General features: G+C 37.0%; 7 protein-coding genes and 4 long non-coding RNA genes across 19 annotated transcripts; 4 read left to right on the top strand and 7 right to left on the bottom strand.

The window, feature by feature from the left end:
• Window positions 1-2,999: 2,999 nt before the first annotated feature.
• Window positions 3,000-3,958, bottom strand: LOC123988250. Its single transcript, XM_046287514.1, has 2 exons — window positions 3,715-3,958; window positions 3,000-3,113 (listed from the first exon to the last, which is right to left on the bottom strand). Exons 1-2 carry the CDS (start codon window positions 3,956-3,958, stop codon window positions 3,052-3,054), a joined length of 306 nt encoding a protein of 101 aa, XP_046143470.1. The 3' UTR covers window positions 3,000-3,051.
• Window positions 3,959-17,558: 13,600 nt separating this feature from the next.
• Window positions 17,559-22,130, bottom strand: LOC114881807 (chitobiosyldiphosphodolichol beta-mannosyltransferase). 3 transcript variants are annotated; one of them, XR_003790333.2, is made up of 7 exons: window positions 21,651-22,130; window positions 21,149-21,491; window positions 20,838-21,085; window positions 20,606-20,779; window positions 20,414-20,528; window positions 18,671-18,964; window positions 17,559-18,442 (listed from the first exon to the last, which is right to left on the bottom strand). XR_003790333.2 is itself a non-coding variant. In XM_029198688.2 (6 exons), exons 1-6 carry the CDS (start codon window positions 21,925-21,927, stop codon window positions 18,754-18,756), a joined length of 1,368 nt encoding a protein of 455 aa, XP_029054521.1. In that variant the 5' UTR covers window positions 21,928-22,130; the 3' UTR covers window positions 18,494-18,753. The 3 variants fall into 3 exon arrangements, 1 of the variants encoding a protein (XP_029054521.1); XR_003790334.2 differs by having other exon boundaries at window positions 17,560-18,442; window positions 18,695-18,964; XM_029198688.2 differs by lacking the exon at window positions 17,559-18,442 and having other exon boundaries at window positions 18,494-18,964.
• Window positions 22,131-22,185: 55 nt separating this feature from the next.
• LOC123988256 lies at window positions 22,186-22,816 on the top strand. The gene is made up of 3 exons (XR_006829807.1): window positions 22,186-22,387; window positions 22,489-22,709; window positions 22,777-22,816. It is a non-coding gene; the product is annotated as an uncharacterized LOC123988256 (long non-coding RNA).
• Window positions 22,817-32,196: 9,380 nt separating this feature from the next.
• On the bottom strand, window positions 32,197-33,089 carry LOC114881728 (NHP2-like protein 1). Its single transcript, XM_029198578.2, has 2 exons — window positions 32,871-33,089; window positions 32,197-32,656 (listed from the first exon to the last, which is right to left on the bottom strand). The coding sequence occupies exons 1-2, from the start codon at window positions 32,871-32,873 to the stop codon at window positions 32,276-32,278; spliced, it is 384 nt and encodes a 127-aa protein (XP_029054411.1). The 5' UTR covers window positions 32,874-33,089; the 3' UTR covers window positions 32,197-32,275.
• Window positions 33,090-34,248: 1,159 nt separating this feature from the next.
• LOC123988255 lies at window positions 34,249-36,368 on the bottom strand. Its single transcript, XR_006829806.1, has 3 exons — window positions 36,050-36,368; window positions 34,519-34,657; window positions 34,249-34,449 (listed from the first exon to the last, which is right to left on the bottom strand). It is a non-coding gene; the product is annotated as an uncharacterized LOC123988255 (long non-coding RNA).
• LOC123988247 lies at window positions 34,805-35,575 on the top strand. Its single transcript, XM_046287509.1, has 2 exons — window positions 34,805-35,454; window positions 35,495-35,575. The coding sequence occupies exons 1-2, from the start codon at window positions 34,805-34,807 to the stop codon at window positions 35,511-35,513; spliced, it is 669 nt and encodes a 222-aa protein (XP_046143465.1). The 3' UTR covers window positions 35,514-35,575.
• Window positions 36,369-36,388: 20 nt separating the features above from the next.
• Window positions 36,389-38,574, bottom strand: LOC123988249. Of its 2 annotated transcripts, none has more exons than XM_046287512.1 (4): window positions 38,309-38,574; window positions 37,996-38,096; window positions 37,636-37,829; window positions 36,389-36,760 (listed from the first exon to the last, which is right to left on the bottom strand). In XM_046287512.1, the coding sequence occupies exons 3-4, from the start codon at window positions 37,761-37,763 to the stop codon at window positions 36,394-36,396; spliced, it is 495 nt and encodes a 164-aa protein (XP_046143468.1). In that variant the 5' UTR covers window positions 37,764-37,829; window positions 37,996-38,096; window positions 38,309-38,574; the 3' UTR covers window positions 36,389-36,393. The 2 variants fall into 2 exon arrangements, with proteins under 2 accessions (XP_046143468.1, XP_046143467.1); XM_046287511.1 differs by having other exon boundaries at window positions 37,636-37,861.
• A 1,020-nt stretch (window positions 38,575-39,594) lies between these two features.
• Window positions 39,595-44,817, top strand: LOC114881726 (methyltransferase-like protein 25B). 3 transcript variants are annotated; one of them, XM_029198572.2, is made up of 6 exons: window positions 39,595-39,988; window positions 40,095-40,313; window positions 40,377-40,959; window positions 41,046-41,183; window positions 42,237-42,499; window positions 44,798-44,817. In XM_029198572.2, the coding sequence occupies exons 1-5, from the start codon at window positions 39,782-39,784 to the stop codon at window positions 42,482-42,484; spliced, it is 1,395 nt and encodes a 464-aa protein (XP_029054405.1). In that variant the 5' UTR covers window positions 39,595-39,781; the 3' UTR covers window positions 42,485-42,499; window positions 44,798-44,817. The 3 variants fall into 3 exon arrangements, with proteins under 3 accessions (XP_029054405.1, XP_029054404.1, XP_029054406.1); XM_029198571.2 differs by lacking the exon at window positions 44,798-44,817 and having other exon boundaries at window positions 42,237-42,548; XM_029198573.2 differs by lacking the exon at window positions 44,798-44,817 and having other exon boundaries at window positions 41,046-41,174; window positions 42,237-42,548.
• LOC114881727 (mediator of RNA polymerase II transcription subunit 8) lies at window positions 42,460-46,776 on the bottom strand. Of its 4 annotated transcripts, none has more exons than XM_029198577.2 (7): window positions 46,616-46,776; window positions 45,613-45,783; window positions 45,101-45,346; window positions 44,850-44,858; window positions 43,599-43,769; window positions 42,794-42,908; window positions 42,460-42,720 (listed from the first exon to the last, which is right to left on the bottom strand). In XM_029198577.2, exons 2-7 carry the CDS (start codon window positions 45,775-45,777, stop codon window positions 42,644-42,646), a joined length of 783 nt encoding a protein of 260 aa, XP_029054410.1. In that variant the 5' UTR covers window positions 45,778-45,783; window positions 46,616-46,776; the 3' UTR covers window positions 42,460-42,643. The 4 variants fall into 4 exon arrangements, with proteins under 4 accessions (XP_029054410.1, XP_046143464.1, XP_029054408.1 ...); XM_046287508.1 differs by lacking the exon at window positions 46,616-46,776 and adding an exon at window positions 46,355-46,444; XM_029198575.2 differs by lacking the exon at window positions 46,616-46,776 and adding an exon at window positions 46,142-46,331.
• On the bottom strand, window positions 44,101-44,791 carry LOC114881729. The gene is made up of 2 exons (XR_003790319.1): window positions 44,696-44,791; window positions 44,101-44,441 (listed from the first exon to the last, which is right to left on the bottom strand). It is a non-coding gene; the product is annotated as an uncharacterized LOC114881729 (long non-coding RNA).
• Window positions 46,487-46,787, top strand: LOC123988259. The gene is made up of 2 exons (XR_006829812.1): window positions 46,487-46,560; window positions 46,753-46,787. It is a non-coding gene; the product is annotated as an uncharacterized LOC123988259 (long non-coding RNA).
• Window positions 46,788-69,926: the final 23,139 nt, after the last annotated feature.

The raw sequence follows: 69,926 nt of genomic DNA on the forward strand, positions 1-69,926 counted from the left end.
GCTAAGAATTACGTGGCGGGCCAGATGGGGGAGGTATGGGAGGACGAGGACCTGGGAAGAGATAAGGGAAGTAGAGACTTCCCAGTGCTTCAACCCAAGAAAACGGAATTTTGGGAGGGTAAGGAGGTGCCACTGGGTGAAGACCTAGAAGAAATAAGAAATACTAGAGAACAGGAAAATCCGTCTAGGATGGAAGTGAGAAGGTGGGAGTCGGTCCTCACAAAACTGAGAAGTGCTTTTCCGGATGAGGGAGCAAAAGGAAGAGGAAGAGGAAGAGGAAGACTGAGGGATTCGGAGAAGATACAGGGACATGTGCCAACAAGTCCACATACTCCCATAGAACCACAACCATCAACGAGCACAGGCATAAGCTGTTCTCGTAATCGATATGAAGAGTTACAGTGTGAGGGTGACGATGAGGGAGATGAGGCGGAGTATGTTTTTGGCAATGGCCTACCTATAGAAAGGGCAATAAAGAAATGTAGTAAAATGGAGGAGAGAGCAAATAGGGAGTTAATAGAAAAGCTTAGGAAGAAAAGAGAGGATGAATTCCTAAGTGACCTATTTAATTTGATTACTGACAAAGGCTATGAAAAAGAGGTGGAGTCCATGTTACTCAATAATAAAAAGAAGAATGAACCTACCGAAGAAGAGGAATATGCAAATTGGAACCTTATACAACATAGACCGCCTTGGTCGGTCCCAATCCCAGAAAAAACAAGAGAGAAGATTATGAGGAAAAAGAAGAGGGCTGAAGAAGCAGCAGCCGCCAGGGAGGCGCAAAAGGTGGAGTTAGAAAACATAACGATAAATGTCAGACAGAATGTGGCAAAAACAGTTGAAGAGCAGTATCAACAGGAGGAGGCTTATAGAAGAGAGAGATTGAATGAATTGATGCAGAAAATCGAGGGAAGGGTCAGAAGTAATAGGGCGAATAATCATGATCTTTAAGGACTTATACTTAAATGTGATTAGTGAGGGGTTTTCGGAGTGTAGTATGATTGTTGAAATTGTAAGTTTAAGAGTGGGTATAAAAATAAGCGTGTTCCAGGTGTATATCCGTAGTTATATTGAGAGAAATCGAAGGCTTAGGCTAGAGGCTATTGTTGTATACAGAAACTTAGTTTATTTTTTCAGTTTGTGTGTATGTAATCGAATAAGCAGAGGGAGACTTAAGGTGAGATGTAAAAGAGTTTTGTTCCTGAGGATCATAATTTTGTATGTAAGTAAGATAGGGGGGGAAAAAAGTACCCCGGCCTTACAGGTACTGAAATGTAAGTGCTGCATATTTTTTATATTTTGTGACGGTTATATTTATGCGGGACCGTTTCTGATAACAGTATTATAGTGGTGGGTGAGTGTGTTAGTCGTTGGTTACTACATGTTTATTGGGGAAAAAATGGATCGTTTTAGTAATAAAATATGTGATCATTATAGGGGAGTCTTTTCATATGGCAACCTGTTTCCTGTGATGAGTGGAAGGCGTAGAGATACTTTCGACAGACCCTGGAGGGTCAGGAAATGGATTTGTTTAATATATCAGAAATGGCAGGGACGTTTGATTTGGGTAAGTCCTGTATAGGAATCTGGAATGCGAGGAATGTAAAGGGGAAAATAGGGGAAATTAAAGAACATATTAAGAATTTCGATATCTTTGGAATAACGGAGACCTGGTTGACAAAAAAGGACAGGTTTGTTATCCCAGGATACAACATTATTAGAAGTGAAATCCGGGAGGGTAAAAGGGGGGGTGGAGTTGCAATTGTTTTAGAAGAGAACATTAAGGGCACAGACTCCTTCGAGGCCTCCTCCGAATCGATGTAAGCGCCATTGGAAAGAATCGGCCAATCATGAAAATAGTTAATTGATAAATTTGACATTTGACGGTGTGACATCTAACGTCATTATGCAGAATAAGAAACGAAAGTGAGGTGGCGTAGTTATCGAATCACATCATTTGAAAGTTCTGTCGCGGTGTTGCCACATCTGTGACAATCCTGACCATCTAGCAAAATGAATTCACTCGAGCCGAGTGAGATTTTAATTCCAGGCGGACATAGAAAAGGACAGCGCGATAGAAAGAGAAGGAGTATCATGAATGAAACAACGTAGTACCGATCGGCAGAAATATATATGTCGAGTCACACGCCACGACAGATTCGATGAGACTCTGTAATACACATAACGTACGCGACTATAAAACTTATACGAATAAAAACTACATGGCATTAATAATTTCAGAAAAGGAATGGAAAATAAACAGATGTAAATTGATCTATATATACAATTTATTCATTGAAATATTTGCAATATAGGTATAGAAATAATAATTGGCCGCCCGTCGCCCGCCGCCCGCCGCTCGCTTCGGCCTCTTCTTTCTCCGCGGCGTCTGCATCGTCGATTACCATGACAGCCATCCCAGTCATGGCTATGGTATTGAATTTTTTTTTAACTGAAATATAATAATGAATGTTTTATAAGAAAAAAAAGCAATCATGGAAATTCAGTGGCTACTGTTGTAGACATAATTTCCATTTCACGAAAAATCCAATTCTGCCACATTTATTACATAGAAGAATCAACGCTTTTACTTACTTGCGACGTTGACGGCCAAGGATTCTCCTTTCTCTTCCCTTTTATCCGACTTCGTTCCTTAGACCTCTTTCTCCTGTTTCTTCTATCCTCTTTCTTTTCTTCTTCTTCTTCCTCGTCCATCTGTGAAGAAAGTAATTTATGTATAGATAACGTAATATTAATTATGTAACATTATACTTGCCGATTATACGTGATCAGACAGCATATTTGCATTCCATTTGTCCTGGTAGGTAATGCTTTCTTAAATATACCTATATATAATTTTTTAATTTATTTCGAGAAGAGGAAAATGCTGTTTTTAATTTCTCAACGACAAAAATGTTCATGCAAAGATGAATGAAGATGAATGAAGATAAATATTGAAAAAAGAAAAAGTTAATGGAAATAGATGATATAGGACATTAATAATTTCATGAAGGGAATAAGAAAAAAATTGTTTCAGCTGAAAAAATAAATTTAGAGTTCTAAGCTCGCTTCGCTCCAAAAAACCTCTTCTCGGGAATCCTTTCTTCGAAAATCTGTAACAAATTAAGAAATATAGTATGGCATCGCGTAACTCACGAAATCGTATGATCCGCGAGTACAATTGCTATTTCATGCAACTGTGAACCACCAACAGAGTCAGTGTTACTACACTTTACAGTGCAGTGCGACGCCGGACAGTAACAGTATTTTTTATTACTGTCCGCATAAGACCTTTTTTGATTTTTCAAAGGTCACTCTATTTTGAAATGTGTATATCAGCGTCGAACAACTCGCGAGATCGTATGATCCGCGAGTACAATTGCTATTTCATGCAATTGTGAACCACCAACAGAGTCAGTATTACTGCACTTTACAGTGCAGTGCGACGCCGGACAGTAGCAGTATTCGTGCTACTTTCTGAGAGAGACCTTTTGCGCTTTTCTAAGCTTGCTCTCTCCTCTGTTATAAATTGAGGCTCCCGAATGGGCATTCCCCTATTATACCGGCTATCTATTAATTCCGGTAACATGCACAATAAATAAAATTGAATTAATTTTGGCTCCATATTGTTTTGCCAAAAGTTATTGTCTCTATCGACTCTAATGTACTTTAACCCTTTTCGGGTCCAAATACAAAATAAGCAATATTTTCTACCTGTGACATGTAATTGTCCTTGTACTTGGTAGTAATAGTAGTGGTTCCTGTTCAATGAATTTCCTTCTGCGTCTGCAAATATACGCCGAATAACTGCAACACTTTTGATTGCCTCCTCCGGCAATAGATTCTCCGCCGTTTTCGGATATTTGATTTCCACAATGCCCTCTTCGTTTATAAGTCCATCTGGCGAAGCTCCTAAGAACGGGATGGCACTATCAATAAATTTGCACAGATGGCACATTCTTTAATTTCCACACCGATGCACACACTTAGTTCTTCACGTGCGAATTTTTCGCATTCCTGTCCATATTGTACTGCAGGTGCACTAATCAGTCGTGGATACACTAACGACTTCACTGAATTTCCACAGAGCGTACCAATTCGACGACGGCATATTCTTCCAAAATTAGAGGCCGTCAATAATTTAGACTTGTAATTCAACCATCTCGGATTTTTCGCTTGACCGATGGTTTCTTCTTCAATGGCATCTCTTCTATTTTGCCAATTCTGTAACATTTCCATATGTTTTTTTTCCTCTAATTCATAAATATTGTTAGCCATATCCGGCTTTTCAGCGTTTGGTCCGTAATTGGAATCCTTTTCAGAACGGAATTGTTTCCGCACGTGCTTTGTAATTTTGTTTTCCTTTCTCTTTTCACTGTATTTCTCATTTTATTTCTTCCTTCTATTTTCTATTTTGCGTAAAATAACGGGCGGTTTCTTGTTCATCGCCGTATTCAGACGCGACAACACTTGTTTTGTGTTATACTGTAGGACAGCAGCAGCACATCTTCCCGTGTAAGATCCTCTCTCTCCGAAATTCAATCTTTTGCCTCCTGTATATTTTGCAATGATTCCGTTGAAACTTTCGACGGCATTATTGTTGCTGTTATACAGCAAACTCTCAGCATGCCCCAACAGAGGTCGAAGTATTTCTTTGATTTGTTCGTACACTCCCATCTTCATCAATTCGGGAACAATGTTCTTTTCATCCTTTTTACTCATTCCATCGCAGAAGTATTGTAGTTTTGAACAATCTGCGTGTTCACCAACAACGTGGCTAGGAACATTGTGTATGTCGGCATACAAATTCTTAATTTTCTCAGCGGTTGTTACTTGCTGACTGTATCTGAACTCTGCGGCTTTCACTATGTCCGCACGCATTCGCCGAATGTTGCTTTCAACGATTCTTCTCAATGGACCAGGTGTTGTCATCTTTACAATTTCTTTCATTTTTCTGCAAAAGTTTCTCAACAAATGATTTGTGCATTCAATTTTTTTTACACGAATCTGCGTTTTATATGGATCCGCATCTATAATTTTTTTATAAACGCTGCTGTCCCCATCAGCAATCAGTGTTGAATAAATCAGCCCACGTTTTTCTACGCTGGTCTTGAAGCCTTCGACTATAGCGTCACTTTCCATCGCCGTTGATGCTTGGCTTGCGCTCCAATTTTTGAAACAGGTGTGTTTCCGTGGCTCTTCTTTCTTTTTCGCAGCACATCGACAAATCCGGCACACCTTGTTTCTCACACCGATAAATAAAACTTTCTTCGTATGGTATCCAATTATAACGCCGACTCCAGACGCGGAATCATACGTTCCAGTCCGATATGATCGTTTCATCCAGCTTCCATCGGCCACAACGGGGATGTGAGGGATTCCAAATCCAGGAACAATATCGCCTCTTTCAATGGCCAAGCGTTTTCTTCCTCTGCCGCTGCTACCATCTCTTCTTCTGCAGCAACAATTAGTGCTTTCACGATTTTATCGTGATGCTTTCTAAATTCTTTCTTCGACATGGAGGGTATGTTCATCGCTGCTAGGAACTCCTCCATTTGGGCATAACTGCCTCCATTCACAAATGTTCCAGCAACTGCACACTGGTTTGTTTCCATTTTATTGCTATCGTCAGGTTCACTGTGGATTTCACCTTTATATTTGCACATCTCGCATATTACACTGAGGGTCCTCAGGCCCGACCGTTTCATGCCGGTTATTTTTAGGTGTCTAATTCCACAGTCCTCCCTGTTTCTAGCATGGTCGCCTATTTTCTGAAATTCAGCAAAAATGTGCTGCATATCCACGATACTGAAGCCATTTGGTATACAGAATTGTTCTTCAGGCTCGTTCGTTACAACTTTCTGTATCATTAATTCTTCATTCTCTGAACTTGTGCCTTCAATATTTTTCCCATCTTCTGCATTGTTTCTTTCTTCAATTGCAAACAATTCATTCGTCGTTTCTTCAAAAATTTCCTTACAATTTGCCGTATTCTGAAGAGCTAACCGCCGCCTTCTTTCGCGGCATGCTCTTTTTTTCGAGTATCTTCTCGTATGAACTGTTAATTTTGGCCGTCGACTTGTATTTCCCATCACACATTGATGTTCGCATTCATTTCTCCTATCTTCAATCACTTCAATCGTGATAACATTTTCACTATCACTCATTGTCACTATCACACAACAATATTCACCTATCACTTCACACTTTCGAAGCTTTGAAATAAATTCAATGATGTTATCTATTTCTTGCTTCGAATGCAACTGTCGCGAAAACGTAAAATGCAGTACGGAGAAACATAGGGCACCGTGGTGGGGAGTGTTTATGAGGACTACGAAAAATAAACAACAATGACGTCAATATTTATTAAAAAAGAACTTCTCAAGTTGTATTCATTTATAATATTATGATTTTAAATTATTAAAAAAATATATAACACGAAAATAAAAATTCAAACCGTAAAATTAGAAATTACAAATTAGGAAAGGGTCTATTTTATAAAACAGTGAACACGCTCCTGATCCCTACCAACATGCGAGTGGTTTCAGCATCAACGACAAAAGACAATCAAAAGGCAAGATGTCAGACCAGGAGGTGCGTATAATCGGCCAGTAAAATATTATATTGTAACGTGAAACGTTTATCACGTGAATATGTCTAGAATGGTATGGCGACATTGACATGGGAATATTTATCGAATAGACTATTGTATCGATATGTCTCGAATGTTCTCCGAGGATCTTTTGTATCGATGGCTATAAATTAAGAGCGGAGTTTAAACCATCTGCGTGTACGCTCGTATTATAAAATAAACAAAGCCTAAAGTTGTAAACCCCTCGACATGGGTGATCGAGCTGAGAGAAGGCCGGAAATCCGGAGAATGGAATAGTTTCACTTAGTAAATTCCTAAAAGACAAATTTATGATAGACCATAGCTAATTCGTTGTTTTCGACCAAGTCACGAACGGTCCTTAAAAGTAACGAAGTCTTTTCGATATCCTGTCTTTTCATGCACTCTAAGAGGGTCGTAAATTTCCTCAAGAGTTGCCTTTGGCAAGTACAAGGTCTTGTCTTTTCCTATTTTCTCTGGGTCCCACGCTTTCTCGTAGCACATGTGCGCTGCAACGTTCTAGCGTCTTGGCGGAGCGCCTCCACTTCCACGCGCCTGAGGGTGGACCACAGCCAGGAGAAGGGGCCCACGCGAGACGGGGTGGACTCCTCCACCATTTGGACGAGGGATGATCCTGAGGGAGGATCCAGGATCCATCAAGGAAGGGGAATCGACCGACGACGCGCGAAGATCTCCTCCGCCAAGCGTTGAACGTTCAGAATGATTTTGTCGCTTGACTCTGCAAAGTTGTTCTCACGCCGAAAATCAATATCATACTTGATTGAAACAGCTTGATTAAGTTCTTAAGATTAAACTATAATCAACAGTGAACATAGTTTATTTGTTTTATTTTCGCGCCTTGCGAGCGGAGCGCCTTCGCGCTCCACGAATCACCTTACCTGCGCCCAATTCCCCAGAAATCCCTATACACCGTGAACGGACACGCAACAATATCATTATATTACGTTATTTATATATCAAATACTGTATTTACAGATGGAAATTGTGAAAAAAGATGAGGAGGAGAGGACAGAAAGCAAAACTGAAAAGAAAGAAGAACAAAAGGAGGAAAAAGGAGGAGAGGAAAAAAAACAGGAAAAGGAGAAGGCGTCAACGTCAAAAGTAAGTAAAAATTTTTCTATGTAATAAATGTGAAAGAATTAGATTTTCGTGAAACGGAAATCATTTTTACAGTAGTAACAAATGAATTTATACGATTACTTTTTGTTTTTTAATAATGTCAGAATCCTACATAATCGAATATATAAATTCATCATTATATTTCAGATCAAAAAAATGTTAAAGAAATTGATATACGCCGGCAATCGAGGCGGCCATCGCGGCGGCAGGGGTCGCGGCGGCTGGGGCCGCGGCGGAAGGGGCCGCGGAGGACGAGGGGGCCGCCGTGGAGGAGGGTCTTATGTATTCAATTTCATAAATTAAAAATAAAAATTATAGAATATTAAACATCTGTTTATTTATTATTCCCTTCGTAGCGGATCTCCGGCGAATAATCGCGACGGACGGACCCGCGGGCGAGAAAGACAAAACCGATGCCGTTCCGTGCGACAAAACACGGTCCCTCTCGCCACGCCATCGGTATCGTTATCTTGCTTTCTCACTCGCACTCGTACGCATTACGCCCAGGCCTTCCAAGCTCCACTCTTGTGAACTTGATGCAAATTTTAACTCGGCGCAGAAAATCCAGGCAGCGCTGATGTCGCTTCTCTACATGCATACCTTGTATCACTGATTTTAACATACACAACTAAAGATATCGTGACGTCATGTTTCCGCGAAATTTGTCGCCGCGTTTTTCAATTGTTTCAAAATTTAAAGAGACTGAAGAAATATGGCGCACAGTGGGTGACAGTGGTGACAGAATTTCCAGGTTAGTGAATTCCATTATTATAATTATTACTATTATTATTGTCATTACTATTGCTATTATCATTATGACTATTATTATTATTTAAAAAGATGTTTTTTTTTATTTTTTCTACGTTTTTAGGTTTTTCAATAACTTCTGCTGATGAGATGCAGCAACAGGAGGAGAAGATAGAAATTAAGTAAGTACAGAATTTTTTTAAATTGTTACTGAAAGCATTAACTGTTTACATTGCTGTTTTAGTAATATATTTAATTTTAATTATTAAAATGTATCTTAAAAGAAGGAGAAAGAAAATATGCAGTATCAGAGGGTGTATTAACGAAAACAGCAGGATGTTCTTCTTCCCCCAAGAGAGAAAGGATAAGAAGAGGATGGCACAGTAGGTGGAAGTATGTGACAACCCAAAGTCTGTGCTTCCACCTGAAAACTGAAATTCCAGGTGGTCTGTAGCAGCTACTTTAAAGAAAAATACTTCATGAGGAAAAGATTAACATCAGCAGTTCCAACACTGAACTTATTTGGTAATAACTCTTATATACTTTTTATAGCATATGTAAATAATTGTTAATGAAAACTATTATTACAGAGGCTGTAATAAATATTGCATATCAGAGGCTGCCTCTATTAAAATAGAGAAGAAATGAAATGAAGAAGAAGATTGTAAGTATTCAGTTTACATATACAATATATAAAACCATTAACATAGTATTAATATATTAAGTATAATCTGTGAGCAGAGTGTGTGTTTTATTGTATGTACTATATGATTGTGATTAATTGTATATTATTATTGATATATATATATTCATTATATTTTTGTAAAAATTTAATATATTTTCTTTATTATACATATATTGTTGTCATTTTTCCCCTTTCATTATTTTTATTTTTGAAAGTTTTGAATAAGTAAGACCATGCACACGTATATAGGGACCATATGCTTGTGTGTGTGTACCTCACCGATATCATCTATATGTGTTTGTATCGACACCAGCGCTGCCTGGATTTTCTGCGCCAAACTAATTTTAGTTACAGCATTAAATACGGGAGTTTGGAGGGCCTGATTACGCCGTCCGCGCGATCAACTGTCACCGGCGAGCATTGGCCGCCGATTATTTGTTTTCTATTTATAGACGCGTTTAGAATTACTGTAAGAGTTAGTCATCACCTTCTTGAAATTATTAATGACCTGTAGTTTTCATTCCTATAAGTTTGATGGTCGCGTACGTTATGTGTATTATTTCGTAAAATATTGCGAAATATGCAAGTTTTATAATTCATTTCTGTGGCGTATCTCTAATTGCATTGTTAAAAAAACATGATTATAAATATGAATAAAAAAGTTTTATGGTTGCACACATTAATATATGTATTGTTTCATTCTCGGACCTCTTTCTCGGCTAGAGCTGATTCATTGTGCTGATGATTAGAATTGTAACAGATGTGAACATTGCGTTGTGTACGTTGCGGCAACTATGCCTTACTTGTGGCTATATTCGCGTGGCCGTTGGTGGTGTCAAATTAGAATTTACATTTATCGACTGATTTGTGTTTTTATCGACCCTGATGATAACGTGGTCAAATATACCATCAATGCCTCTGACGGAAAATCATTGAACTATTCTTATGTCTATTTTACGTCTGATGCGTGCAAATCGTAGAATCGATTTTACGTCTTCCAGAAGTGATAAATTGTGAAAAATCGAATTTCAGTGATATTGTGCTAGTTTAAGGAAAGTCGTCATTAAATCGTCCAATATTGGCTAAAATGCAGCCGAACGCAGCATTCGACAGCCATGTTGTTTGCTTACAACAGCGTCTGTCTGAATCTTACAATTTCGAAAATACGATTTTTCTCAACGTATGGTGTTTATTAGCGTTCAAGCGGACCAGACCGACCTGTACCGAAGTCTACCCGTGTGTGCTGTACTCGCCAAAATTTTATTTATGCAATTATCAAGACGAAAAATCGATTCTACGAAATTGAATGTCTCTCTCGCCCATGGCGTATACGTGCATGCTTTCCGTTGATTGTGTGAGTGCACGCATACAGGTCATGGCACAAGGAGTCTGTGCCCTTAAGTTTGCTGTTAGAAAGGATGTAGAATGGAAAGGTATGGGTAGGGAATGCTTAGGAGTGTCTCTTAGGTTAGGAGGAAGGGAATTGGACATTATATTGATATATAGGTGCCCAGGGGGCCCCTGGTGTAAAGAGGACTGGCTGGGACTTTTTAAAAATAAAAGAGTGGGTATAGACACAATCATCATGGGGGATTTCAATGCTAGAAGTAGAACGTGGAACTGTGGTACGGATAGTAGAGAGGGAGCTTTATTGGAGGAGGTGGTTAGGGAATTTGAGATGTTTGTTATCAACACAAACACAAACTCTAGGGTTGGTACTGGGGGTCGTCCCCCATCAAACTTAGATTTGTTTTTAGGAACACATAATATTATGGATATTTCTCAGGTTTTTGAGGAAGGTGAAACAATGGGATCTGATCACCAAGTAGTGTGCCTTAGGTGTAATAATGATTTATGGGAAAGTCATATAGAAAAAAGAGCAACTACGAGAAAATATAAAGAAGACAAAATAAACTGGAATATATATTCTATGTTGTCATTAGAACAAGGTTTGAGTTTAAAAAATAAATGGGAATTAGAAGGTTGGGAGGGTTGCGATGTTGATTTAAGATGTGAGGAAATAACTAATGTAATTATAAAGATCATAGAGTACGCAGGGTCTAGTGGTTACAGGAGGTCGCAAGATAGTAAAAAAACAAAGGACCGAAGTAGTAATGTGAAAAAGAAAAATAAAACTAATAGACAATTATGGTGGGACCAAGATTGTAATGATGCAAAGCAGGATAGGAGGATGGATGTTAGAAATTTTGTTAAGAGGCCCACACAAGAGAGCTGGGTAGTTCTCAGGGAGGCGGAAAAGAAAATGAAAAAAATAGTAGAAGAAAAAAAAGCTAAGGCCTGGGATGACTTTGCAAAATCAATAGACTGTTTCACCAGCTCCAAGGAAGCATGGCATAAGATTAAGCAAATCAGGCGTGGGGTGGAGAAAGCGGGGTGCAGTTTATTATCAGCTGATGAAATAATAGACTTAGAGAAACTGGAAATCAACAAAATTTTTTGTAATCCAGAAGAAGGTAGTCAGGATAGTGAAAAGTTTAGTAGTACCCCTGAGCCTATGCGTAGTAATATAAACACAGGATACTGTGAAGAGGGCTGCCTGGAGGAGGAAGCCCCCTTTGAATACTGGGAGCTTGGAAATGTACTTGATGAGGCAAAAAAAAATTCAGCCCCCGGGGAAGATGGTATATCATATGTTTTTATTAAGAATTTAGATGAGACAATGAAAAAATGTATCTTGGATCTTTACAATTGGATATGGATAAGGGGTCTTATTCCAAAAAAATGGAAACAGGTACTTGGCAAATTTTTGGACAAGCCTGGATAAAAAGCATTACGCCCCATATCCTTGATTAATTGTTTAGGAAAACTCCTAGAAAAATTGGTAAAGAATAGACTGAGCGATTGGGCTGATAAAATAGGCTTAATAGATGAAAGACAGAGTGGGTTTAGAAAAGGAAGATCAACAATGGATAATTTGACCACCGTGGTCTTGGATATCAAGACGGCTTTTAAGAATAGGAATGAGGTCTTGGCGGCTTTTGTTGATGTGAAAGCGGCCTATGATCACGTTATCCATTCAAAATTATTGAGTTTATTGAATAGGAAGGGCTGCCCGAATAGGCTGTGGAGTTTTGTACGGAACTGGGTGTCTAATAGGAAAGCAACGGTTTTTAGAAGTTTCTCGAGGGAGGTTAAAGGTAGGATTAAGATGGGTCTCCCCCAAGGGTCTGTGCTGAGCCCAATTTTATACAAAAGTTACACAGCTGATATCGTAGAGGTAGTTGAAGAATGTGGGGTTAAAGTATTACTGTATGCGCATGATATTTTAGTATATGCTATTGGTGAGTCGATTGCTGAGAATAGAGTCAGGATAGAAAAAGCGCTGGATGTTTTAATAAAAAATTCGAAACAAATAGGCCTTTTCTTGGCGGAGGAGAAGTCGAACGTGGTTAATTTTTCAAGGCTGAAAAATAGGAGTAGAAACGCAGTTAAAGTCAGGGTAGGAGAGAGAGAAATAGAAGGGGAAAGTCAAACCCGTTTTTTGGGAATGATCCTCGACCAAAATTTAAACTTTGGAAAACACATAGAGATGGTTGTAGATAAAGTCAAAAAGCGGCTGAACATTTTGAGGTTTATTGCGGGAGTAAAAAAGGGTGTGAAACCAGACACAATGTTACTGTTTTTTAAGGGGCTGATTAGAGCAGTTATAGAGTACGAAATTTTTCTGTACTTCTGAGAAAATAAGAAAGTAATAGATAAAATCATGAAACTTCATAATGCGGGAATTAGGATAGCTATGGGATACAGAATTACCACCCCTATAAACCTTATGAACGTGGAGGCGGGAATTATGGACCTGGAATCAAGGGCGGAAGTCCTTTTGGAGAGATACCTATTGAAACAACGCATAAGGGGGAGGGGTATAGTGTTGGATAATCTTCAAAAATCTTTGGTGGTTAGGGATGAGGAGCTTCTAGACGAAATGGACCCATGGAGTAGGGCATGGTGTCGAACGGAAAGGTTCGTGTCTAGAGCACAGGGTGTAAGTTTACAAAGATCTGAGAGGAGGGAAATAGGAAGTTTTTTAGATAAGGGACTTATAAAAGTAGAGTGGGATTCGGGTAAAAAGAGAGTAGATCTTCCTATAGAGGACAATGTACTATTAAAGGAAATCAAAGAGAGTATTTGGGGCAAGGATAACAAGACGAGTACTATCTGCTTATATACAGATGGATCTAAAAGAAGTTTTGCTGATTCAACTGGGGCGGGGATGGCAGCGTGCATAGATGATAATCAGTGGAGTGAGGAAGGGTGGTCTTTAAATGCGGCATGCTCTGTGTTCTCGGCTGAGACCTTTGCAATCTGGCAGGCGGTAAAAAAAGCGAGGGTTTTAGGGAGGAATGTAAATACGAATTTACTGATCTTATCGGATTCTGCTAGTGTCTTAAAAAAGGTAGCAAATCTTAAAAAAAAAGTGGGGGATAACCCCTGGATAATTGAAATAATAAGAGAAATAATAGCTATGGAGAGGGAGGATAGGGATAGAGATAAGGGGTGGGGAAATGAAATAAATCCGCCAAGGTTGGCCTTGGCATGGATACCGAGTCACGTTGGAATCGAGGGTAATGAGCGTGCAGATTTTCAGTCGGGTGAGGCTACTTTAGGAGAGGAGGGTTTCGAATATGGGATTCCAGAAAGGGATATAGTTAATTATATTATGGAGGAGGCTTGGATTAGAAGCCATGAAAGACTTAGAAGAATAGGGGAATTTAAGGGAGTAAAATACTTTGCGGCAGAGAATAATAATTGGGGTGCAAAAAAACCATGGTTTGATAGTATCAAAGGCATGGACCGAGGTGACCTAGTTAGACTAAGTAGAATCAGAGCAAATCATTTTAACTTGGGGGAATCTTTATTTAGAAAAAATTTAACGCAGGATAAGAAATGTACTTGTGGGGCGGCCCTGGAGAGTTTGGAGCACGTTATATGGGAGTGTGATAGATTTTATAACCATAGACAAGTTTTAAATAAGTTTTTGTTGGATAAAGGATGCGAAGAGGGAGAAGACGTGCAGGGAATGATTTTAAGAGGGGATTTGGGTGTACAAAAAAGAGTTTCCAGATTCCTCGACAGGCTTAAGAAAATCATCTAACAAAATAATTCTTACAAAGTCATCTACGCTTTCCCTCATGGGAAGCCATGACCCTGGGAAAGAACTCTTATTCAGATTATGAAACATAGCTTGAAGTATGAGATATGAGAATGTGTCAGAAATTAGGAGAGAAGGTCAGCGCCGGTACGAAAATTTTTGTAAGACCTCTCGTTAGGAAGGTTAGAGTGTAAAAACATAAAGGCGTTTGTTATGTTGTTTTGAAGTATTTAATGTAACTATTTGGTAAACTCTTTGTAATAATGATATCGGGCAATATAGGGGGTTATCCCCCTGAAACGCCATCTTGGGTTACTCCCAAGAAAACTCAAAATACATATGTTGCGTGTCCGTTCACGGTGTATAGGGATTTCTGGGGAATTGGGCGCAGGTAAGGTGATTCGTGGAGCGCGAAGGCGCTCCGCTCGCAAGGCGCGAAAATAAAACAAATAAACTATGTTCACTGTTGATTATAGTTTAATCTCAAGAACTTAATCAAACTGTTTCAATCAAGTATGATATTGATTTTCGGCGTGAGAACAACTTTGCAGAGTCAAGCGACAAAATCATTCTGCACGTTCTACGCTTAGCGGAGGAGATCTTCGCGCGTCGTCGGTCGATTCCCCTTCCTTGATGGATCCTGGATCCTCCCTCAGGATCATCCCTCGTCCAATGGTGGAGGAGTCCACCCCGTCTCGCGTGGGCCCCTTCTCCTGGCTGTGGTCCACCCTCAGGCGCGTGGAAGTGGAGGCGCTCCGCCAAGACGCTAGAACGTTGCAGCGCACATGTGCTACGAGAAAGCGTGGGACCCAGAGAAAATAGGAAAAGACAAGACCTTGTACTTGCCAAAGGCAACTCTTGAGGAAATTTACGACCCTCTTAGAGTGCATGAAAAGACAGGATATCGAAAAGACTTCGTTACTTTTAAGGACCGTTCGTGACTTGGTCGAAAACAACGAATTAGCTATGGTCTATCATAAATTTGTCTTTTAGGAATTTACTAAGTGAAACTATTCCATTCTCTGGATTTCCGGCCTTCTCTCAGCTCGATCACCCATGTCGAGGGGTTTACAACTTTAGGCTTTGTTTATTTTATAATACGAGCGTACACGCAGATGGTTTAAACTCCGCTCTTAATTTATAGCCATCGATACAAAAGATCCTCGAAGAACATTCGAGACATATCGATACAATAGTCTATTCGATAAATATTCCCATGTCAATGTCGCCATACCATTCTAGACATATTCACGTGATAAACGTTTCACGTTACACATACATACAACTCGCGCAGCTAGTGACCTACTGAGGTCTAGGGAGATTTTTAATAGTGCGTGTGATTCCCCTCTACAGCTTGCTTCTTACTTTGCGTTCACATCATTTTTTTTTTGCGGCAAATAATAGGAATTTCATTGGATCGTGAAACTTTACAATATCATCACCGGTTATCAGTTATCGTACGCCATATATTTCTGCCCACCATTTATATGATCGCAAAGTATAATAAGAAGCCAGCTGGAGAGGAGAATAACACACGTTATTAAAAATCACTCTAGACCTAGTGACCGGCGCGAGTTAAGTATGGTCTCTTCTGAACTGCAATATAGTGCATGTCCATCAGGAGTGCTGCCAATTTCTCATACAATCGTTACAATTACAAATATTTTCAGCCGGACCCATAATTTTTCTCTTACGACTTATTAAATAACCAAGTTTGCCATACCGCAATCAAATCGCTATTGGCAGTATATTCGGGTATTTTTAATTTTGCGCCGCCTCCGAAAACTTTGAAATGTATTTGGTATCCTATTTAACTATTAAGTAGATATTATTAATAGCTATAGAATATTGGTATAAATGAAATAGAAATTATTTGATACTTTTTAGGGCATTTCGAAGTCGGATTTGTTTTTGTTAATAATTATTTTATTTGCGATAAAAGTCGTTAGAAATGAAAAAATACAAAATGTCTTTTTAACAGGACCAAGTGGGAGAAATACTCTACAAGATGCAAAAGGTTTCGTATCGATTGGTCCATCCATCTCGAAATAATCGGTGGACATACACTGAATGTACGTCAAACAGTATGTTTTTTGCAATAAAAATCGTTCGAATAGAAAAAATTCAAAATGTTTTTTGAACGGGACCAATCGGGAGACATACTCTATAAGATGCAAAAGGTTTCGTTCCGATTGGTCCATCCGTCTCAGCGTAATCGGCGAACATACATTTAGAAAAAAAAGTCGTTAGGAATGAAAAAATCCAAAATATTTTGTTTACGGGATCAATGGGGAATTATACTCTACAAGACGCAAAAAGTTTCGTTCCGATTGGTCCATACGCCTCGAAGTAATCGGCAAACGTACGCCGATCCTATATCAAATAGTACGTTTTATGCAATAAAAATCGTCAGGAATGAAAAAATGCAAAATGTTTTTCTAACGGGACCAATCGGAAGACATACTCTACCAGATGTAAAAGGTTTCGATCCGATTGGTCCATTCGTCTCGGCGTAATCGGTGAACATACATAAAAAAATACAGATACATCAAATTGAGTATCCTCCTCCTTTTCGAAGTCGGATCAAAATTAAATAAAAACCGAATTCAACGATTTTTAATTTGGACTTGCGTGTGTCGACTGTATGATCACAGTCGGGAATTTAGTACAACCTAACCTAACCTAACCTAACCTAATCTAATCTACCTAATCGGTGAATTAAGTTGTGTTAGAAGTTAGGCTAAAGTTATATTTTGGTTGCTGTTAGGCAACCAGACACACGAGCTGAGATTCAAAATCATTGAAATTAGTAAAATTTGATTTTTAAATCCACCCGTTATATATATATTTCTTGTCAGTCACCGTGCTGCTGCCTGCAGAAACATTAAAAAAAAGCGGCGATCCCATACTAACACGTACCTTATCACGGACGCACACGGATAGACAGAATCCAATGCGATAGTTTCGACAGTTTTTCGAAAATATCTCAACAAAAAAAAAACTTGGGCCGAGCAGCGGTTATACAGGGTGTCCCAGAACTGAGGTAGAACGGAAGGGGGATGATTGCTGAGGTCATTCTAAACAACTTTTTCCTTTCCTAAAATGTTGTTTAAGGCTTCGTTTTCGAGTTATTAACGAAAAACACTGACCAATCAGAGCGCGCCTTTAGCGCGGGCCGAACCACGAGAGTGTTGAGTATGCTCTGCATTCCAGCTGTGGTCGTGATCAAGTGCATCGGCATCACGCCGGTATAATAAGACAAAAGTTGTATCGAATAATGAATAAAAAAAGGAAAAGAATAATAGTATCGAATTATTGATTGCTCATGAACAACGAATAAAGTAATGAATCGTTGTTCATGTAGAATGAATAAATCGAATTGATCCAACACTTTTATTTGTTGTACGATAGGAATTTAGAAAAATACTTGGTAGTCATTTTTGAAAAAAAAATGAGAAAAACGAATTAACGTTTTGGATATAAAAATAAATTTGCAAATAATAAAAACAGGATTGAATGTAAATGAAAGTTACCAATTCGTCTGTAAATAATCCAGCTGCAATGAAAATGGTTTTTCACTGGATCATTGTGCCGATCCTGAACATTCGAGGAGAGCACACGATATGATCAACAGCTGATCTCCAGACTAGATCATTGAACTCACTCAATCACACGGTCACTATCACTTTTCACAGAATTTCACTACGTAGTAGTGAAAATAAACATTTTTATTCACTGTCACGTTGCTATTGTACTGGGCACAAATTCATTGTTCATTCTACATGAACAACAATTCATTACTTTAGTCGTTATTCATGAGCAATCAATAATTCGATACTATTATTCTTTTCTTTTTTTTATTCATTATTCGATACAACTTTTGCCCTATTATACCGACGTGGTGCCGATGCACTTGATCAAGACCACGGCTTGAACGTAGAGCATACCCAACACTCTCGTGGTTTGGCCCGCGCTAAAGGCGCGCTCTGATTAGCCAGTGTTTTTCGTTAATAACTCGAAACGAAGCCTTAAACAACATTTTGGCAAAGGAAAAAGTTGTTTACCGTGACCTTAGCAATCATTCCTCTTCGGCTCTATCCGAGTTCTGGGACACCATGTATGTATAGGAAAAAGTTCAAAATGTTGATTTCTACAACATATTTAATAAAAATCATCGAAATTGGAGGTGCCGTCCGTAATCTAAATAATAACCACGTTTTTTATTTTAAGTCTTTCTATGATGTATTCACAGATTTAGTTCTTTTAGAGCGACTATTCGACTAACATGATACATGAAAAATGTCACACAATAACATAATTTGGTGTCAAAAGACATAATAAACAAAAAACTGACTCATTGACAAAACTTGTTGCTTACTGGAATGTGTAAAACTCAGTTCACCTAAGCGGTTATTGTTGCTCATCCACGACTTCCATACATACACAATGCGCCCCACATTATCATTTAAAATAAGGTAACACAATAGAAATCCAATTATCATGCCATCGATCTTCTTTAAATTTATGCAGTTCTTTCCGGAATTTTTTATCTAATTTCTGTTGAGCATCATTATGAGGGAAATTTTCAAACCATGTTTTTAATTGTTGTGTTAATTCTTTATAACTTGAAAAAATCATTCCATTCTGTTCATGATTAACAAGTTCTGATAAGCTGAAAAACAAAAATTGTATACATATAAATAAAAGGTGAACTTGTCGAAATGGCGTTTTTAACATGCCGTAACATTTAACAGTTTAAGCAACTTTTGTTCTCTAATGCTGGGGCCATATCTGCGTTAATGTCCAACGACCATAAACGCGTCATGTGAGAAAAAATTACGCACTAGATTTTACAAGTCGTAGAAAAATAGACATTATCATAACATTCAACTTTTACATCAATAGCTTTTTCCTATCTCTTACCAAATTCAAGATATAACCCGTCCCAATTGCGTGACGCACCCTGTATTTTCAGAAAGCTATAGTAATTTTGTTTTTTGAAACTAATAAAAAATACAGGGAGTATTAGTCAATATTCTAAGTGATTGCAAATAATTTAAATAAATAAATATTTCACATACAACTTATGTAAATAATTACAGAATTATTGCAGAGGAGGTACAATCTTCTCTTGTTACATATACCTCCACTTTGAGCGAGGTTTGTATCAGTCAAAATTTACCGAAAAGGGACAATCTCAACATTCAGAACGAGAGGATAGCACGAACGCAGTGCGTCTCACTCAGCGTTCAAATGTATTCGTCAGAATACTTGCGGCGATTTTGCCTTTATTGCTTGCCCTCGCAGGTACAGTTCGATTTTGGCTACGATTCCAAATCGGCAGCATTCTTAGTTAGACGCCACCTTATAACTACTAGTGGAACTAAAATTGTCACATAATTTGCTCTGTATTATCCACAAAATGGCGGAATTCGTCTGTGGGAATGCAGTCACGAAATTACGTTTTGCGTCCTTTTATGAAAAGATTTTGAGCTGAATAAGGGTTCATTCGAAAGAGGAAGGTTCAATGCAGCGCGCTCTGGTCACCGTATAAGTCACAAAACTCTTTTAGTAACCTAAAAATACTTGGATTCTGCGAGTGTATTTTATCATATTTTTGCTCTACTTTGAACCCTTATATTACTAAATATCAACATAATCTCGTTGAATCATAACCAGAGCGCGCTGCACTGAACTTTCCTCTTTCGAATCAGCCCTCGACCAGCCTCAGATCTTCTCATATAAGGACGAAAAACGTCATTTCCCAAATCCCTTTTTAAGCCCAGTTTTGCGGGTAATATCACCTTACTGCACTACCCGTGTCTACCCTCTTAAAATGTATAATTTTACAATATTCAGAAATCGTCGAAATCACTGAGGAAATGCTTTTACTACAAATTCGCCTGATATTTTTTTGCGAATATTTCTAAAACTCAGCGAGTCCAACATTATAGATTAGAGGAAAAAAGTTACTAGAAATGTCGAATTTTACAACATATTAAAAAAAACATCGAAATCGGATGGGAAGCGCTTCTTCTATAGTTCACAAAAATTTGAATGAAATTGGTGAGTTAAACATCATATTTCGATATCATACTTGAAGTGGTTTTACTTCGCTTACCATTCAAAATTATACGAACACACTGGAAGTTCACATCCGAACATATCAACAACTTTCATTGGTAAGTCCAAACCACTAGACGATGTGTGAAGACAAATACCTAAATCTGCACTAGCTGTACATAAAAGTTTTCTTTCTTATATACGAAAATACATAAGAAATCAATACAAGCAACGTATCATAGTTTAATACCCAGCATTTTAGGATAATCTTCATTTTCCAACCATGGCGTTATAACTGTAACGTGTTTCCAATTTTTCAATTCTATTATACTTTTATAAAATTCTTTTAATGGACCTTTACCAGTTATTGCACAAAGTAAATCAGGTAGATTACAAATACCTTGTACAATCATATTTTCATATTCTGTAAAATAAAAATATTTAAATTATAATAACAAATATGTTATTATATAACAAATTACCTTCCAACGCATTTAATAATATTGAAAAATCTTCATCTTCAGTCCAACTTGTGCTTGACACGATAAAACCAGATCTTTTAGAAGATAACTGTATTTCATTTTTTGTACATTCTGTAAATATAGTTGTATTTTCCTTTTGACCTTTAAATACATTATATTTTTTGCTTAGTTTCATTAAAAACATATGTTTTTCTTTTAACGATATGGGATGAAATTCATTTGTTGGGCGATCATATAATACTTCCGCTCTAAAAAAAGTAAATACTGATTAACATAAGTAAAATCAAAAAATTAAATTTAGATATATGTACTTGATTTTCCAATTTAGTTGTAAATCTTTTCTCATTGCCTGAGAAACACAGAAATTGTCATGTGCTTTCGAACCAAAATACATTTCAATAGTTTTTGCAAACTTTACAAGCAAATGATCATTTCTTAAATTAAGTCCCATAAGAGTAAATGCATAATTATGCCAATCAATAGTGAAATGTGAATCCACAATGATACAGTACAACCAACAAATTGGGATTGTTGGTATTGCAGGTGGATTTTGCACCAGCATATGAGTTGGTATATGTTTGTAAAATAAAATCCATAACAGATTAAAACTTTGCCATAATGTTTTTATAACATAGCACAAAAAGAGTGACAACTCTGAAATATTAAAAATTATTTCTTTGAATCTGTTTTCAAATAACTAGCACTACAATGATTTTCTTACAGAGTGCAATTATTAAATGAAACATATTTAACAAAAAAATTTATTTTAAATAAATGTAGATTTACAAATTTACAACAAAACTAAAGACATACTGTTTTCTAGGCTGGGAGGTGATGAAAGATAGTAAATGCGTATTTGAGGATTTTCTCTAATTTCTTTTAATGGTAGTGCACCAGGATAACCTATAAAATCTACCGTAAAACCTTCTTTTACAAATGATGTTACATGATATTGCATTCTAGGACTTCTACCTAAGTCTCCAAGAACAAGAACGCAAACATTTTTACGTTTTCTTAATATTTTTATACATAATTTTCTAATTATGTACAAGATTAACAAAAGTGCACAAACTAAATAAATTCTCAACATGGTAAAGTACGTTTATAGTTGTAACAGGCCCTCCAAGCTCCACTCTTGTGATTTTGATGCAAATTTTAGGTTTACGCCTCACTACCAGGAGGCGCTGATGTCACTTCTCTACATGCATAGCTTGTATCACTGATTTTAACACACAACTAAAGATATCGTGACGTCATGTTCCCGCGAAATTTGTCGCCGCGTTTTTCAATTGCTTCAAAATTTAAAGAGACAAAAGAAATATGGCGCACATGGTTGCACATAGTGTGATGGTGGCAGCGTAGGTGATTGAATTTCCAGGTTCGTGAATTCCGTTATTATAATTATTACTATTATTATTACTATTGCTATTATTATTATGACTATTATGATTATTGAAAAAGATATTTTTTAAAGTTTTTTCTAGGTGTTTAGGTTTGTCAATAACTTCTGCTGATGAGATGCAGTAACAGGAGGAGAAGATAGAAATTAAGTAAGTACAGAATTTTTTAAAATTGTTACTGAAAACATAACTGTTTACATTGCTATTTTAGTAATATATTTAATTTTAATTATTAAAATGTATCTTTAAAGAAAGAGGAAGAAACTATGCATCATCAGAGGGTGTATTAACGAAAACAGCAGGATGTTCTCCTTCCCCTTAGAGAGAAAGGATAAGAAGAGGATGGCACAGTGGGTGGAAGTATGTGACAACCCAAAGAAATTCTGAGTGATCTGTAGTAGCTACTTTAAAGAAAAATACTTCATGAGGAAAAGATTAACAACATCAGCAGTTCCAACACTGAACTTACTTGGTAATAACTTTTATGTATACTTTTTATAGCATATGTAAATAATTGTTAATGAAAATATTTATTACAGTGTCAGAGACTACCTCTATTAAAATAGAGCAACAAGACACCTGCATGCAAATGAAAAGAAGAAAAAGAGGAAAATTGTAAGTGTTCAGTTTACATATACAATATATGTATAAAACCATTAACATGGTATTAATACACTAAGCATATATAATAATACTTTTTACATGAAGTGTATGTATAATATTATATAATTTTGTTGTTATAGTTAAACCTGACTGCACCAGAGGAGTGGAGAACGTGATTTTCGATTGCATGTTATTGTATATTATTATTGATATATATATATTTATTATATTTTAGGAAAAATTTAATATATTTCCATTACTATACATATATTGTTGTAATATTTTCCTTTCCTTTATTTTTATTTTTCAAAGTTTTGAATAAGTAAGACCATGCACACGTATGTAGGGACCATGTGCTTGTGTGTGTACCTCACCGATATCATTTATATGTGTTTGTAGCGACACCAGCGATCCTGGTAGTGAGCGGGGATGCCAGAACCGTGGGACGTGGGACAAATTTTTACCCTCTCCACGACGTCCAAGTGACTCCCCTACCGCCGTTGTTTCAACTAACACAAGCGCGTTGTCCCACGTGTCCGTGTGAGCTCTGCGGGTTTGGTAGAGTTCGGCTGCTCTCGTCATTTCTACGTTATCGGCTCGATGTTGAAACCGCTAAAACACGTGGCAGCAGCATCGACGAATCGACAAAATAATATAATTTCGTCCATGGCAATATGGCTGAATTAAGAAACCAGGAGAATCAGTTCGAATCCCGATTTTACGGTTTCAGTTCTGATTCTTAATGCATTAACGGTTTTTTAATACATAAAAATACATTTTTAATACATTAACATTGTGACGTACATTAACTTGGGAAGCAGTTAAAAAAAGGAGTTGAACTGCATGTTTCTTTGATATTTTTTTTAATATTTCAGTTTTATATATACACATATGTATGGACGTACATGTAATAAAAGAACGTGATATAGAAGTTATTTGTACAATTAGATATTACCGTTATTCTAACTATTGCAATACGTAAATGCGAAGAAATACGAGGAAAATTGGTTAGGTTAAATTGTAAGGATATAAAGAAATTTCAATTTTTTACGGTTGGTTAGTTTTATTTTTTATTCGTTACAACTATTATCATTTTATTCTGTGAATAGTCATTAAAATGGAAGACAGAAAAGTATAGTTTGATTTTTTAGTTAATTTGTACTACATACTTCATCAGGTTTCCGGCAACTGTTGCAGCTGGTAATTATTCGGCATTTTCGCTTCCTTGTTTTGTAATGACGAATGACAGATTTTTTTTCAATGAAACTTTTACTAGTGCATTTGTGAGATTTTTCGATTAAAACAAGATCAAACATGGTATAATTTGAATTATAATTTTTATTTACTTATTTATATCTAAATAAGAAAAAAGAATGCAAATTACATGGTGTTTGGTCTTATTTTAATCAGAAGATCCTTACAATTACATTGGTAAAAGTTTCATTTAGCAATAATGCAAAATAAAAAAGTTATTGTTGAATTAATATTGTCTCACTCAAATGTTTTTTCTCGGGCCCTTTAATTCTCGGACCTCTTTCTCTTTCGCTATATGTCCTTTTCTACGTTCGCCAGCATTCAAGAACTCGCTCGAGCCAGCGTCAGATACTTTCAGGAGAATCGGGAAAATCCAGCAGAATAACACATTCTATACTGAAAGAATATACTAACTTATCTGTCTAAAAAAATGTTAATAAATCTGGCAACAGATTTATTTTTGGACTGCTTTTCTTAAGTAATCAGAATTTCACCATTCTTCTGTACAGATCGTGTGTAGCAGTTTGTAGCAAATTCAACATATTTTCGATATTATGTAGAATACACAACCGATCGAAAAATATTAAAAATCCAGGATATTTTGTGCCGTTTTTTATATGTTAAAGGCGATTGAAATGAAATAAATGACCAACAATGAATAGTATAATAAAGGTGATCGCTGTTCATCTATTTCCTTTCTACGATGTACAGGATTGCCTCGAAATAAGCAAGTGGCTCGGGACCGAACAGTTGCTTATTTCGAAGCAGAAACCACTTGCTTATTTCAAGGCAATCCTGTATTTCTTCCACAAGTGACGGTTTCCTAATGCCGGCAGTACACGCTCGCCGAGGCGACCCGAGACCAGGCGAGCACGAGAATGTACTTGATGGTCTCGCCTCGCCTCGTGCCCTCTCGCCTCGTGCTCGGAGCGCTCGGCCTAGACGCGAGCTTTCAGGACGAGTCAAAGGAAGCGAAGCCGACACTAGGTGTACACGGGTAGCCCTCGCGAGAGTGTACACGGTGCTCTCGGATCTCGGATCTCGGGACTCTCGTCTCGGGAGATCTCGCGTTCGAATCGCCTCGGCGAGCGTGTACTGCCGGCATAACAATTTACAGTACAGTAAAATCTGGATATTCATATGCAAGAGAGATTGGGAACCAAGCGAGGTGTCTAATCTCGGGTTACACGCGACGCCAGCCAAGCGTGAACGTAGAAAGGGACAGGCAGTGGAGGAGAGAGAGAGAGGTCCAATGAACAAACGAAAGAGCCGAAACATATCGGTGTGACTAATACTAATTCAGTTATAAAACATTTTTATTTTTGACTTTTCTTAAATAAAATTTTTACTAGCGCATTGGCCAGATTTTTCTGATTAAAATGATACCAAACACGATATAGTTTGAATTGTAATTACTAGCTAAAATTGATGTTAAAAGTAGACGAAAAACCAGAGAGATCGAATCAAAACATTGCCTATATCCAAGCGAGGTGTCGAAGTTTGACCGAACGTCTTGCATATACTCGGGTTTTACTGTACTGTAAATTGTTAGGAAACCGTCTCTTGTTGGAAATAGATGAACAGCGATCACCTTTATTACACTATTCACTGTTAGTCATTTATTTCATTTCAATCGCCTTTAGCGTATAAAAAACGACACAAAATATCCTGGATTTTTAATATTTTTCGATCGGTTGTGTATTCTACATAATATCGGAAATATGTTGAGTTTGCTACAAACTACTACACACGATCCGTACAGGAGAATGGTAAAATTCTGATTACTTCAGAAAAGCAGTCCGAAAATAAATCTGTTGCCAGATTTATTAACATTTTTTTAGACAGATAAGTTAGTATATTCTTTCAGTATAGAATGTGTTATGTTGCTGGATTTTCCCGATTCTTCTGAAAGTGTCTGACGCTGGCAGAACGACACAGCTCGAGCGAGTTCTTGAATGCTGGCGAACGTAGAAAAGGACAAATAGCGAAAGAGAAAGAGGTCCGAGAATTAAAGAGCCCGAAAAAAAATATTTGAGTGAGACAATATAACTTTTTTATTTTTCATTTTTGCTAAATGAAACTTTTACCAATGTAATTGTAAGGTTCTTCTGATTAAAATAAGACCAAACACGATATAATTTGCATTATATTTACTTATTTATTTAAAACCTAATGCAAATATATAAAGTAACTATAATTCAAATTATGTCGTGTTTGATCTTGTTTTAATCGAAAAATTTCATCAATACGCTAGTGGAAATTTCATTCAAAAGAAAAATCAGTCATTATAAAACAACGAAGCGAAAGTGCAGCATAAGTACACAAAAAAATATAAGGTTTATAGCAAGCTTAACGTTTTCTATTGTATTATGGTAATCACTATATTATTTGTTGTATTATAGGTAAGTAAAATATGCAATATCGTATAAGTGTGGACCAGGTGCAATAGTTGCAAGAAACCTGATATGTATATAACAAATTAAATGAGGAATCAAATTGTATCTAATTCATCTTTCATTGTAATGACCATTCAGAGAATAAAATTATAATAATTGTAAGAAATAAGAAATAAAACTAACAAACCGTTAAAGAATGAAATTTCTTTATACCCTTACAATTTAACCTAACCAATTTTCTTCGTATGTTTTCGGATTTACGTATTGTAATAGTTAGAATAACAGTAATATCTAATTGAAGAAATTACTTAAATATTAATAAAAAAAATATCAAAGAAAGATGCAGTTCAACTCCTTTTTTTAACTGCTTCCCAAGTTAATGTATTTCATAGTATTAATGTATTAAAAAAACGTTAATACATTAAGAATCAGAACTGAAACCGTAAAATCGGGATTCGAACTGATTCTCCTGGTTTCTTAATTCAGCCATATTGCCATGGACGAAATTATATTATTTTGTCGATTCGTCGATGCTGCTGCCACGTGTTTTAGCGGTTTCAACATCGAGCCGATAACGTAGAAATGACGAGAGCAGCCGAACTCTGCCAAACCCGCAGAGCTCACACGGACACGTGGGACAACGCGCTTGTGTTAGTTGAAACAACGGCGGTAGGGGAGTCACTTGGACGTCGTGGAGAGGGTAAAAATTTGTCCCACGTCCCACGGTTCTGGCATCACTGGTAGTGAGGCGTAACACTAATTTTAGTTACAGCATTAAATACGGGAGTTTGGAGGGCCTGGTGCAGACTAAGATCCTCTCTTACAAGGGGAACAACCCAAATGTTACACTCACTTATTAATGAAACTTTGCCAGCTTGTGGAGCTGGTCGAGCTGAATATGCCTATATGTACCCCGTTGTGGAGGTAGACGGCTAATTGTTTAAAAGATATTAACAATTACAGTTAGTTACTCCTTACATTCTGAAGTATAATAAACTCACACATACAACTCGCAATCTAGAGATCCACGGTTCAAATCCCTGGTTCCCAACATTTTTTTATATTTTTTTTAATGATAATTTGTCTCTTTTTGAATAACGATTACAAAAAAACAAAAAAAAAAAAAACACGGGAACCCAGGATCTTTGGATTACGAGTCATGTGTTTAACCACGGAGTAGATCCGTGACTTGGAATTTGAAGGTCCTCGGTTCAAATTCTTGGTTCCCAAAAAAATTTTTTTTTTATGATAATTTTTATGTAATAGTTATTCAAAAAGAGACAAATTATCATAAAAAAAAAATCTTGGGAATCAAGGATTTGAACCTCTAGATTGCGAATTGTATGTGTGAGTTTGTCATACTTCAGAATGTAAAGAGTAACTAACTGTAATTGTTAATATCTTTTAAACAATTAGCCGTCTGCCCCCAAAAGGGGGTATAGGCGTGTTTAGCTCGACGAGCTCTACAAGCTGGCAAAGTTTTATTAGTTACTAAGTGTAACACTTGGGTAGTTCTCCTTGTTAGTGTCATCCCTGTGGCTTTAATATACGTAACCCAGCCGACTGTATTAGCTTTCTTTTACCGGCCTTTCGGATTCCCACCTATTTTTCAATTGTTCATACATGTATTTATAATCTCAAGCCCTCTAAAAGATATAAACAGCGGATAAGTACAATAATACAAATAAATTTCATTTATTCATATTAACTTCGTAGATCTTGATTTTTGTAAATAGCACATTTATTTAATAGAATGTACAGTCTTTCCAATATATGTATTTGAAGTAAGTATTAATAATATTATAATAGTATCATATGTACACTTTTACAATTACATAAAATAATTTTTAACAAAAAAAAAAATCCGACTTCAAAATGCACTAAAAAGTATAAAATAATTTCCATTTCATTTATATCTGTATTCCACAGCTATTAATACAATCTACTTAATCATTAAATAGGATACTAAATATATTTCAAAGTTTTCGGAGGCGGCGCAAAATTAAAAACTTTTCCTCTACTGGGAAGATCCTAGTTCAGGTGTCGGCAACCAGTGACAAATGACCCATTTGATAATTTCAAGTAAACAATATTCAGTGGGAATCAATATACCCATTACGAATTAACTATACTGCAGTTCACGAGTGACCGCACTTAAGTCGCGCAGCTAGTGACCTACTGAGGTCTAGGGAAATTTTTAATAGTGCGTGTGATTCCCCTTTACAGCTTGCTTCTAACTTTGCGTTCACATCATTTTTTTCCGGAAAATAATAGAATTTTCATTGCATCGTGAAACTTTACAATATCATCACCGCTTTTCAATTATCGTACGTCATATATTTCTGCCCACCATTTATATGATCGCAAGGTATAATAAGAAGCAAGCTGGAGAGGGGAATAACACACGTCATTAAAAATCTCTCTAGACCTAGTGAGCGGCACGAGTTAAGTATGGTCTCTTGTAAACTGCAGTATAGTGCATGTCCATCAGGAGTGCTGACAATTTCTCATACAATCGTTACAATTACAAATGTTTTCAACCGGACCTATAATTTTGCTCTTACGATTTATTAATTACCAAGTTTGCCATACCACAATCAAATCGTTATTGGCAGCACCGTTTGTTCGGGTATTTTTAATTTTGCGCCGCCTCCGAAAACTTTGAAATATATTTAGTATCCTATTTAATGATTAAGTAGATTGTATTAATAGCTGTGGAATACAGATATAAATGAAATGGAAATTATTTTATACTTTTTAGTGCATTTTGAAGTCGGATTTTTTTTTTTGTTAAAAATTATTTTATTTCACACTTTTTAGTGGAACGAGCAGTATTCGAAGTTTACTTGCAGGGACAAGTTTGAAAAATCGCGATCGGTATATTCCTTGGAGGGTAACCCTAAAGAATAGGCTTTTTATTATAATAACAATAGTTATTAACAATAAGAAGTTAAATAAATTTTGGGAAATGGAATCATCGTGGAATGATCTACGAAATGTGAAATCTTTCATCGCAATCGGTGCATTCCTTGAACCAGAACGTATTTTGCAATAATGAAAACCGTTCGAAATATAAAAATGCGAAATGTTTTTATAATGGGAACAATCGGAAGACATATCCTACAAGACGCAAAAGATTTCATTCCGATTGGTCCATCCGTCTCGGAGTAATCAGCGAACGCACATTTACAAAAAAAGGTCGTTAGAAATAAAAAAATGCAAAATATTTTTTTTACGGGACCAATGGGGAATTGTACTGTACAAGATGCAAAAAGTTTCATTCCAATTGATCCATCCATATCAGAATAATCGGTGAACATACACCGCACGTACATGAAATAGTACGTTTTTTGCAATAAAAACCGTTCGGAATGAAAAAATATAGAATGTTTTTTTAACGGGACCAATCGGGGGACATACTTTAGAAGACGCAAAAGGTTTCGTTCCAATTGGTCCATCCGTCTCGGAATAATCGGCGAACAAAGGCAGAAAAAATAACAATAGTTTTTCACGAATATCTCGAAAACTAAAGGTTTCCGTTAATTATGCATATTGAAAAAGTTGTTCAGAATCATGCTCCCGACAATATATTAAAGGATCATTGAAGTCATTTTATGTTGAGATTACAAACTTCCCGTTTTTATTTTGCAATAATGAAAACCGTTCGGAATAAAAAAATGCGAAATGTTTTTACAACGGGACCAATGGGAAAACATATCCTACAAGACGCAAAAGATTTCATTCCGATTGGTCCATCCGTCTCGGAGTAATCAGCGAACGTACTTTTAGAAAAAAAAATCGATAGGAATAAAAAAATGCAAAATATTTTTTTAACAGGACCAATGGGGAATTGTACTGTACAAGATGCAAAAAGTTTCATTCCGATTGGTCCATCCGCCTCGGAGTAATCGGTGAACATAAACTGCACGTACATGAAATAGCACGTTTTTTTGCAATAAAAAGCGTTCGGAATGAAAAAATGCAAAATGTTTTTTCAACGGGACCAATCGGAAGACATATCCTACAAGATGCAAAAGGTTTCGTTCCGATTGGTCCATCCGTCTCGGCGTAATCGGTGAACAAAGCCAGAAAAAAAAAAAAAAAAAAAAAAAAATACTCATCGAATTGAGTATCCTCCTCCTTTTCGAAGTCGGATAAAAATCATATTATACAAGCTTTTGGAAATTTTGTTTTGCATATAAAGTTTTTTCTTACAAATTTCATATTATATTTATTAGTTAATAATAATAAATAATTACTGTATTCTCAGTTGGAAGAATGTTTTGTCTATGTCCATAGCTTATAATTTTATATCAAATGCAGTATTTTCCGTTTTTCTCAATTCACTCTCTTACCTTACAAAACGTATGCTACCACAGAGAAAAGATCTCGCAGAGTATCAGAAGAGAGTAATATAAGATCATGAAAATTTAGTTAAAGAATTTATTAATTCAGACTTAATTAGTAATTTTTCGAATTTAATAAGTAATTATGGAGAAAAGCTTGTAATTTCAAACTGTTGGAGTATCAACATAATAAATTCAAAAATTTATGTTTATATACTTGTGTGTAGTAATAATTTTGACCTTTTGGTACTTAATGCACAAAACATGATTAGCGACGACATGAAATTGCAAGTTTTTCAAGAAGATAACGAGTTACCATTTAATGATTTAAACTGGGTAGTGTTTATTGACAAGAAATTGTCTAGGTGGTTTCAAGTTTAAAATTTATTAAGTAGATATAAAATAATACACAGTGCACATTCTAGCATTAATATACACTGTCGGTGAAAAGTTTTCGACCATTTCAATATTTGTAACAATTCTTCAATATTTATAACATCAATTCAAATTCAATTGGTTTAAAGTATCATACAAAATTATAAAACCTAGAACAATATACATTAGTAAATAGCATGTTGTATAACAACAGTTTTACAATAATCCCTTGTATCAAGAGAATTATTTAAAAAACTAAGCAGTCTTCAAAAACTTTTCTCTGGCAGTGTATGTTTTATTGAAAAACATTTTGAGAAGTCTTTAGAAGAACTCAATAAGGTATATATTATTGCAGAATTAATTGAATTCACTTATACCAAAAATCTTAAAACAGTAATAGTAGATCAAATAAGACAAATTAAAGATCAAAAAATAGACACAACTCATGTCCCATTATTACGGCCTTCTCTATAGTCAATTGTCGGCTGCATACAATTTGTTAAGTTCTTTTATTCTACCTTATAAAAGCAAATTTATATCTTTCATAATTTTTTCTTAATTTGCAACGAATTTGCAAAGTTTAATATATTTATATACGCGACAGTATTTAGAAAGTCAAAATATTTTTTTTCTTGTATATAATATGACTGTTTAGAATCTTATAGTTTGTGTATGTAAATTGTGTAAATTTAAATTATTTATTTAAATAAGTACAAAATATTTAGTCTTGTTTATTGTGTATTCCAGCAATAATAAAAATATGTTGTTATCTTCTAACTTTAAATGGTATTTTAAAAAATAACTTGTTTCACCACATCTCACAAAAAACAATAATTATAAACTGTAAGGATTTAGTAATTACTGCAGAAATCTTTAAATATTTAATATAAATAAAACAATATTTTTACATTTTACTTAATTTTTTATTAGTGTAATTAAGACATACATATTTTGTATGAAAAAAGAACATAACGTTCAATTTCTGAAAAATTTTATGTCAAAAATATAAATGAATGTATGAAATACAAATTTAAAAATAAGATTTTAAATCAGGTACAAAATACTTAGACTAAAAGACGTTCAATTTCTTGTTGTATAGCTTGAATTTGTGGTTTTAATTGTGATCCTTCGTTGACTGTAACAGAACATGCAACGACAGATCTGGATACACCACAAGCACGACCTAAAGCTTGTTTGCTTCTTACAAACACATATGGAACATTTTTATCTTCGCACAACAGTGGTAAATGTAACAAAATTTCTAAAGGCTGTGCGTCTGCAGCCATTACAATAAATTCTGATAAACCACGATTCAATGTTTTTGTCGCTTCGTTAGCTCCTTTCCTTAGTTGCTTGTAATTCATTGCTTGCTGTACTAGATTCAAAATTTTTGCAGTTAAAGTAGCATCCGCTAAGGGATATGCTTTTGGATTAACTTCATCACCCTACATAACAAACATAAACAATATTACTACTTTTTAAAAAAATATTTTAATATTTAATATTTAGTTAGTAATTCACGATTAAATATAATTTACTACACAATCTTAATCATTACGTGTAATTAAACATATACATGTAAAACCTAACCTATAGAATAACACGTGGGTAGAAACGAGCAATTACTGATAGTATTATTTACCATATATATATACTTACCATTTTTGTGAATTAAATTATGTTTAAGAATATCCTTAAAAAAAATTATTTTTTATTAAAAACAAATAACCTCTCCACGATTACATTGAAAAATCGCTTCATAGAGGAACAGTCGCAAACTCACTTAATTTTGAGAGTGGAGGGAAAAGCAGGCTTTCTCAACTTTACTCTTATGAATTTGATACAGATTTCAGTTTGTGCGCATGCTACTTGCAACGCTGATGTAGTCTCTCTATACTGTAACGTGAAACGTTTATCACGTGAATATGTCTAGAATGGTATGGCGACATTGACATGGGAATATTTATCGAATAAACTATTGTATCGATATGTCTCGAATGTTCTTCGAGGATCTTTTGTATCGATGGCTATAAATTAAGAGCGGAGTTTAAACCATCTGCGTGTACGCTCGTATTATAAAATAAACAAAGCCTAAAGTTGTAAACCCCTCGACATGGGTGATCGAGCTGAGAGAGGGCCGGAAATCCAGAGAATGGAATAGTTTCACTTAGTAAATTCCTAAAAGACAAATTTATGATAGACCATGGCTAATTCGTTGTTTTCGACCAAGTCACGAACGGTCCTTAAAAGTAACGAAGTCTTTTCGATATCCTGTCTTTTCTTGCACTCTAAGAGGGTCGTAAATTTCCTCAAGAGTTGCATTTGGCAAGTACAAGGTCTTGTCTTTTCCTATTTTTCTCTGGGTCCCACGCTTTCTCGTAGCACATGTGCGCTGCAACGTTCTAGCGTCTTGGCGGAGCGCCTCCACTTCCACGCGCCTGAGGGTGGACCACAGCCAGGAGAAGGGGCCCACGCGAGACGGGGTGGACTCCTCCACCATTGGACGAGGGATGATCCTGAGGGAGGATCCAGGATCCATCAAGGAAGGGGAATCGACCGACGACGCGCGAAGATCTCCTCCGCTAAGCGTAGAACGTTCAGAATGATTTTGTCGCTTGACTCTGCAAAGTTGTTCTCACGCCGAAAATCAATATCATACTTGATTGAAACAGTTTGATTAAGTTCTTGAGATTAAACTATAATCAACAGTGAACATAGTTTATTTGTTTTATTTTCGCGCCTTGCGAGCGGAGCGCCTTCGCGCTCCACGAATCACCTTACCTGCGCCCAATTCCCCAGAAATCCCTATACACCGTGAACGGACACGCAACATATTTGGTGACAGCGGTGGGATATTTCAAAAAAGGGATAGTTCAAAAGTGGGGATAAACATTTAAAAGGTGACAATTTTAAGGTGATAGTTCGGAGAAACAATTTAAAACAGTGAAATAACTGAATAGTTAGATAAAGTGATTGTGACAAACGTATGTACACTTAAATTGCTTTATTAGCTCGCGGGTGTGTATTAAACAGTCAATTAAAAATTCTACAAACTATTTTATTGAACTGTTACATATTAAATAAGTGGACAAAGTTAAGTGCAACTTCTCCCTCTTGGGTTTTGGCACGGTTTCCCCAAGAGCGAAGGGTAAATACCGGAGACAGGTGATTTCGGCTGCCGTGCAAGCCATCCACCGAAATCACACGCACCTCATCCACGTCATCATTGAAATCATTCCTGGAGCATAAGAGAGGACGAAATAAAATCCAGAGACCTGAGCGGACTGCTCACGGAGCTGAGGCCTACCTGAAGCAGCTGATTGCGGACGGATTTTACTGGGGTACCTGTTGCTGAATTGGGGACCATCGAGCCGGAGTACTAAGGAATCTTCCCATAAACCGAGGTCAACCTAATCAACGGGTCGCCGACGGATAGGACCGTACACCTGCAAAGAGAAGGTTTAATTTAGCAAAAACTTTAAAGTGACTTTTTGCGGAATACTAATTGATTCGTCGCAACAAACTGTAAGTCTAAATTATAACCGATTACATTATAGAATATTAGTTATAATCGGTATATTTGAATCGACAAAATGCCGCCGTTAGCAAAGAAGTTAGTAAAAGCCAGAAGGAGGAAGAGTCGCAAAAATAGTCTGCGTGGTGTTAATGTCATGTTTGTAGAGGATGTTTCGGGGGAATCTCCCAGCACAGAATCTTCCTTTTCTTTGCATACTAGTGAGCTTCGATTGCAAGAGTCACTTCTTGTACCTGCCCAGTCTACGACACAGAGATGGGGTGAGACGGGCGGCGTATCAATTTCATCTAATAGTACGGCTAATAATACACTTAGGATTCCGTCCAGAGCACTACCTTCTAACATGTTAGGTTCTTCTTCAGATGCGAATGTGCATCCGTCAAATAAATCGAGTCTAGGCTCATTGCAACCTTTTTTAAATAACGCAATTAAGGGTGTGGTTACGATACCGTCTAAGCTTCCAAAAACCGTCGAAGAATTGATAGTTCTAATCAAATCCACATTTGCTCAAAGTTTTAATTTAAACTATACCCAAAATGAATTAAAGGCTGTATATCGTCGTGAAAGCGAAACAATAGAAGAGTACGGATTTCGAGTAAATGATATTCTAGATCGCGGGGTACAGGCGGCGAAAGAAAATTTGAATTCGAAGGAATTTGGGGAAGTTAAAAAATTGCTTATGACGAGCGCGATGACCGGATTTTTAAGGGGATTACAGAACGATGTCATCGCGAGTATCCTTTTTAAGGGTGATATTAAAGAATTAAGGGAAGTTATAAAATTAGCGTCTAGAATTGAAAAATATGTAAACTCTCCACGGACATCTAGAAATGCGAATACTTCTGATATTAATCCTAGGGTATTGAGAGCAGAGGTGCGTAAGAAAACGGGTTTTAGTTGTGGGAAAACAGGTCATTTTTCTAGGGAATGCCTTTCGCGACCGGATCGTCAATACGGGAGGCCAATTCGCAACGCGCTTAGGTGTCGGAAATGTGGGAAATTAGGCCGAACCAATTTATCATGTAGGAGGAGAGATGTTAACCGTGTTTGGAAAAATCGCGATCACCAGTTTCCTTTCAGTTTCTAAAAATCAAAGAAATCCTTTGAATACGAAAAGGAGTTGTCAGTAGTCTTCTTTGGTGTAGAACATTTTTTGTTTGATTCTATCTTTATGGTCGGCAATTTACGATGCTTACTGACCATAGACCTTTAGTTCGACTACACAGTGTCATGGACCCCACGTTTAAAATTATGAGGTGGCGTATTAGATTGATTGAGTATGATTATACTATGGTATACAAACCTGGAAAGGTTAACGCCAATGCCGACGCACTTTCGCGGAACCCTGTAGCAACCTGTATAAATTCTGATCCTCAACCATTTACCGTACGGTCTGGCGTGGATTCCAATCCCGGTTCATGGTGTCTGGAAAGGGTGCTTGCCTGCGCAGGTGAGACACCAGTTGCAGGTTCTGAAATGGCCGGGTTGGATGAAATACAGTTTGTTGATAATGAGTCGCTTGTGGCTTCTGCATTCCTGGCGCGCGGGAAGGCAGCGGTTAAATAAAACGAGGTCACTAACAAAGTGCAAGGAACTTTGTATTTGGAAGTAGTATCATCAGGAAGTTTATTTAAGTCTCTGAAGGGATCATCCTATTTGGGTGCCTGTGTGGTCCCGGTGCGGCTTGTGCCAGCGCAGGGGTGTGATCCCCGTTACTGTGTGGTTTACTGTGTGGTTGTCCTCACTTCGAAGAGTGGTTTCGGGTGAGTGTGAGAATGAGGTCGCAGCTAGTGGATATGCTGGACCCACCGTGAAATCCACCCCAGATGTACATGCGGGTGCGGCACGGGAAAATGTTTTCAACCCGACAGGCCATTTATTTGCCCAGCGTGCGTGAATACATGCTTGCATGGTCCTAGGGTTGATGTTGTGGAATGCCTTAGTAAGGAAACTAGGCAGCGTGGACAAGTTGGCACTGGGATTCCCAAAGGGATCGTGACCTCGGTAACAGTTTCTGTAAAGAAAGATAAGGATTATAAATTTTAATGATGTCAAGAGCGGTGAAAATAGTAGAAGTACAGTATTGGTTAATAATTTGAATGATGAAATAAATAGACCTACGGTAGATCCTTCCTTTTTACCTGTCATACATCATGTAGAGAATAATCTTTTTATGAGACATGATTGTTGAATTATCGTTAAAGTCATTAAGAAGCTCTCCTATAAATTTAGAAAAAGCAAACGAGTGAAATGTTTGAGATGATAATTTGCTGAAATGCAAGCTCGAATAGCCCCAGGGTTTCGAATGATTCCCCGCGCTTTATATATCTCTCTGTTTACAAACGGTGTATACATAAAAGATCGCTTCAGATGGATCGTCGCTGTTTGACGCGCGATGCTGTTCCTTTCTTTTGTCTGTCTGTGCGTTTCGCTTCGCTAAATAAGTTAAATGGTTAAAAAGCGTCGAAAAAGCGAATACACACGCGACAAGACAAATCGAACGAGTAAAGGAACGCTCCGCTCCAAGATAAAAATGGTTGTTTACAATCAATACAGCGTTTCGATACCCCTGATCGTAGTCTGAAACTGTGTAACAAAAGAGAGGAAAGCGAATGGTGAAGGAACTTCAAAGCCTCCGTGGCGTGGCTAGAACTTGTGATAAAATATGTTTGCAGCAATTATGCATGCTCCCGTTAAAATAGCATTTCAATGTTTCGCATGGCTTAAAGTCTTAGGAGGCTTCAACATTTAGAATACATACGGACTACTTCTCGACAAGTTTTTGAAAAATCCAAATGGATAAAGTTGTATCATTACCTGTAACCGATAAGGGAAATCAGTACCTACTCACTATACAAGATAATCTCACTAAAGATTCAGATGCATTACCTTTGAGAACCATCGACACGAAAACAGTCGCTCATGCATTTACTGAGCAATTTTTTAGCAGATTGGGTGTCCACAGGGTAATCCATACTGACCAGGGAAGGAATTTCACTAGTCAGGTGATGAAACATTTCTGTAGGATTTTCAAGATTCAAAGAATAACTTCAACAGCTTTCCATCCTCAGTCTTTAGGTTCACTTGAAAGGGCACACAGGAGTTTTCTAATTATCTGAAACATTATTGCACTAAAACAAGCTGGGATGATTGGATAGGATTCTGCATTTTTCTCGTATAATACCTCCACATATGAGGCTACAGGTTTTACTCCTCACGAATTAGTTTTTGGTGTTAAAGCCAACATACCTTCTGAATTTGCCAAGGGACAAACGCCTCGAACTTTTGCACAGCATTTTGAGGAGCTTTTCAATAAAATCACCACCACACAGACTATGGCTGCGCGAAATCTAGAGAAAGCAAAACAGAGAAGTAAGGGTTACTACGATAAGAAATTAAACCCATGTAAATTTAAAGTAGGCGATATGGTATATCTACTCAAGGAGCCTAGAACTTCTAAATTTGATTGCGACTGGCTGGGTCCTTATAAAATAAGCCGAATGTTTGGCGACTTAACAGCGGAATTGGAATTAAAAGAGAATAAATGTAAAATAGTACATACCAACAAACTAAAATTGGCGTGTATACGGCTAGATGATATTACCGAAGACTGAATTAGATCGTTGTTGCCTTGTAAACTTGCGATTATACTCTATTAATATTATGGCTTATGAATACACCAGAGACGATTGATAATAGATGGGAGAATTACTATTTGTTGTATGTTTACATATACGGATTATGCTGGGTGCGAAATTACGAACTATTGAATGGACTATTGAAGTTGTACGACGCGTGACTTTGGAATGAATTAGTTGATACAGACCTACTTTCATGTTAACAAAAGCGTAATGTTATGAATGAAAAAGCTGTTTTATGTAAACACCTTTTTGTATAAGGGGGAAGGTGTAACGTGAAACGTTTATCACGTGAATATGTCTAGAATGGTATGGCGACATTGACATGGGAATATTTATCGAATAGACTATTGTATCGATATGTCTCGAATGTTCTTCGAGGATCTTTTGTATCGATGGCTATAAATTAAGAGCGGAGTTTAAACCATCTGCGTGTACGCTCGTATTATAAAATAAACAAAGCCTAAAGTTGTAAACCCCTCGACATGGGTGATCGAGCTGAGAGAGGGCCGGAAATCCAGAGAATGGAATAGTTTCACTTAGTAAATTCCTAAAAGACAAATTTATGATAGACCATGGCTAATTCGTTGTTTTCGACCAAGTCACGAACGGTCCTTAAAAGTAACGAAGTCTTTTCGATATCCTGTCTTTTCTTGCACTCTAAGAGGGTCGTAAATTTCCTCAAGAGTTGCCTTTGGCAAGTACAAGGTCTTGTCTTTTTCTATTTTTTTCTGGGTCCCACGCTTTCTCGTAGCACATGTGCGCTGCAACGTTCTAGCGTCTTGGCGGAGCGCCTCCACTTCCACGCGCCTGAGGGTGGACCACAGCCAGGAGAAGGGGCCCACGCGAGACGGGGTGGACTCCTCCACCATTGGACGAGGGATGATCCTGAGGGAGGATCCAGGATCCATCAAGGAAGGGGAATCGACCGACGACGCGCGAAGATCTCCTCCGCTAAGCGTAGAACGTTCAGAATGATTTTGTCGCTTGACTCTGCAAAGTTGTTCTCACGCCGAAAATCAATATCATACTTGATTGAAACAGTTTGATTAAGTTCTTGAGATTAAACTATAATCAACAGTGAACATAGTTTATTTGTTTTATTTTCGCGCCTTGCGAGCGGAGCGCCTTCGCGCTCCACGAATCACCTTACCTGCGCCCAATTCCCCAGAAATCCCTATACACCGTGAACGGACACGCAACAATACCATCATATGTCTATGGAGTCTCCTGATAATTGTTATTGTTTTTTTTTGCTAAATTTTCTTTTATTTGAAGTTAGTAAACGAACTTTGATATTTTGGTCATCATCTTGATTACTTGTGAGCAATCACAATCAGTCGCCAATATTTTGGAAAACAACAATGCTTGGCAAAATATATTTTCTGTAATGTTAGATGGCACGTGTAACTAAAAACGTAAGGGCTATATATTTTCTGGATGCATTAAAGTTATTTCATGAAACACAATGGCTTTGCAATATTCCAGTCACCGACTTACTAACAAGTGGCGTACTTGATTTATTTCCAAAACAATGGTTGCATGCATTACAAATTTTAGAATATGAAGAACTTAATGATTTTGTTATAAGCAAAAGGATAAAGGTTGGTAAACCAGGTATTTAAATTATTCATAAGTGAAACAACAATAATTAATTAATTATAACTTGGAATAAAAGTATTTTAACAGTATTAAAATATTATATTTTAGCCTGAGTGGTCTGAGACTTTAAAACTCTTTGTTGAAAAATGTAGGTACATAGATCAATTACCAACTATAAATAATGTAGTAGAAGCTAAATTACCAAAAAACTTTCAAATAGGACTCAGTTGTAAAAAGCAACACGAAATAATGAATTTAGCCCATTTGGTACATATGCAGTGTACATCGCAAAACATTAAAGTTATTGTTGATCTTGGTGCAGGTTTGGTAAGAAATGTTTATACATATTGCTAATAAAATTGAAATATTTTTAACATGTATTTATTACAGGGATATATCTGTCAGCTGTTACATTATTTATATGGTTATAAAGTACTTGGATTAGAGAAAAATCAAGCAATTATAAATAATGCTCAAGATAGACAAGCAAAGATGTACCCTAATTCATTAGCACATGTCAGATATAGTTGTTGTAATTTAACGTGTGCTTCTGCAGAAACAATAGAAACCATCTTATATAATGAATTTGAAGAAAAGTCAGATGTTTGTTTAATTGGTTTACATGCATGTGGAGATCTAAGTATAGATGCAATAAGAATATTTTATAAGATGCAAGTAGCACGTATCTTCATTATGATTTCATGCTGTTATCATAAACTTTCAATATCAAAAAATATGCAAACAGATTCATTGATTAAAAAACAGTATTTTAACAACTTTCCTTTATCTAATTGCCTTAAAACTGTAATCAATAATACTAATTTTGATACTGGTTTCTTCTTAAGACAACCATTTTTACGATTAGCATGTCAAGAACCAGCGGACAGATGGTGTAACATGTCTGTTAAAACTCACAATGAACATTCATTTTATGTTCTTGCAAGGGCTGTTCTTCAGTTATATGCAGCTGAAAGTATGTATAAACTTTCGACTTTTAATAGTATTTATTCAATATCGTGTTAAATTTAGTGTAAAAGAATAAAAAATAAAATATTTTAGATGGTTTTTCCCTTATGAAGCAAACTCAAAAAGGAACAAGAAAATCGCAGTGTTTAAATTTTGAATCTTATGTTAAGGATTCGTTAAACAGATATATTTTACAACCCTCCAAAGGAAGGAAAGAACAAGGTAATATAGGTATGTAAATACGTATAATACATAATATAGGTGAATAAGTATTATTACATAATACAGGTTTCTGACAGTTTGCAAGATACTGTATTACAAAACAATAGTATTGTACATGAATATCTGTAAAACATTTGATAAATTTATACTTATAATTTTTTATAATTTAAATACTTTCTATAAAAATCTGTATAATTTTGGGTAGTGCACATATACAGGGTGTCACGTAACTCCCGGTACTGCCGGAAATGGGGGGTTGCTGGGGTGATTCTGAACAACGTTTTCCTTTACCAAAATGTTGGTTGAAGCTCCGTTTTTGAATTATTAACGAAAAACACTGTCCAATTAGAGAGCGCGTAGAATGCGCACTGAACCGCGAGAGTGTTGACTATTAACTAATTGAGTACTTTAAAATCATAAATGGGTCGTTGTCCTCAAGACTAGGCAGATGTGTTTACACGTGTCTCTTTTTAACCGGACGCTGATCCCGGGCACTTAAAAATGGGCTACCTACTCCGCTATCAGCTGTTTGAAAACGAATTACGCGCTTCGGAAGTTGATATTGCAATTTTCAATTATTTATATCTCGAAAACGAAGCCGCAGATTGTGCCGATGTAGTGTCGCCGGGTTTGTTCATGACCACCGTTCGAACGTAGTCAATGGCCAACACTCGTGGTTCAGCCCGTGGTCTACACGGGCTCTAATTAGACAGTGTTTTTCGTTAACAATTCAAAAACGAAGCCTTAACCAACATTTTGGCAAAGGAAAAAATTGTTCAGAATTACCTCGGCAATCATCCCTGCAGGGAATTCGACCTACTTCTGGGGCACCCTGTATATGTAGCTCTATATAACATACATAATGTGAAGTTACATGGCCTTTTATTGAAGCCTTCGTCCGGCAACTCTACCCCTATATCGTCGAAGAACCCTACAATCTTACACATCATCTAGTTTTACATGCTTTGTATTATATAAAAATATTCATATACTCGTTACAAATGAAATAACAAAATGGCAATACATAAAATGACATAAAGACAATAGATTAATATTTTTCAGATGTACAATCTACTCCGGATATACATGAGAAAAATATATTAAAGCTATGGAAAAGCCATTGTGATAAATTGAAAATTGTAGAAATTTATAGCGGTTTACAATTAATGTTACAAGCGGCAGCGGAATCGTTTATTTTACAAGATCGATTATGTTGGATGGAAGAGCAAGGTTTAAAAGCAACAATTATTCCAGTTATGAATAAACATTTATCTCCACGGTCATATGCAATTGTATCACAAAAAAGATAATAAACGTTATAAATTGTAAGTATCAAATTTTTACGCGACATAAATAAAATTACTTTAATAGTCATTTATGTAATTTTATAAAAAAAAGTAAAAATCATTTTTCTCAATTTGAAACGTATTACGTAAGAGTATAGAATGTTGCTAAAGATGGTTCATATTTTACCTATATGGATGAATTTGTGAGGCTGCTTTAATATTAGTTTTAATTGTACTTGGAGCTTTACTCATTTGTCCCACTAGAAATAAATAAAATATATTCATTACTACTGCAAATATATATTTTTGTGGTAAGATATTGTAAAATCTTACTGGATGAATTTCCCATAGTTCCTTGTCCTGAACTTTGTTGGTTTCCGGGCCTACCTACCATCATTCCACTCGACACAGAATTTACACCAGACTGAACCATTGGAACCGAATCAGACTGTAAAAAGTAAAATGCAAAATATATTACAATAACGTTATGTTTGTGTATGTATGTACTTACATAAACACACACAATACCGAGCATGAAAGCTCTTATTACCTGCATGCGTAGATGGTGCGTGTCACTTTATGTAAAATAAAACTACATATTTGTAAATTTTAAGCTAAACTGAGTGTAACATATATTCGGAAAAGCCTTTGAAATTTTTTAATCTTTTGATTTGAATTTTGAAATTTTGAAATTCAGATACTTAAACATTTAAGGCGATGCAAGCGTTGAAAACTTTACCGACAAAACTCAGAAAAATCCCCAGATACGAGTTCTCAATTTACGTCGTCCCTAATGAACAGATTGCAAAGAAACTCTCTCCATTCAAATCTTGCTCTATCCAGTGTAGAAATATTAGAAATCACATAATACACTAAATGTGTAAAGGAAGTGTAAAAATTGAAAGTATTTCTCATTTTATCGTACAAAATATGTCAAAAATATCGATTTTGATTTTTTTAAATACGGTACACCCTACCAAAAAATCTGATGAAAATTGAAGATAATGGTTTTACTAATATAAGCAATTGAATCGTGCATTACCGGATAAAATCGGCTCAAGGGCACTTTTGACCATTTTATCCTCCTATGCCCTTTGAAAAATTTGAATGCAAAAAATTTGTCTACATGATCATTTACCTTTAAACTTTTACCAACGCCCACAGCTGCTACAAGAGCATGAGTATCCGCAGTACTACTAGTTTGTGCTTGTGCGGCTCTAGATCCAGATTCACTTTCCCATTCTTCTCTTGCTTTATTTGCTATATCCCATACATGACTAATAACCTTTGTGTATTGTGTCACTTGTTTCTGAAAATTATAAAGTGCATACACGTTTTAGAAATCAAGGCATTTAGCGTTCCACTCGCTAAATGGACCGATTATACATTTTACTTTCTATAACATTTTAAACTATTAGAGGAAAATTATATTTAATAAATTGTAACTAAAAGTTTGTTGTTATATACACATGCACTTGTGTAATAAAATATTGCCTTTTTAAGGAGCAAGATTACTATTTTTCAATAACTTATTAAAATTAATTCTCAGCAACTCATTCTCATAGGCAAAGGTTGTTCACAAGAAGCTTTAAAGCTGTGGTCAAATAGATGAAACGTTAGGTCCGGCAGTTGACACTGACCCCATGGAGCTGTAAGCTCTTTTAGAGTAATCGAGGTGCTTCTTCCAAACATAAAGTAATGACAGGTCTGCAGCTTTGGGGGTGAAGAATGGACAATTCTACGGCCCATTACTAGATGGGATCTCTCCCTGGCTGTAGTCATTAGGGAGATGCTCCATTCGTATACAGACCCTTTGTATCTTTGTCAAAAATTAACGTACCATTTTAGGCATGAAATATTGTTCCAAAACATTGTATGATTTACAATTGTATTTCAACTATATTAGGACTGTATCAAAATATGAGTGTTTACCGATTACATCCTTCTTCAACGGGCAAGAAACGAACCTTAATTCGTACCACTTAAAAAGATAATACTTTATATGTAATTGGTTTATGTAACCGTTTATTATCTTTGTATATAAATATCAAACACAGAAAGTTAATTAAAATTTGTAAATCAATCATTCAAAACGCAGCAACTACTTCCTCTAAGAGTCAAATATTAATTGAAAAATAAGGCATTATAAAACACTAATTATATAGCATTGAAAAGAAATTTTTTAAATAATTAAAAATTTATAATAACACTGATGTTATTATAAAATAAAAATACCTGTTTTGTAAATCTAAGGCTGCAAACATAAAGTATATTCTTATGAAATATTCTTAAAGTATCAATTCCATGTATACTTGTAACTATTTCTTTTGATTTCAGTCCAAAGCGAATGGAACTAACAAAACTTGAAAGCTAGCCGATAGTAGCTTACATTGCAGTCCTAGTTGTTGTTTAGTTAGCACATTAAAAAAGAAATAAAATACTTTGAGTTATCCTTAAGCTTCTACGATAAAAAATAATACAAAGATACAATTTTATCTGTATTTTCAAATATTCTTCAAAATCAATGTAAATAGTTTATAAATGTTGAATTACGTTATCTTAAGAAGTGAAATTTATGTAAATATTTCATAAAAAATTTTGATAAGAATATTGAATGTAAATAAAAATGCTTTTTCTTACGTGTGAAGTTTCGTAATTTAGATTTGCAGCTTTTGCTTCAAGCTGCATCATCTTTTGTTCAGCTTGAGGCTCTACTTTGGTTCGTAGATAATCTGGTACTAAATCATGAGCAAATGTAGAAATTCTATTTTCAGTTAAACGAAGTAGATCTTCATCTTTTTCTGGACTTAATCGTAATGGTAAAACTGTCAGATTTCTTAAGTTTGGTGCTTTATCATGTCCAAGGATTTTTGAAAGACTAGTTAACTATAAAAAATGTTGTTTTAAACGACATTACTTATTTTAATGCGAGTAAACTTTTTTTAAATATTTATTTTACTTCATTTTTAATTCAATTTAAAAAAAATATAAAACCAGTATTAATCAGTACCTTTGATATAACAAATAGTACTTGTCTACAACAATAATTTATCTACAATATCTACAACAATATTTTAACATTATTCAATATTTAAGGAAGAATAATTAAGAAAAAAATTATTATTACATGTACTATGTCATATGTTACTTACATGGCCTGAAATAAGTGCAAAATTATCAAGGAAGTTAGGCCAATTTAAAGTTTCATACTCATGTTCCAATTTGTAAATCATTGCAGCAATGGCTGTTTTTAAGTCATTTACTTTCATAATAATAGCTTCCAGAGCTGAATCCAGTTGTTTTTCTTCTCTTTGCATTTTAAACTACATAAAAGTATTAATGAAAATATATTTAATTGCTAAGTTATATCAAGTTATATATACATGTATTTAACCCTTATATGGATAGTCTGTTTAAATAACACAAACATATAAGGAAATCCGTTTCCATATATAAATATTAATGTATACTTTTGATAAAGTGTATATTTTGTATATATTTTGCTTCTAGGATAAATTTTTAAATATACTCCAAACTTTTTGAAAATTTATTTATTGAATTATATTCAGGATTAAATTCATTAAAGTAACAATTCTAATTATTTCCTGAATATTTGAAACAAGTTTTGTTTATTGTACAATGTTCACAGCTAATGCATTTTTTATAATATTATGTTCTTACAATTTTTGAAGTGACATTTCTTTTTAGGAGAATACTCATTGACAAAATCTTATCATTGTAATATTTGTCTTTAATTAGTTTATAATGTTTTCTTTACTACATATATAAAGTTACATGATCATCTGCCACAGTAACAAGAAACACATCTTTCATTGTGTTTTTGAAAATTCTATTTAAAATTCAATTTCATCCAAACAACATATATTGCTATACCAGATATGTTCAATGTATTTGCAGACACGTTTGGTCAAAACTATCAATTTTCCCTTTCCATTTCTTGTAGTTCAATGCTATTTCTGGTTTATTCTTTCTGTTATTAATGTCTTTTAAGAGAAAATTGTGGATTTCTCAAGGACTGTTTAAAATATTCTACAAAATTAAGTATGCGAATTCAACGAATAAATTTTAACCAGATAAGGGTATTAACAATAAATTCATAATAAACATATTTTTCATATGAAATGAAATACTTACTATTTTATGTCAAATATAACAATAATAATACAAACTATGCACTTATTAACAGTTATATTTAGTTGTTAATTAAATTTTATTTCTTTTTATGAGAACGTAATTATTTTAAAAATATGTAACAACTACTTTTAATATAGGTAAGGTTACTGCAATGACTACAGATACAAGAAAACTGGACATTAGTGATGGGTGATACAGTATCGATATTTGGAATATCGATATTTTTCAGTTCAAATGTTGATATTTTATATCGATATTTAACATGACCATATATTGCAGTATCGATACTTAATATGTGAATATTGAAATTTCGATACAATATACAATACACAGTAAGGACAAAATTAGATAGAAAAATATTTTGTAGTAATAAGTTTCACTTATACGCTTATTTATATGTATATATAGAATGTATGCAATATTGATCTCAATGTATAGTAATGCATAAGTTAATAAAGTTATGTAAACGTAAATTAGATATAAGCTGTTAACAGAAGATCTGTATATAGATTTTAAATAATGCACGTAATGGATGCACGTTCAAAAAAATAAAAATATTAAATATAATAATATGTTTATCATATATAAAACAAATATTTGAATAAATAGTCTATTTTTTTAACCGACTTCGAAAAGGAGGAGGTTACTCAATTCGATCAGTACACATATATACTGTAACGTGGTGTCAGGTGTGCCCCCCGTTACAATCGCTGCGCTTCTCTTACTTCCCGCTCCAATATCAAAACGACCAATAACCCTTCCCTCACCTAACCCCCTTTTTAAAAATCTCCCTAGACCTAGTGAGCTGCCACAGCCGACTCTAGTACTAGCCATGCTGAACAACGTGGCAACACCGTTCACGTGACAATCGGGAGTCCTATTTTCAAAAACAGAGTCCTGTGCTCGGAATTGTAATTAACGTCTTTTTTAATTAAAAGCTGTAGTAATATACTCTGTTTTGTATTAATTATGTATAAACAATATATAAACGTTGCAACTATGGCAAATAGAAATGATGTGGTAGTATAAAATTGTTATAAATGTGATATATATTTTGTGTACTCTCGAAGTAGTTTGGTGTTGTGAAGCATAATATTTGAAATATTTACAGTGGTTTCAAGAAAATTTAGATATGAAGCAAAATGAAACCATCCATGGATCAAATTGAAACATTTAAGAATTGATAAACGTGTATATAAATTAATAAAAACCTTGAAACAAGTGAAATTATTGGAACGAAACCAAAGAGGTTATGTGAAGTCCAGAGAGTAGCCGAGAGTCTGACGACGTTGATTGGCTGGGAGTCTGGGAGTCCGGGAGACAGATAGAGTAGGGTAGATGTTGATGTATTCAGACCGGACTCCCGCGGTGTTGCCATTTTTATTTCAGCACGGCTAGTACTAGAGTCGGCTGTGCTCGCGCAGTTTACTAGATCTGGGGACATTTTTAGTGATGTGTGTGATTTCCCTCTACAGCTTGCTTCTTACTTTACGATCATATAATTTTTTCTTCGAAAAATTATAGGAATTTCTTTGTATCGTATATCTTTACCATGTCATAATCACTTATCAGTTATCGTACGTCATATATTTCTGTCCACCATTTATATGATCGCAAAGTAAGAAGCAAGCTGTAGAGAGGAATCACACGTTATTAAAAATCTCCCTAGACCTAGTGAGCTACGCGAATGAAGTATGGTGTGTTGCGAACCTCGCTTGTATGTATGTGTGTGATATCATGTGAATTTAGCCGCAAGCTTGTAATCACTAGCGCTGAATGAAATGTAATATGGCGACAATGCCATAAGAGTATGACTGCAGCATGTCTGCATTATGTTATATCAATGCTCATAAATTAGGAGCCAAAATTCAAAGGAATGTACAAACAATAGATAAGATATTGTAAAACTCTCAACACGGGTGATCGTGCTGGGAGAGAGTTGGAAATCCGGAGAAATAAGACTATCACACTTGAAATTTCTAAAGAGCTAATTTATTGCGGGCTGTATCTAATTCGTTACTCGTAACAAAAATCATGTTGGTTCTTGAAACTGTCGAAGTCTCTTCGACATCCTGTTTATTTACAGAGGGTCGTAAATTCTCTTAAGGGTTGCCTTGGCTCGCTAGCGCGAGACCTTTTGTTATCTTACGTTTTCTCTGGATCCCACGCTTTCTCTTAACACGTGTGCACGGAATCGTTCTCGAGTCTTGGCGGAGCGCCTCCACTTCCACGCGCCTGAGGGTGGACCACAGCCAGGAGAAGGGGCCTACGCGAGACGGGGTGGACTCCTCCATCATTGGACGAGGGATGATCCTGAGGGAGGATCCAGGATCCACGAAGGAAGGGGCATCGACGGACAACGCGCGAAGATCTCCTCCGCCAAGCGTAGAACGGGCAGAATGATTTTGTCAGTCAAAATAGACAGATCTTTCTCACGTGCAATCATAGAGCATTTAAAGCCGAAGTTTTTAAGTCAATTAATAAACAGTCAAATTCCAAATGGTAAACAACTGTGAACGATAGTTTATTTTGTTTCATTTCCGCGCCTTGCTAGCGGAGCGCCTCCGCGCTCCACGAATCACTTTACCTGCACCTAAATCCCCGAAAATCCCTATATACCGCAAACGGACACGCAACAATGGTCTCTTGTGAAATGCAGTGTCCGTGGTCAGGAGAAGCGTTTTCGTTAACGTTTAAGAAACGTTAAAACGTTTCAGCGCACATGTGCTACGAGAAAGCGTGGGACCCAAAGAAAATAGGAAACGACAAGACCTTGTACTTGCCAAAAGACAATTCTTGCGGAAATTTACGACCCTCTTAGAGCGCATGAATATACAGGATACCTGAAAAGACTTCGTAGCTTTTAAGGACTTGGTCGAAAACAACGAATTGGATATGGTCTATCATAAATTAGTCTTTTAGGAATCTTCGAAGTGAAACTATTCCATTCTCTGGGTTTCCGGCGTTCTCTCAGCTCGATCACCCACGTCAAGGGGTTTACAATTCAGTACAATTCATATATAAACGCACAGATGGTTTAAATTTCGCTCTTAATTTACAACCATCGATACAAAGGTCCTCGACAAATATTCGAGACATATCGATACAACAGATCATCGATAAATATTCCCATGGCATGGTCGCCATACTACTCTAGCCATGTTCACGTGATAACATTTCAAATTACAGCAGTATACTGTTGCGCGATTCTTCGTGATTCTAGGGATTTTAAGATCCAAGGAACGTGGGTAAGCCGCCCGTGGAGCGCTAAAGCACTCTGCTCACGTGAATTATTTTAAAGAAAAAGTAAACTGATTTTAAACTATTTAAAATAATAAATTAAACTTTTAATAACGTTTAACTTTAAGTTTAATGAATTAAAACATGAACAATAAATTGAATTGAAAATAAATGTTTTACACGAGTACTTCTCTTTAGCGTTTACAAAGAACAAAGGACAAAATTTTCTGGAAGGATCCCCTATATACAGGGTGTCATGTAACGCATTTTCACGCTCCTAGATGGTGGTAGGGGGGGGGGGGGTGATTCTGAACAACTTTTTCCTTTGCGAAAAAGTGGTCCGAAGCTTCCTTTTTGAATTATTAAGCAAAAACACTGACCAATCCGAGCGCGTATAACGCGCGGGCTCAGGGATGGTAGCGTCGGCTACGAAACGGGGCTTGACGTAGGTCGCGAACGAACGGCTCGGCACCCCGTTAGCATAGCACAATAAAAAAATTAAACTAGTTAAACATTTTTTGTTGTTGTTCAAAACGAATACGGAATCTAATCTCTTGTCGCCTGTCATTATGCAAAGAAGGAAATTTTAAACATTCTAAATAACAAATAAAAATGTTTGAAATGAAATAATGAATACAAATTTTAAAACAATTTCAGTGAAACTTACCCATTCGTTCGTAAATTCCTATCTGGGTCAATCCTGGGTTATTGTGTCGGTCTTCATCACTTGACGAAGAAACACGTGAGCAGAACAGCTGATTTCACGATCGGGTTAGTGAACTCGCCTCGTTTATTGCACTTAGGTATCGCACTCGCGCAGTCCCTTTCGGGGTCGATTTTTTCACTGAAACGACCACACAAAAGCGTTTATTGTACCTAAGTGCAATAAACGAGGCGAGTTCACTAGCCCGATCGTGAAATCAGCTGTTCTGTACGCGTGTTTCTTCGTCAAGTGATGAAGAGCGACACAATAACCCAGGATTGACCCAGATAGGAATTTACGAACGAATGGGTAAGTTTCACTGAAATTGTTTTAAAATTTGTATTCATTATTTCATTTCAAACATTTTTATTTGTTATTTAGAATGTTTAAAATTTCCTTCTTTGCATAATGACAGGCGACAAGAGATTAGATTCCGTATTCGTTTTGAACAACAACAAAAAATGTTTAACTAGTTTAATTTTTTTATTGTGCTATGCTAACGGGGTGTCGAGCCGTTCGTTCGCGACCTACGTCAAGCCCCGCTTCGTAGCCGACGCTGCCGTCCCTGAGCCCGCGCGTTATACGCGCTTGGATTGGTCAATGTTTTTGCTTAATAATTCAAAAAGGAAGCTTCGGACCACTTTTTCGCAAAGGAAAAAGTTGTTCAGAATCACCCCCCCTACCACCATCTAGGAGCGTGAAAATGCGTTACATGACACCCTGTATAGCTGCTTATCGTTAAGAAAATTATTGTTAGCATCGCTCGTTAATTTAGTCCTTCATAAACATTTTGATAACGATAAGGCGATTTTCTTCTACTAAGCGAGCTACTGATAAGGAATCCTTGATAACAATTTGATAACGTAATATTGATTTTCTTTTACAATTCAAATTTGACGCGCTTCAGCTTCTTCATTCAACTTTCTTTATGGCCTAGTTCACAATTTATTTCACTCTATGCAGCCTAGTTCACGATGCGTTACAAATCTATATTCTCTTAAACCGGGGAGGATCACAACAGCTCTCCCCTTACACAAAAAAGATGTTTTCTACAGAAACAGCTTTTGTTATATACATGTTACAATAAATTTTACAAAATTTGCGTTTTACATTAAATTTTACATATTTCTTTTACAAACAATTAAGCCATGCATCAAATTACAAGTATTTAAAATAAATTTAGTCTAACCGAATACAAGCTAACTTCAATTTGTTCGTATGAACAATTTTAAATTTATTTGGTCCAATTTTCAACTCCGCATTTTGATCATCAAATATCCTTGTTATCTTAAATGGTCCTATCCAATTATAATCAAATTTTGAAGTTCTAGGTTCTCTAATTAAGTATACAAATTTATACTTACTAAGTAACTAAGTAAATTTTCGCGGATTTACATTTTTGTCATAATCTAGTTTACTTCTTTGTTTAGCTCTTTCCAGATTTGCCGCTGCCAGTGCCTGAGATTTACAAATCCTTGAAAACAAGTCATCTAAGTAACCAATGAATGTTCGAGGAGGTTTCTGTCTAGCAAACTCAGAAGGAATTTTTGCCCTAACGCCAAACACCAATTCATGAGGCGTAAACCCGGTTGCCTCATGTACCGAAGTATTATATGAAAAAATTCCAAATCTGATCCAGTCATCCCAGTCATCTTTGCTGCAAAAGTGTTTAAGATAGTCTATAAAAACCCGATGAGCTCGTTCTAAAGATCCTAACGACTCTGGATGAAATGCAGAAGAAGTAAATTTTTGTATTTTGAAAATTTTGCAAAAATTACACATTATCTTGCTCACGAAATTTGATCCCTGATCCGTATGTATTGCACGAGGGCAACCAAACCTACTTATAAATTGTTCTGCGAGGGCTAAGGCAACTGTAATTGAGTCTATATTAGGTAATGGAATGGCATCCGCGTACTTTGTTAAATTGTCTTGAATGGTAAGTAGATAACGATTCTGTTTTTTAGTTAACAGAAGTGGGCCGACTATATCCATTTGAACCTTTTCAAACGTTTGTTTGGGTGTATCCGTTATCCGCATTGGTTGTCTAGTTTTTGGACATAAAATTTTATATCTTTGACAACTGGAGCAAGTGCGAGTGTAATCAATAGCCTCTTTAAGCATTCCTGGCCAAAAGTAATCTGACCTTAATCTTTTAAAAAGCTTTCGAGCACCTTGGTGTCCACCTATAACTGATTCATGATATTCCTTTATAATGAATGGTCTCTCCGATGGATTTGGTATTACAATTTCTCCAGTGCAAACGGTAATTATATATTCTGGATTATTCAGTTTCTGTTTTAATAAGCACTCAAGAAAATTTCAACTAATTGGTTCTATGTCATTATTACTTTCAGAAATGCTGATACTTTTAATATTCAATGAGTCCATAAGGTGTTTTAAAGAAGTTAAACAAGACTCAAGATCAACTGAATTTACTTGTTCTGTTGAAGACGCCTTAATAAGAAGATGAAACACGCGAAACTTCTCATTAGGAAAAACTATTGTTTCTCCAACATTTAAATTATACTTTTCAATTTGTTCCATAGGAAGTTTACCTTGAGCCTGTAAATCGTTACTTGTTTGAGATGAAATACAATAATCCTCAGAGAAAAAGTGAATTATGTTATCCTTTCGCATATAAAGATGATCTTTAGTATAAAAGATAGTAGGAGAGAGCATATGATCAGAAGTTTGTTGTAATGCAGATGTGTTTGTTGCTAAAACTTTAACATTATTTGATTTAAATCTGTTTCAAAGTCACAGTTTTCATTAAGCCGATTTTTACTGTTTTCAGGCGTCCTCGAAGTTACAATTTCATTAACTCTTTTTCCTAAATACTCAGGTATTACAATTCTCTTCCCAGGCTCCTTAGCCCCCACTCCAATCGAACATCCGAAGGGCCTCGAGTTGGTGGCCAAAAGCGACGTGCAGAGCCCGAGTACCCACATTACATATTCCCTATCCGTAAAACGCAAAACGAATCTCGGAAACAGCCTGAGAACCCACATGGACGAACTCTCGAGCGGGGTGCTTTGATATCGCCTATCCGAATCTCTGTTTAGAGCAGCCGGATCCGAACCATGTAACGGAGTCATACTTCTCACATTAACATCATCACCACGACCATTAACGGTAACAAAATGGTTCCTTACTTCAATAGAATTAATATCTTTTTCAAACGTTTCTCCTTCATCTGCCGTGAGATATTCATCACTTTCAACTGAATCATCATCTGAGTTTTTAATCTCCATTATTTTATCCTTTCCATGCATTAAGAAAACCGTGGCTATTAATTTTTCATTACTTTTTGAAATTTCATCTAAATCCATAACCTCAATTCTTCCAGAGTCTACGGGCGACAAATCGTTCGCGCGCACGACACTCTCCCGCAGGCCCTCAGAAGAAGAAGCGATTAAACTGTCCATCCCCTTAGAATTTGATGATTGAGTGCTATTGAAGAAAAGAGAAGCTTGTTCCAGATTCGGAGGATTGCGAGATAACGCATCAGCATTTGAGTTTATTTTTCCAGGTTTGTAAATTATATCGTAATCGTATTCATTCAATTTAATTCGCCATCTCATTATTCGGGTCGTTGGATCCTTTACATTGTGTAACCAAACCAATGGTCGATGATCAGTTATTATGGTGAACTTATGTCCATACAAGTATGGACGGAAATGCTCTACTGCAAAAATAATTCCGAATAACTCTTTTTCTATTGTAGAATAGTTTATCTCCGCACTGTTTAAAGTCCGTGAAGCATAAGCAATAGGAAGATCTTTTCCAATCGACCCCTGACTCAAAACAGCTCCTACTGCACAAGCTGAGGCATCCGAGGTTACAAGAAATGGTTGCTTAAAATTTGGAAATTGTAGTAATGACTCAGAACATATTATGTCACGCAATTTCTCAAAAGGAGGTTTGAGTAACATCATCCCAGACAAAAGGCACATCAATTTTTAAAAGGTTAGTTAACGGTTTAGCAATTTTCGCCATTTGTGGAATAGAACGTCGGTAATATCCAACTAAACCCAAAAATTGTTTGATATTTTTCTTGTAAAGTAAAATAAAAGAAATAAGTTTAATTATACACTATTTTATTTAAATGAACCTTACACACTAATATAATATAAAGGTAGAAAAGATTAAACGTTTAGAATATAAAAAGAAAACTGCGTATGCACGCATCTTGCGCGGACTATCATATAAAGTGAATGCAGCAGCAAACCGCTGAGAACGAGACGCACATCGGCGTCCCCGTCATGGCGGGAAACGCAAACCTCTTCAGTCCCCCACTTTTGCGATTCCCAATCTCTCAGTACAATTTTCGTGGGCTATACATTTTAAATTCTTCGTCATTATGTCTGCTACATTCTCGTTTGAGCTAACATAAGATAATCTAATAGATTTCTTTTCTAGTTCCTCTCTTACTACATGGTATGCTATGTCTATATGTTTAGTTCGCGAATTCTCTACGCGGCTTTTTGAGAATTCTATCGCTGATTTATTGTCGCAATATACATTACTAATTCCTAAGAGAGAATCATATAATTTTAATTCGCTTAAGAACATCTTCAGCCATTTCGCTTCTTTTACCGCGGACGCTAAAGCGACATATTCTGCTTCCATAGTCGACATGGATATGCATTTTTGCTTGGAGGATATCCATTGTACAATGTTAGGCCCTATCATTACAACCATGCCCGTAAAGGAGTGGCGATCGTCCTGGTCGCCAGCCCAATCTGCGTCGCAAAATATTCTGATTTCAGGTTTTTCATTCGTGTTATAACGTATAACGTAATCAACAGTTTTGCTCAGATAACGCAAGACATGTTTAGCTTGAATCCAGTGTGTTTCGCTTGGACATGAATTGAATTGCGACAGCTTCGTTACGGCGAATAGGATGTCTGGTCTGCTACGCAATGCTATATACATTAATGACCCGATTAATTCTCGGTAGGCTGTCTTTCTCTTTTCATCTAATTGATCTAAGGGCATAATCTTTGAGAGTTTTAACCCGGGTTCCAATGGTGTCGCAGCACCTCTACATTCTTGCATATTGTATTTATGTAATATGGATTCTATATACGGTATCTGACTTAATGTAATCGAGTTATCGTTACTTTCTATTTTAACACCTAACGCATAATTGATTTCCCCGAGGTCTTTGGTTTCATATTTTGTATTGATGACTTTAACGAAATTGTCTATTGATGTTGAATCTCTTGCAAACAAGAAAATATCATCTACATAGATTACGGCTATAATCCAGTACCCTTTTGTATAAACGCAATTTGATGAACGTAATCTATCAAACCTCTGTTCGGCAAAGAAATTATCCAGTTCAACATTCCAATTTCTACCTGATTGCTTGAGTCCATAAATGGGTTTGTTTAATTTGACTATTCTTTCCTCTTCATTCTTGTTTGACGGAGCTAGTTTCATAAATATCTCCTCCTCGAGTTTTCCATAAAGGTAAGCACATTTTATATCTAGCTGCCTGGTGTACCAACCGAAGGAACTGGAAATAGCTAATAACAAACGTATTATTGAAAAACTAACTGGTGCATAAGTTTCGTAGTAGTCAACCCCCTTTTGTTGGGAAAATCCCTGCGCAACTAATCAAGCTTTATATCTAAGTATGTTACCTTCACCGTCCTTCTTCAACTTATAAACCCACTTACTACCTATGACCCTTCGCTCAGCTGGCACGCTGTTTACGGTTACCCAGGTTTTGCGCTGTACATGACTGTCCATTTCGTCCTTCATGGCTTTTTCCCATTGGTCCGCTTGGGGTGAAGACAAGGCTTCGTCCAAGGTGTTCGGTTCTACGATCTCCATGAGGTTTAATCCTATGCTTTGTCTATCCTCTTCTTCCGAGTTAGTTGCGGAATCTGATTGAGAGCTGGGTTTCCTTCATTTTTCTTCCGGGTTAGTCACGGAATCCGTTCGAGGGTTAGGTTTCCCTTTTCTTTCATATGGGTTCCTTATGACTTTCTTCGGTCTACCGGGTCTTTTTGCTGATTTAGTGTTTTCTACCCCCACTATCTCGTCGGTCGGATGATCGACTCTGATCGGGGTTTTTAGATTGGCCGCTTCTTCCGTGTCAGAGATCTTCGTTTCAGTCTGGATTTCTTCGTCTTCTGACCAAATATCATTATATGCATGGGCGTTGTATTCATCGCTAGCTTCTTCGCGATGCAACCACTCGTATCCCATCTTATTTTCTATGAAGCGTGCGTGCTTTGTCACGATCACGTCTCGTCTTTTTGGACACCATAGGCGGTAGCCCTTCGTTTGTGTCCCATATCCGACTAGTACACATGGGATTGCTCTGTCATCTAATTTCTCTGCCCTTGTTTCGGTAGGTGAGCGTAGGCTAAAGACCCGTATGCTTTCAGGTGCCTTATGCTTGGAGTCCTTCCTGACTAGATCGTGAGTGGGATTTTGTTTGCATTTGAAGAGTGAGCCACTCGGTTTTTAACATAGGCCGCTGCAGCAACGGCTTCCGCCCAGAATTTCGGCGGTAATTTGGCAGACTTTAACATTGATCTTGTGAGATCAAGCAACGTCCTGTTGACACGTTCGGCTATTCCGTTCATTTGTGGGGTCTCGACATTCGATCTTTCATGTTTTATCCCCTTTTCATCGAAGTAATTTTTTAAATCTTCGTTGCAATACTCTCTTTTGTTATCTGATCGGAACCTTTTAACCTTTTTTCCTGTTTCAAGTTCCACGCTGGCTATATACTTTCTGATGTGATGTTTGACTTCATCTTTTGATTTAAGGAAGGCAACTGTGATATGTTTTGAGTAGTCGTCAACGAATGTTGCGAAGTATCGCTTTTCGCTTAATGAATTGACCGGCATGGGTCCGCAAATGTCGGAATGGATTAGTTCGCAGACGTCTTGTGATTGTCTGTGTCCAATTTTTCGACAAGGCATTTTTGTAGACTTACCGATGTAACAGTCTTCACGTGCTTCTTCATTGATTGTCGTGTTCTCTAATCCACGAACTTGACCTGCCGTTTTTTCTATCGTTTTCTTGTTTATGTGACAGAACCTGTGATGCCAAAGGGTGCTGTCTTTTGCAGTTAAGCTATGAGATTCCAATGATCTTGTCTGACCTATAAGGGTTCTTGCACGAACTATGTACAAATAATTTTTTCTGTCAGCTATACACATAAGTTCCCTTCTTTTTCTTGTATCATGTATTCTTGCCTTTCCATTTTCAAAGATTATTTCTTTTGCTCTTCGTTCAATCTGGGAAACGGACATTAGGTTTTTCCTAATGCGAGGCACGTAGAATACATTATGTAGAGTTATCTCGTGTGTTCTGCTTCCAACAAATGTTTTTATTATAATGTCACCGATTCCTTCTGCTTCTAGTGTAAAACTCTTTTGATCGGTGGTCTCAGCAGCTGTGTTGATTGGTTCTAGTCTAGTTTCTTTGAAGGTTGCAAACCAATCTCTCCGTTTACATACATGGTGTGTACAACCGCTGTCAAGTATCCATGTGTCTTCCATGTCTATATTGTTTAATGATACCAGAAACCCTTCATTGTTTTCCCTCTTATGATAATTATGCTTTTGATGGGAGCTCTGATTCTTGGCTCTATTTTTTGACCAACAATTCTTTGCACTGTGCCCTGTTTTCTTGCAGTGTGAGCAAAAGGGAGGTCTTGGTTTGTTTGACGAGTGTGTATTCTGATGCACTGCTTGTTTTGACCCTTTCCCTAGACTCAATGCTTCCTTGTGGTCTTCGCTGCCATTAGCGCATCTGGATTTGCGCCTATCATATTTGTCATCTTTAACGTCACAACCTGCTTCCTTAAGGTTTTTGACCAAAATCTTAATTCTAGACACGTATGACGACATTGACTCGTCCTCCTTCATTTTAGATTGGTAAAGCTGTTTCTTCAATTGTAATATCCTTACTCTAGACGTAGGCTGGTGCACTTGTTCTAAAGCTTTCCATGCATCGTAGGCACTTGTGCAATCTTCAATATGGACTTGCTGATTCGGTTCAATGTGCAGTCCTATGGCTGCTATTGCTTTATCATCTTGCGTTTGATGAGCTTTCCTCTGTTCAGGTGTGGCCCTTTCATCTAATTCAACTTTTCTGAGCACGTGGTCTAACAGGCCTTTGCCCTTGAGGTACCACTTCATCTCTATTTTTCATGTTCGGTGGTTATCGTCTGATAATTTCGCAATTTGTAGATTTAGTAATTTATCGTTGTCAGCCATTGTTCTCTATGTCTAATTTTTACTTAATTTAATAATGATCTGACTCACCGAACATATGCGTACCACCACGTGGCGCGTTTATAGGTTATCATTCACCTTTTTTTTTTTTTGCGTCCGTGGGCCCATAACCGTTGTAAAGTAAAATAAAAGAAATAAGTTTAATTATACACTACTTTATTTAAATGAACCTTACACACTAATATAATATAAAGGTAGAAAAGATTAAACGTTTAGAATATAAAAAGAAAATTGCGTATGCACGCATCTTGCGCGGACTATCATGTAAAGTGAATGCAGCAGCAAACCGCTGAGAACGAGACGCACATCGGCGTCCCCGTCATGGCGGGAAACGCAAACCTCTTCATTTCTTAGTTTTTGGAGGAGGAAACAATTTTACTGCACTAATCTTCCCGGGATCTGGTTTTACACCTTCTGAGGAAATTACATGACCTAAATAAACGATTTCGTGTCGAAGAAATCTACATTTTTCAGGCTGTAAAGCCGAACCCGCGTTTTGTAATCGATTTCTCCAAAGAATCAGCATAAATAACAATGTCATCTAAATAAACAAAAAGTTCTATTCCTTGTAACCCCAACAATACCAAATCCATGCACCTTTGAAACGTGGCTGGGGCATTTTTAAGACCAAAAGGCATTTTATTGAATTCATAATGTCCATAGGGAGTTGAAAAAGCGGTTTTTTGTTTGGATTTGGGATCCATGGGGATCTGATGAAAACTTGATGCGAGATTAAGAATACTGAAATACTTTGCTGCTCCAAGTTGATCTAATATATCAGTGATATTAGGAAGCGGATAAGCGTCACTAATTGTTTTTTTCATTTAACTTCCTATAATCAATAACCATGCGCCAACGTGGTTTACCTGAAGGACCACCCTTCTTTGGAACCACCCAAACCGGTGAATTATAAGGAGAGGCAGATGACTGAATTACATTATTTTCTAACATTGAAGTGACCTGTTTTTGTATCTCTTCTTTGTGTATTGGAGGGAAACGATATTGCTTTGTATTTATTGGAATCTCATCTGTTGTAATTATTGTATGATGAAGTACATTTGTTGAACCTAATTTTTCTGTTGGTAAATAAAATTGATAAGGAAACTCGTTTATGATTTCTAAAATACTAGCACGTTCAATTTCATTTAAATCATCCAACTCAAAAAAGTAAATGCTTCTAATTCAACTGGTGGTATTGTTACTTCAACATTATTTGGAGTTGTATTAATTGCGAAAATTTTTGCAAACCCGTTTTGCTGAATAACCAAAGCCTCTCCTATATAAACACCTGGTTCGATTATTATTTTCCTAATATAGCTTTCTTTAATTTCAGGTTCCTTTACTGGAACAGTTATGAGCGTTTTCGTGCGAGGAGGTAATTTAAAAGAAGATGATGAGAGAAGAAATAATTCATTATCAAACTAAAGACTATTTGGCTTATCTTCTCCAAATCTCAATATCACATTCTGATTTTCTAAAAATGGCATCCCTAAAATTCCCATCTCAGCAATTGGAAAATCATCTTGAATAAGTTGGAATTTCACATTAATATTACGAACTTGAATATTAATTTTACCACAAGTAAGTACTTTTCCTGAACCAATTCCAGTGAGATTATAGATAATTTCTGTATTTACCTTAACACTAGGAATTATAGCTTTACACTTTATTAAATTTAGTTGAGAACCATTGTCAATGAGGAAATTAGCAAACCCTTCACTAAAGCAACTATGGACCAATTTAACTACTGGAGACTGTTTTGTGCCTTTCACTTTGGCTTAACTATAGAATTGTTGGGTTTGGAGCAAGCAATCCAAGGTTTGCCCCACACTGCTCCCTGACGTGGAACACCCTTGGAGTTTAAATTACGAGAAGATTCTTCCTGAGATTGATGTAAGTTCTCATCCTGTTTCTTCTTAAAACAGCGTGCTTCAAAATGTCCAGTTTTCCTACAATAATGTCACCTAACCCGCTCATAATTTAGGATACCTCGTCGCGTTCCTCGAGTTTGTGGGCAATGATTTTGGATATGTCCCACTTTGTTGCAATGGAAACAACGACGATCATTATTTGACTCTTCTACCTTACAAATTTTGGCGCTAAGAGGCTGTGAAGATGAAAGTAACGGGGGTGATGGGGGTCCAGCTCCTTGACCTTCAACCGTCTCTGATTCTAACCTTCGTGCTATGCCTATTATGGTTTCAAAATCTGGTATTTCGTGACTGTTTTTGTCTTTTAATACAATTTTTACTATTTTGTTCTGTAGACCATTAATGAACGTAGCTTTCGCCGTATTATTTAGTAAATCAACTACTCCACTTAACTGTTTCGAATTATACGTATCCTTTGCCACTTCGATTCCAGTACTTAAAATTTTGCTAACTCTCGAATCAAAAATTTCAATTGTATCATTTACTCCTTGTTTCAACCCCATAAACTCCTCGTTAATCCTATGCATATTAAAAGATCGTGAATAAACTTTCTTTAGCAAATTTATCAATTCTTCCAAAGTATTTGGTTCACGATGATTCGAAAGTATCATTTTAGTGTGTCCTACAATTTTTCCTCGAATTAAAAATAAAAGTCCCGCTCTATCTTTTGGTTTTACTCTCGAATTTATCAATTTGCATTCCTTGATGAATTCAGTCAAAGAGCTGGACTTCCCATCAACTTGTGGAACCAGATCCTTAACTAAAGAAAGGGAAAGATAAGATTCAGAAGAGCCCTTTGATGATGCACTAGAAGTTGTATTTGAATTTGTTTTGGCAGCAGCTATCATGGAACAGCTAGAAGAGCTAATTGAGTATGATTCTGATGAATCTACAGATGACGGTTGTAATATTCCGGGAGTTCGCTTTCGAAACCTTTTAAACTACATAAAACAGCTCTACGCTTCTTTCTCAACAATTTTTGTATTCTAAATTTACGCATCATCTTGTTAGAAAATTAACTTTAACTAAATTTAATAAATGATAATTACGAAAAGCTTGCGTTCGTTTCTCGTCGTTCTTTCCAAGAGCGGTGTATTCTCGTCTTCTCCTGAAGATAAAGATTCCTGTTCATCCAAGTCAGCAAATTCCTCGTTTTCCAGGTTCAGCAAGGGTCCTCGATGTCCAGAGTCAGCAAAGGTCCACGATGTCCAGGATCAGCAAAGGTCCTCGATGTTCTGATCAGCAATGGTCCTCAACGACCAGGGTCAGCGTCAACGGGCAGTGCATGTGATTCTGAGGAATAACTTGCACGACCACCAGAATCACCCTTCTCCGGTATTCACCTTCACCTCTTGGGAAAACGTGCAAAAAACCAAGAGAGAGAGGTTGCACTTTTAATTGGAATGATGTCTTCTACCCTCAAGTGAGCCGGCGAAGTCAAGGGAAACGTATTTGACTTTCCAATTTTTGAATATCCCACCGCTGTCACCAATTTTGTTGCGCGATTCTTCGTGATTCTAGGGATTTTAAGATCCAAGGAACGTGGGTAAGCCGCCCGTGGAGCGCTAAAGCACTCTGCTCACGTGAATTATTTTAAGGGCACAGACTCCTTGTGCCATGACCTGTATGCGTGCACTTACACAATCAACGGAAAGCATGCATGTATACGCCATGTGTGAGAGAGACACTCGATTTCGTAGATTCCATTTTTCGTCTCGATAATTGCATAAATGAAATTTTCGCGGGTACACCACACACGGGCCGACTTCGCTACAGGTCGGTCAGGTCCGCTTTAACGCTAATAAACACCATACGTTGAGAAAAATGGAATTTTCGAAACTGTACAATTGAGACAGACGCTGTTGTAAGCAAACATGGCTGCCGAATGCTGCGTTCGGCTACATTTTAGCGAATATTGGACGATTTAATCGTTTTTTCACTGATAACAGAGCTGACCAACTTTCCTTGAACTAGCACAATATCACTGAAATTCGATTTTTCACAATTTATCACTTCTGGAAGACGTAAAATGGAATCTACGATTTGCACGCATCAGACGTCAAATAGACATAAAAATAGTTCACTGATTCTCCGTCAGAGGCATTGATGGTATATTTGACCACGTTATCATCAGGGTCGATGAAAACACAAATCAGTCGATAAATGTAAATTCGATAAATCAGACGATAAATGTAAGGCATAGTTGCCGCAACGTATTAAGACTTTGTGGCGGCGCCTACGTCCGGTGAGTCGTCCTGCCGGAAAGTGCATTTCCGACTACCGCAGCGCCCTCTTTAATTGTGGAAAGCGGGAAAATGCGTTTCCCCTCCCACGCCAACGGTTGGCGTGGGTCACTCTTGCCCTCGCACTCATGGAGTAGAGAAGTATAGATTTCCAAAGATTAGGTTATGAATCTTAGTGATATTAGAAAAATCTCCTGTGTATAAAAACTAAAAGTAATCTTGGAAGTGTCGGTTTTTAATAAAAGCCAATAAACAATAACCTGTGTAAAAACTTAATTCTCCTACCAGAACAAGTATCTTCCGTTGGTACAGTAGAGGCCATAAGTTATCGCATTTATGCGAAGGCCCCTACAATTGGTGACCCCGACGTGATCTCGATAGTTTATCAGTGATTTCGTAAAAAAAAGGTGTTATCGAAAAGGACGCTAAACTATACAAAATGGCGCTCCCACGCACTCCGACGCGGCTCGACAGCGACGCCATGACAGCAGGAGAGCCTGAGGAAGCTTTTCTTCCATCGGTGTCGGCAGGGACGAATGCAACCGTATATTCTGCATCCCTTAAGAAATTACCTCCTTTTTGGAAAGAAAACCCCGTATTGTGGTTCGCTCAGGTGGAGGCAGCCTTCGATTTGGCAAGGATTACCAGCGACGAAACAAAATATCCACACGTTATTACGCATTTAGATTAGGTCGTGTTGCCTTTCGTGGCGGATATTTTGACCTAACCACTGGTTAGAGGGAAATACGAGGCCATTAAAAATAAAATAATCGGCACTTTTGATGAATCGCCTGAAAGCAAGCTGCGACGTGTGCTCCGTGGTCGCAGTCTGGGCGACGAAAAACCGTCGCATTATTTGCAGCGTATCAGGAATCTCGCTGGAGGCTAAATCAGCGAAAACGTGCTGCGGTCGCTATTTTTGGAGCAGTTGCCTGATAACATTCGGAGTATTCTGGCGATCTCTGAGACACAGGATCTTGGAAAGTTGGCATTACAGGCCGACAAAATCATAGAGATGCAGGCGATCAACGTGGCGGCAGTTTCAAACGCGCCAAGGGCAGTTTCTCCTCATGGCCGGATGGCGGCGCTTCAGGATTAGGTTGGGACCCTAGCCAAGATGGTGGAGGTGCTGACCACGCGGATCTCTTGTGCTAACCATCAACCACGACAAACATGGCGGCGTAGGCGCAGCGGCTCGAGAGAGGGCAGGTCTCCTCACCGGGCAAGGTCGAGCGATGAACTTTGTTTCTATCATCGACGATTCGCGGAGCGGGCACATCGCTACGTCATTCCATGCAGCTGGACTGGACCACCACCGCAGGGACTACCGATCAGCAGGCCCTCGTCGCAGTTGCAGCCGGAAAACTAGAGGAGCCTTCCCGTCTTATGACGGCTGCGGATGGCCTCCCTAATAATTGCCGTCTCGTTGTTAAAGACTGTTTGAGCAACTTGAGTTTCCTTATAGATACAGGAGCAGATATTTCGGTGTTGCCGCTCAGATCGGCAAAAAGAGAGTTTACCCCTTCGGATTTTAAAATATATGCGGCTAATGGCACGATCATCCAGACTTATGGGACGACCAGATTGGTATTGAATCTAGGTTTACGACGCCCATTTTTATGGGAGTTCGTCGTGGCAAACGTTCAACAACCTATCATCGGCGCAGATTTTTGCGCAAACACGGTCTTCTGGTGGATCTTAGAAATAGAAAACTCATTGACGGTCTGACGAAACTGCATACAGTAGGACAGGTTAGTACTATTTCCCAACCCTCTCTTACCACAATTGACAATAATAATCCGTATCAAGATCTTCTTAGACAGTTCATTCACGTTACACGGACGATACAGTGCTACACAGAGCCAAAGCACAAAGTTCGACACCACATCATTACAAAAGGTGCACCATGTGCAGAGAGAGCACGTATATTACCTACAGAGAAATTTAAGGCAGCGCAGGCGGAAATCAACCACCTTATAGCGCAGGGGATTTGCATTCCTTCTAGTAGTTCGTGGGCCAGCCTTCTGCACATGGTGCCCAAAAAGAACGGTGGGTGGAGGCTGTGTGGAGATTACAGGCGACTAAACAATATGACAGTTCCGGACAAGTATCCCATTCCTCACATCCAGGACTTTGCACACAGACTGGACGGGACGAACATTTTTACAACTCTTGACTTGGAATAAAATAATTTTTAACAAAAAACAAATCCGACTTCGAAATGCACTAAAAAATGTCAAATAATTTCTATTTCATTTATACCAATATTCCATAACTATTAATAATATCTACTTAATCGTTAAATAGGATACCAAATACATTTCAAAGTTTTCGGATGCGGCGCAAAATTAAAAACTTTTCCTCTACTAGGAAGATCCTAACTCGGGCGTCGACAACCTATGATAAATGACCCATTTGATAATTTCAAGTAAACCATATTCAACGGGAATCAACATACCCATTGCGAATTAACTATACTGCAGTTCACGAGTGACCGCACTTAACTCGCGCAGCTCACTAGGTCTAGGGAGATTTTTAATAGCCCGTGTGATTCCCCTTTACAGCTTGTTTCTTTACTTTGCGTTCACATCATTTTTTTTTCGAAAAATAATAGGAATTTCATTGTATCGTGAAACTTTACAATATCATCACCGGTTATCAGTTACCGTACGTCATATGTATATTTCTGCCCATCATTTATATGTAAAGCATAACAAGAAGCAAGCTGTAGAGGGGAATAACACACGTTACTAAAAATCTCTTTAGACCTAGTGAGCTACGCGAGTTAAGTATGGTCTCTCGTGAACTGCAGTACAGTGCATGTACATCAGGAGTGCTGCCAATTTCTGACATAATCGTTACAATTACAAATGTTTTCTGCCGTATCTGTAACGTTTTGAACTTGTTTTCTTACGACTTTTTAATTATCAAGCTTGCCATACCGCAATCAAATCGTTATTGGCAGCATCGTTTGTTCGGGTATTTGTAATTTTGCGCTGCCTCCGAAAACTTTGAAATGTATTTGGTATCCTATTTAACGATTAAGTAGATATTATTAATAGTTATGGAATATTGGTATAAATGAAATAGAAATTATTTGACACTTTTTAGTGCATTTCGAAGTCGGATTTGTTTTTTGTTAAAAATTATTTTATTTCACACTTTTTAGTGGAACGTGTAGTACTTGTAGGATAGTGTAAGGTGATTTTAGATTTCTGTTGCTTAGCTAATAACCATAAACCGAAAAAAATTGACCGAATTTAACTTGTTAATAAACAACAAATTTTATCAATTTTTGTAAGTGGGATCATCGCAGATATACCTCCTACTAAATGTGAAAGGTTACATCGCTATCGGTACATTCCCTGCAGCATAAACGCCGGAAGATATAAATGAAGTATTACGTATTTTGCGATAAAAGTCGTTAGGAATGAAAAAATAACAATGAAAAGAACAATTTTTTTGCAGGACCAATTAGAAGATATACTCTACAAGATGCAAAATTTTCAATCCGACTGGTCTATCCGTATCGCGGTAATCGGTGAAAAATGTAAATCAAGCATTACGTTCTTGCAAAAAAATCGTTAGCAATGAAAAAATGCAAAATGCCTTTCTGACGGGACCAAGTGGGAGATATACTCTACAAGATGCAAGAAGTTTCGTCCCGATTAGTCTATCCGTCTCGGAGTAATCGGCAAACGTACGGCGCACGTACATGAAATAGTACGTTTTTCTGCAATAAAAAGCGTTCGAAATGAAAAAATAAAAAAGGTTTTTTTAACGGGACCAATCTGGGCACATACTTTAGAAGATCCAAAAGGTTTCGTTCCGATTAGTTCATCCGTTTCGGAATAATCGGCGTACATACATTTAGAAAAAAATGTCGTTAGGAATGAAAAAATGCGAAATATTTTTCTATGGGACCAATCGGGAGACATACTCTACCAGATGCAAAAGGTTTTGTTCCAATTGGTCCATCCGTCTCGGCGTAATCGGTGAACATACACCGCACGTACATGAAATAGTACGTTTTTTTGCAATAAAAAGCGTTCGGAGTGAAAAAATGTAAAATGTTTGTATAACGGGATCAATCGGGAGATATACTCTACCAAATGCAAAAGGTTTTGTTCCGATTGGTCCACCCGTCTCGGCGTAATTGGTGAACATACATAAAAAAAAAAAAATAAAAAATAAATATATATACACATCGAATTGAGTATCCTCCTCCTTTTCGAAGTCGGATAAAAAGCATATCATCAGATTCCGATGGCACCAGAGGACCGTGAAAAAACTGCAATAATAACACCCTTTGGTTTGTATGAATATAAGGTTATGACGTTTGGGCTTAAAAACGCTGCTCAGACGTTCCAAAGGTTTATGGATGCAGTTTTAAGGGGATTAGATTTTGTGTTTTGCTTTGTTGATGACATTTTAATAGCATCAGCGAATGAAGCAGAACACAGGCAACATTTGAATTTGGTTTTCGAGCGTTTGCAAGAGCACGGCGTTTCTATTAATGCGGCGAAGTGTACTTTCGGTTATCCATCCGTACGGTATTTGGGGTACCTAATAGATAATAAGGGAGCCAAACCGTTACCGGAGAAAGTGAAAGCAATTATTGACTATAAAAAGCCAAATACTATCGCGGATTTGCGACGTTTTTTGGGCGTTGTTAATTTTTATCGCCGTTTTGTAAAGCTGCTTTCATTCAGGCTCCGTTGAATAAATTTTTAGAAGGCGCTAAGAAGCGAGATAAGAGACCAATCGAATGGACCATCGAGACTGAGCGGGCTTTCGAAGCTTGCAAGAACTCGTTGGCTGACGCTGTGTTACTGGTTCACCCTAGAGATAATGCTTCTCTATTACTCACGACGAATGCTTTAGACTTGGCGTGCGGTGCAGTGCTTCAGCAGGAAACAAATGGGATTTGGGAACCTCTTGGTTTTTATTCTAAAAAATTCACCTCTCCGGAACAAAAATATAGTACTGTGCGTTGCAGCTAAGTTGCCGTCCAATCAAATTCGTTGACCTGCCTCCAGTCACACGTATTATGTTTATTGGCTGAGGGCCTTACATTCACAAATCTATCGCGTGACGAACGTCGCCAAGGACAGACATTGAAACAGAATGAGATGAAGAGATAGCGAGCGGCGGGTTGAATGCATTGGCGTAGAGGTAGATTCGGGGTTTACATTATTAAGAAAACAAGAGAGTTTTTACATTTTCCATAATGTAATTTCCAATACATTTTGCATAATAACAACTGTTGTCAAGAACGAGTATTATAAAAAATCCATTAATATCCCGAAAAAATCGCATGTTTATATAATTAAATGTATCTTCCGCGAATATGGAAATCTTACGCCTATGCATTGTGACCGCTGACTTCTCAAGTTACGGGTTCCTGGAGGGGATTAGGTGGAGCGAACGCACAGTCCCCTTGTCCCTCTGTCGGTTCAATTTGTAGGTGCTCGGCAACTTAGCTGCAACGCACAGTACCTATGACCGTGAGCTAACAGCCATTTTTAAAGCTATTAAATACTTTAAACATTTTATAGAAGGACGACATTTCACAATTCAGACGGATCACAAACCACTGACGTACGCTTTCTTACAGAAATCTGACAAAGCTTCTCCTCGACAGTTAAGACAGCTCGACTTTATCGGACAATTTACGACCAATATCATTCACAAATCAGGATCTTCTAATTTCGTTGTTGACGCCCTATCACGGCTGGACGTTATCAGTATGCCAGTCGTGGTGGGCACTGAAGAAACAGCAGACATACAGGAAACGGACCCTGAGCTCTCGCGGATATTGGAAGCAGGCACTGCACTACGCCTCAAACCTCTGAAAGTCGACGGTTCTGAATCGATGGTATTTTGCGATATTTCTACAGATAATATTAGACCTTATATTCCTGGAGCGTTGCGTAAGCGAGTTTTTGAAAGCGTTCAACGGGTAAAACGGGTATCTGACAATACATTTCTGATTAATCATAAAGGAAAAGAATCGGTAATCTCTACTGAACGTCTGAAACCAGCGTACATTGAGTTGGAAGAGAATGGTAATCAGTTGCCGAGGACGTATTCGAGGGAATCGTCTACTCTCCCTTGCAGGTCGAGTGACTTGGAGGGGGGTAGTGTGGCGGCGCCTACGTCCGGTGAGTCGTCCTGCCGGAAAGTGCATTACCGACTACCGCAGCGCCCTCTTTAATTGTGGAAAGCGGGAAAATGCGTTTCCCCTCCCACGCCAACGCTTGGCGTGGGTCACTCTTGCCCTCGCACTCATGGAGTAGAGAAGTATAGATTTCCAAAGATTAGGTTGTGAATCTTAGTGATATTAGAAAAATCTCCTGTGTATAAAAACTAAAAGTAATCTTGGAAATGTCGGTTTTTAATAAAAGCCAATAAACAATAACCTGTGTAAAAATTTAATTCTCCTACCAGAACAAGTATCTTCTGTTGGTACAGTAGAGGCCATAAGTTATCGCATTTATGCGAAGGCCCCTACAACTTCTGTCACGCTGTTGCCACATCTGTTACAATTGTAACAGGCTCGAGCCGATTTTGATTCCTGCCAGACATAGAAAAGAATAGTGCGCTCGAGAGAAAGAGATCCGAGAATGAAACAATACATATACTAATGTGTGCAACCATAAAACTTTTTTATTCATATTTATAATCATGTTTTTTTATCAATGAAATTGCAGATAGAATACTTGAAATGATATGCCAGAAAAATGAATTATAAAACTTGCACCATATACAGTGAAAACTTGATAAACGTAACTATTGCCGGTCCACTTCGCAACTGTTATGGAATAGGAGAATCATTTTTCGAATTTAATTGTCTAGTCAATAAACACTGACTAGAAACAGTCAGTAGCTAAAGACGAAAGAGAAACTGAAACCGGGATTTATTGC

Source organism: Osmia bicornis, chromosome 10, assembly GCF_907164935.1.
Source record: "Osmia bicornis bicornis chromosome 10, iOsmBic2.1, whole genome shotgun sequence".
Taxonomy (NCBI): domain Eukaryota; kingdom Metazoa; phylum Arthropoda; class Insecta; order Hymenoptera; family Megachilidae; genus Osmia; species Osmia bicornis.

What these genes read in the sequence shown, in the direction of transcription:
- LOC123988247 (XM_046287509.1), top strand. Translation starts at nt 34,805, where the DNA reads ATGCCGCCGTTAGCAAAGAAGTTAGTAAAAGCCAGAAGGAGGAAGAGT.
- LOC123988249 (XM_046287512.1), bottom strand. Translation starts at nt 37,763, where the DNA reads ATGTTTCATCACCTGACTAGTGAAATTCCTTCCCTGGTCAGTATGGAT. An exon ending in CGTGTCGATGGTTCTCAAAG is followed by an intron (nt 36,761 to 37,635) that starts GTAATGCATCTG and finishes CTTTCTTTACAG; the next exon opens with AAACTGTTACCGAGGTCACG.
- LOC114881807 (XM_029198688.2), bottom strand. Translation starts at nt 21,927, where the DNA reads ATGTTGAGAATTTATTTAGTTTGTGCACTTTTGTTAATCTTGTACATA. An exon ending in ATTATTAAATGCGTTGGAAG is followed by an intron (nt 20,780 to 20,837) that starts GTAATTTGTTAT and finishes TTTATTTTACAG; the next exon opens with AATATGAAAATATGATTGTA. An exon ending in AGATTATCCTAAAATGCTGG is followed by an intron (nt 20,529 to 20,605) that starts GTATTAAACTAT and finishes TTTTATGTACAG; the next exon opens with CTAGTGCAGATTTAGGTATT.
- LOC114881727 (XM_029198575.2), bottom strand. Translation starts at nt 46,180, where the DNA reads ATGAGTATTCTCCTAAAAAGAAATGTCACTTCAAAAATT. An exon ending in GAAATGTCACTTCAAAAATT is followed by an intron (nt 45,784 to 46,141) that starts GTAAGAACATAA and finishes ACTTTTATGTAG; the next exon opens with TTTAAAATGCAAAGAGAAGA. An exon ending in GCGTTGGTAAAAGTTTAAAG is followed by an intron (nt 42,909 to 43,598) that starts GTAAATGATCAT and finishes TACTTTTTACAG; the next exon opens with TCTGATTCGGTTCCAATGGT.
- LOC114881726 (XM_029198572.2), top strand. Translation starts at nt 39,782, where the DNA reads ATGGCACGTGTAACTAAAAACGTAAGGGCTATATATTTTCTGGATGCA. An exon ending in TTATAAGCAAAAGGATAAAG is followed by an intron (nt 39,989 to 40,094) that starts GTTGGTAAACCA and finishes ATTATATTTTAG; the next exon opens with CCTGAGTGGTCTGAGACTTT. An exon ending in TCAGTTATATGCAGCTGAAA is followed by an intron (nt 40,960 to 41,045) that starts GTATGTATAAAC and finishes AAAATATTTTAG; the next exon opens with ATGGTTTTTCCCTTATGAAG.
- LOC123988250 (XM_046287514.1), bottom strand. Translation starts at nt 3,958, where the DNA reads ATGTGCCATCTGTGCAAATTTATTGATAGTGCCATCCCGTTCTTAGGA. An exon ending in AGGACAATTACATGTCACAG is followed by an intron (nt 3,114 to 3,714) that starts GTAGAAAATATT and finishes AATTTGTTACAG; the next exon opens with ATTTTCGAAGAAAGGATTCC.